The 69523-nt window shown below is 58.6% G+C and overlaps 1 protein-coding gene across 2 annotated transcripts; it reads right to left on the bottom strand.

Moving 5' to 3' along the window:
• Window positions 1–14419: 14419 nt before the first annotated feature.
• Window positions 14420–52056, bottom strand: OLFM1 (olfactomedin 1). 2 transcript variants are annotated; one of them, XM_020879449.2, is made up of 6 exons: window positions 51599–52056; window positions 37858–38007; window positions 32826–32981; window positions 30516–30735; window positions 23504–23610; window positions 14420–16126 (listed from the first exon to the last, which is right to left on the bottom strand). In XM_020879449.2, the coding sequence occupies exons 1-6, from the start codon at window positions 51662–51664 to the stop codon at window positions 15452–15454; spliced, it is 1374 nt and encodes a 457-aa protein (XP_020735108.1). In that variant the 5' UTR covers window positions 51665–52056; the 3' UTR covers window positions 14420–15451. The 2 variants fall into 2 exon arrangements, with proteins under 2 accessions (XP_020735108.1, XP_020735107.1); XM_020879448.2 differs by lacking the exon at window positions 51599–52056 and adding an exon at window positions 39873–40386.
• Between the last annotated feature and the right edge of the window lie 17467 nt (window positions 52057–69523).

Here is a 69523-nt window from a genome sequence, read left to right as displayed (position 1 = left end):
GTCCCTGCTCACCGTGCCTGGGGCTACCTGCTGCCCAGGGAGATCCAGCCCCTTGGCAGGGGGCACCCTCGGATGGGAGCCTGGAGCACGTCAGTGAGCTCGCCTGCACCCGGGGGGACACGGAGGCATCTGGCTCAGGGGTGGAGGGCGCTGGCCGAGGGAGGGCCTCAGCCGGGGTCCGAGGACATTGTGTTCTGCTGGCCGACAGTCCACTGTGGGCTTGGCCCCAGGCCGGCTGCCTGGTGTCCTTAAGAAAGCCCAAGTCCTCTCTAGAGGGGTCACCTTTGACTGCTCACCCGGAGTGTGAGTGCTGCATTGGAGCCAGTCACTCCCAGCCCCTCCTTTGGGGATGAAGGGTGGAGGCGGGTGGTCTGCTAAAGCCATCCGTGGGGGCTTGTGGCATGCTTGAAGACGGACTGCCTAGTGACACACACACATGAACACACACAAACACACACGTGCACACAATTAACACACACATGCACACACATACACACAAACACACAAACGCGCGCATACATGTGAACTCACATGTGCGCACACACGAACACACATGCACACACGTGCGTGCACACAAACACACATGCACACATATGAACACATGTAAGAACACACGTGCACACACGAACACAATTAACACATGCGCGCACACACATACACGTGCACACACGAACACACGCACACACAATCAACACACGTGCACACACATGAAAGCACATGTGCACACACGAATGCACACATACACGTGAACACACATGTGTGCGCACACGAACACCCATGAACACGCACACACGCACACGAACACACACGCACACACATGAACACACATGAACACATGTAAGAACATACATGAACACACGTGCACGCACATGAACCCACATGTGCGCACACACACACACATGCACACGGTGGCTGAGCTTGGCTCTGGCCGGGGTTGGGGTCTGACCCTCACAGCCCTGCCAGCCTGGGTGGGCCTTTCCACCATGGTGGTACAGACAGGGGCCCAGCGGCTTTCTGAAGCCACAGCAGCGTCTTCCAAGTGTGGTCCTGGATCCGACTTTATTTCAGCCGCCGTGGCAAGGACTGGTTCCCGTCACCCCCGTTTCCTGCTTCCCCAGAACCCAGGGAACTACATCTCAAAGCATCCCCTGCACTGGGGCTGGGGCCTCGGACTGACCGAGGGCAGGGACAGCCACAGAGCGTGGGCGCACCTTCCCCTCCTGAGAAGACCCAGAGGCTCGCGAACGGAGGGAGGTGATCCTGGCTCCCTGTGGCAAGGAAGGGAGAGAAGGCAGGGGAAACCTGGGCCCGTAGGCCACTGCTCTTCCTTGTAAAGTGTTAGAAAGATCAATTCAGTCCATCGGCCAGGATGATGCCGTGGAGGAGGGAAGGGCAACCGACTCCAGTCTTCTTGCCTGGGAAATCCTGTGGACAGAGGAGCCGGGTGGGCTGCAGTTCGTGGGGTCGTGCAGAGTCAGACACGACTGGACACAAACACACACTGGTCTGTCCTCGGGTTAGAGGCACGGTCGCTTCACACGAGGGGGCCCGTTCCTAGAAACAATCGTCCAGGAGGTGGGTAGCTTCCTCGAAGCTGGAAAGGCCAGTGCTTCCCAGTCCCTGGGGCTCAGCCACAGGGGGCTGTCTCCTCTGCCTTTTGAAGACCCCATGTAGGCAGGTGCCTTTGGGAAAACCCAACTCCCTTCCCCAGGCTCTGTCCTCTGGCAGCCTTCGGGACATCTGGGCCGATTTCCCTGCCAATTTAGAGCTCAACCATTTACATCCCGAAAGGAGACCAGGCTCCAGTGTAGCTCATCTCCCTGATTTATAAAGTCAGCGGTTCGCGGAGCTCGCCGTGGCCAGTGTTTTATGTCACCCTTTTATACACGCAATCCATTTTATGACTGAGGGGAGCGACAGGAAAGTGCGTACTTCTTCCCGCATCGCAAATCGACAAGCCCAGCATCTCAGTCGATACAATCCTATTCCGCTGACTTTGAGACCAGGCTGAAAGGTCATCTCGGGGGGGGTGTGCTCTGGCTGTGGGGAGCCGGGCAGGGCCGCCTGGAGCCGCGACGCTGATGTTGTAGAAAAACAGTCTGGCCCTGTACACAAGCAGATGGTCGCAGGGTGTGGCTGCGCCTCTCGGAGGAGGACCAGCGCCACCCAGACGGGCACTGCAGCCTGCAGGTTCCCCCTAATAAACCCAGTGGTGAGGCTGCTGGTGACTCAGACTTACACCCTCGGGGGCTGGGAGGGAGGCAGAGATCACCGCCTTTACACACGTCTCCCTGATACCCGGCCTCGGCTTGCATGCTGCCAGCTCCGGGAAGCTCGGCACTGGGAACGCTCTCCTGACACCAGCTGACACCCACGCCCCGCCCCCCCGGTGGCCCCGCCTCTGTAGGCTGAAGCAGTCCTGTCCTTCCACACTCAGAAGGGAGGAGGGTCCTGAGCCCCGAGGCAGCCGGCCCGGCCCCCGCCCGACTCCCTGGGCCTGTGGCCTGCCAGCCGTGGCTCTCAGCTGCCTCCTTCAGGTCCACACCCCTTTCTCCTCTCCCCATCCTAGCCCTGGGTCTTGGTTCCCTTCTGCACACCCGATGTGACCCTTTCCCCCACTGGAACCCTTCCTGGTCCCCACGATCCTGCAGTAAAGACTTGAATCAGGGCCGGCCGTCCACAGCTCTGGGCGCACGAAGCAGGTGGCCACGGATGGAACCCCAGAACGTCAGAACGGAAGAGCCTGGCATCTTGGAGCTCAGAAAAGGAGTGAGGCTGAGAGAGCCACGGCCTTGCCTGGGCCCAGCGAACCTGGCCAGGCTGGGGTGACCTGACCCTCTGCTTCGGGTCCTGGGCACAGCCGTGTCTCCTGCTGCCCGGGGCTTCAGTGCCCGCACCACAGCTCTGCTCTCAGTTCCCACAGGCGGTGCCCCCTCTCGGGGCAAACAGGAGCTGTAGCGGCTCAGCTGGAACGGGCGGTGGGTCGGGGTGGCTGTGCAGCGACGGGGTCGCGCTTTCCAGGGGCTCCATCCCGCTGCCGGGACGACTCGCCGGAGGCACACGGGTGAGGTCAGGACTGGGCCGCATGGGGGTGCGGGGGAGGGGTCGGGGACCCAGTCTGGGGTCTGGGGGTACGTGTGTGGGGGCTCAGGACAGCGAGCTGGAAGTCCTATTTGACCCATTCCAAGGCGATCTCCTGGGCGCCTGTGACGTGCGGCTCTGACGCGAGGCTCGGAGCCGGGAGGTGAGAGTGTTGGAAGGACCTTTGTCCTCCTGGAGCGTGTGATCAGGCGGGGGCCTGCAGAGCAGCACAGGCTGGACCTGAGGACACAGCTTACGAGACGTGCCTCCCAGACGGCCAGGTGCTTCTGATCAACAGTGCTCCCCCAGCTCACTGCTAGGGCTCCCCTGGTGATGCAGCGGTAGGGAATCTGCCTGTCAATGCCAGAGACGCGGGTTTGATCCCTGCGTCAGGAAGATCCCCTGGAGAAGGAAATGGTGACCCGCTCCAGTATTCTTGCCTGGAGAATCCCATGGACAGAGGAGCCTGGTGGGCTACAGCCCACGGGGTCGAAAGAAAGTTGGACACGACTGAGCGACTAAACGACAAGTTACCATTAGCTTGGTCTCAGGATCAACCTTCAGAATCCTTCCAGATCGGGATCTATTTTCTGCTTCTCTATCTGTACACGCTCCGAATAATTCACACCCTGTTACAAACTGCTTCTGGCTCTGACTGCTGGATGGCTGCAGCGGGCGAGTGGGGGAGGGGAGGTGGAGAGTGGAATGGAGCCCCCGCCTCCTCTCGAGGTCCCTGGGGGTCTGAGCAGGACTGGAGGGGACGTGACATGCCTCCGCAGCCCCTGGCGGAACTCAGGGCGTCCTGGGTCCGTCTCTTGTTCTTCGTGTTGGAGCCCAGCTTGGAGATCCGAGAAGCAGAAAGTGAATGTGCAGAGACACCTGTTTGAGAGTCTTGAAGAATCATCACCAGATGGACGTCCCCTGGTCCCTGAGCCCCTGCTCAACCAGGTGGGCGCGCCTCGAGGGGGTGCACCCCTCTCCTCATTCAGTGCACACCCCCTGGAGGTCGGGAAGGATCGGCTCCATTGGGGTGGAGGAACGACTCCGCCCGGATCTCGACTTGTGTTTGGGAAGCCCGTTTCCAAAGTGAGCAGCACTGTCCTCTCCCGGATACTCACGTGTACTCGGAGCACACGGATCAGTCACTCAGCACCTACTGTGTGCAGGCCCGGAGCTCGGCCCTGAGGATGCATGCGGGGGGCATCTCCAGGCTCTCATCTGTGGAGGCAGGACATACAGACACCACAGCCGGCGTTGGATGGACACACTGCAGCAGCGGGCTGACCGGCAGGTGGAGAAGCCCTTAGCCAGGTGAACATCGGGGCCAATGTTCCAGGTGGAGCGGACAGTCAGCGGGAGGGGGTGAGGCTTCAGCCACGTGCCCAGGAGATGGCTGCCTGCAGACCGCCGCAGGCAGTGTCCGCTGGAACCTGTCCTCGGTCCATTGCCTGCGGTCCGGATGGGTGCTCCACGAGCACGGGGTGGGGGGGTGGGGGGCGGCACACTATGCCGCCTGCTGGAGCTGCCCTGGCTGCTCCCACCTGAGCCGACTGCAGCGATGCCCAGCTCAGTTCATGAGCTCAAGGGCCGGCCCAGAACCCTGCACCCTGGGTTCTGAGGAGAGGCGGCCGGGCCAGCTGCCCCAGCGCCAGCCCCCTGGTCCTGGCAGCCCTACTACGTGCTCCCAGCCCCGGCCCCAGCGTCCACGTCCAGGGCCCTGTGTGCCTCCCCAGGCCTGGCGGCTCAGATGTCCCTCGGGGTGGCCCAAGGGTGGGTCCTGTGGGGTCAGGGGTGTGGCCGCCTCTGCGCTGGAGCTGGGATTTGACTGGACCACACGACCTCCAGCATCTACTGCCTATTCGCTGCCCCTGGCTTCTCCCTTGGTGTGGTTTCTGTGGCCATTTGGTTCCTTTGTGCAGATGGCTCCCGTGAGAGCCTGTGCTGGGGAGGAGAATGGAAGGAGCTGGGGCCTAAGTGCGGGTGGTTCTCTCCCAGCAAGTCACCGTTCAGGTGACCTCAAGCCTGCATTTGTAGAGCCACCGAGGGCTGGAAGAGTCTACTTGAGTCTGCCTGTTATTGCATTGCCATGGGTGGACCCAGTGTCCGAAATTCAGAGCCTCCTGACACCTTCCGAAGCTGTCTCCTTCTCACCTCTGCTGGACCCAGAATGCCTTGAGGGCTGGGTGTTTGCATGGAGCCGGGGCGGCAACTGAATTACAGGATCATCACCCAGGGCACTCACACCAGTCTTCTGAGACTAGCCGGTGCTGATGGACGGATGGCTAGAGCCCAAGTTAGCACCCAAGCAGCTTCTCCTCTGGGCATCATGTCTGAAGCTCCTCGATTTGCAAGCCCGGCCTGGAGCCGTTGAGCTGCAGGAAGGCTTGAAAGGAGCGTCTCCTTTCTTGGCTCTTCCTGAGGAAACGTCAGCTCCTCTGAGTGTCCTGACGTCTTCTCTATCAGGACCTGCCACCGTCAACATAGTCACGACCCCAGCGCCCATGTAGGTGAGATGAGCCCCGAGAGGAGAGCCTGTCTGGCTGTTTGCAGGAGGCAGTGGTGGGAGCCGGGAGCTGGACTCGGCGGCGACGCAGCGGGAGGGTGGGCACCTTCGCGGTCTCTGGTCCGGGGGCAGCCCGGTGGTGGGCTGGGGCTGCTGCTGGCAAAGACCATGCTGTTCCAGAGGCCCTCGAGGGCCGCTGATGGGAGAAGGTGCTGGGGGTGGGGGAGGCTGGGGGGGCAGGAGGTCCTCCAGGAATAACTTGAGGCTCAGTAAGCAAAAATGAAGCAGTGAAGGACGTGCCCAGCAACATCATCTTGGCGACCTTATTTTCTGACCCACACCAGGAAGGGACACATTGGGAAGGAAATCATTGTTTTTCCTGGAGTCGCGGCTGAAGCTGTCTCTGCTGTCACGGCCCTCTCTCCCCGGGGCTGGACTGGGAAATAAGAGCCAGCTCGGGGTAAGGGGGCAGCATGCGCCCCCCCAGCAATCCTGGGACTCGGGCCCATGAGCAGAGAATGCGTGTGATCCCCCTGACCTCGCCAGATACAGCTCTCCATTGACAGGAGCCCGGAGCCCGATTGCAGGTCAGCCGCTGAGCAGCCGCGCTCACCTGTCCAGTCGTCCACTGGCCTGCGTGAGCTCGATGCCTTCCAGGGGGAGCCTGGGGCTGAGGGGCCATCTGATGAGATGGAAGTTTCCTGCGGAGGGGGCGGGGTTGGGAGGGCTGCTAAGGCGGAGCCCCTGGTCTTCCCACGTGAGGCCCTGGTGCTTCTGCCAGCCCCAGTGCAGGGTCACAGACACGGGGCCGCCGGCTCTGGAGTTGGGAGGTGCTCCCTCCACAGCCCCCCGACCCGGGCTGCAGCCCAGGTCCTGTGACGTTACTGCCCCGCTGTGCCCTCCCTCCCGGCCGGGAGGCCTGGACCAGGGCAGGTCGGGTGCTGTCTCCCGCGGAAGCAGCGAAGTGAAAGTGACAGTGAAGGTGTTAGTCGCTCAGTCGTGCCCGACTCTTTGCGACCCCACGGACTGTAGCCCTCCAGGCTCCTCGGTCCAGGGGATTCTCCAGGCAAGAGTACTGGAGTGGGTTGCCATGCCCTTCTCTGGGGGTCTTCCCGACACAGGAATTGAACTCAGGTCTCCTGCATTGCAGGCGGATTCTTTACCATCTGTATCACCAAAGTGGAGTTGAAACCTTGAAGGAGCCGCCAAAGAGGCTTCTCAGGTCAGCCTGCTGACCTGCAGCTTATCTGAGACTGCTTGGAATTAGCTGTTGTGTGCAGGTGTGTGCAGGTGAGAGGCAATGGGATGGAGGGCATACCACGGACAGGCCCCTGCGCCCCACCCCAGCCTCCCCTAGCGAGGAGGAGCAGACATGACGCCAGCCTCTGCCTTCCTCGGCTGGGGCCCCGCCTCCCTCTGCTGCTTTGCTGGGTACCCACTGCGCTGACTCACTGGCCCCTGGAGCTGGGCTGCGGGGCGAGCCCGGATCCTCACGGGCGCTCCATTCTGGCACCTTCTGCTGCCTGCTGTGTGATGAATCAGCGTCTAGTGACTCACCCGCTGGAGGACAGGCCGTGTGTGCCGACGGCCAGTGAAGGCGGGGAGAGAAGAGAACAGGACCCAGCGCCCCAGTTTCCACCTCCCATCAGCCCCCCGGGGTGGGCAGCCAGACGGCTGAGCAGAGGCGCCACGTGGGGCGAGGGCTTTCCCAGGGACCCTCCGGAGGCCGGACCGCACCTTGTGTCCACGTCCCGGCAGCGTCTCCAGATAGAGACGTTCTGTTTAGAACAACAAAGAAGAGCTTCACAGAGACGCAGCATCCCTGAACCACTTTAATCTTTGCTGATCTGACAAAATCAGTGAAGGCAAAAAAATCCCACTCAGATTGGATAGTTGTCCCTGGGGCGAGCCTTCACAAGCATGGAGATTAGACGTCCTTGTACACAAACCTTCGGAAGAGCACTTTAAAAGGCAAGGGAATAAGTGTCCACGTCATAGAGCTGATGAATATTCACCTATAGGCAAATTTATGGAAATTTATGTAAATAGTCAAATTTCCAGTGACAGCATCAAACACAGACTCAGAAAGAGAAAAGCCAAGAAATGGGGCCTAAGTACATGGGGCCCTTAGCCTAGGGTTCAGCTGGGGGTGGGGGGGACGTTGGGCCATTTAATAACTTGTGTTGGGACAGTTGGGAAGGCTTTTGGAAAAGGGCGAAAGTACGGATGTGAAAGCTGGATCATAAAGAAGGCGGAGTGCTGAAGAACTGATGCTTTTGAACTGTGATGCTGGAGAAGACTCTTGAGAGTCGCTTTGACTGCAAGGAGATCAAAGCAGTCCCTCCTACAGGAAATAAACCCTGAATATTCATTAGAAGGACTGATGCTGAAGCTCCAATACTTGGGGCCACCTGATGCAAAGAGCCCACTCGTTGGAAAAGACCCTGATGCTGGGAAAGACTGAAGGTGGGAGAGAAGGGGTGGCAGTGGATGAGATGCTTGGATGGCATCACCGATTCGACGGACATGAGTTTGAGCAAATTGTGAGACAGTGGAGGACAGAGGAGCCCGGTGTGCTGCTGCCCACAGGGTCTCAGAGAGAAGGACAGAACTTAGTGACCAAACAACAACGGATCATGGGCCAGGGGGTCTTCCCTGGTGCCTCAGATGGTAAAGAACGGGCCTGCAATGCAAGAGACCCAGACGAGATCCCTGGGTAGGGGAGAACTCCTGGAGAAGAGAATGGCTGCCCACTCTAGGATTCTTGTGTGGAGAATCCCATGGACAGAGAAGCCTGGTGGGCTGCGGTCTGTGGGGTGGCAAAGAGTCAGACACGACTGAGCGATTGAACACTTTGACTTCATTTTTGCAAAACTGGACCTGCCTTCACATAAACCCCGAAGGTTCCGGCAGCAGAGGAAAGTGAGTCCATTCGTTATGATGGCCTTACAGTGACTCAGAGACAAAGGCTTCAGAAGGAAAAGTGACAATTCCAACTACACTGGAAAAAAACCCACCATAACCCAGATCAAGGTTGACAAACCACATGATATTTGCAACCCCCTGAAACACAAAGCCTGGCTTCCCACACGTACAAAGAGCTCCCAGCATTTGTGTAGGAGAAAATTCTCAGCAGCTGAGTATAAAAACAGTGGGCAAAAGATATGAACTGAGAGTTCCCAGATAAATTTTTAAAAAATATTCATTTGGCTATGCCGGGTCTTGGTTATGGTGCGTGGGATCTAGTTCCCCGGCCAGGGACTGAACCCGGGCCCCTGCACTGAGAGCATGGGGTCTTGGTCTCTAGACCCCCAGGTAAATATTGCCAGTGGCCTTGACACAAGTGAGCGATGCCACCCTGACTCTTCATAAGAGAAGTGAAAATTCAAAGCGCTCAGAGACACCACGTCTGACCTCCCAGGCTGAAAGTCTCCGAACAGCTTCCTGAGCACCCCACGGGGAAACCTGTACTCTTGTGCTTTGCTAGGAGGAAGGCAGAGTGATGCGACCTCCGGGGAAGGGAATTCACCAACATCAAGAGGAAGAACAGAAGCGTTTGCCCTCAGATCCTTTATTCCAAAGACACACGTCACACATGATATGCGATGTGATTTGCAGGGAATGGTTCTTAAGAACAGACTCTGAGAAACAGCCCACACACCCGCCGTGGGGTGCTGGAGACGCACAGCTCGCGGCATCTGCAGGACAGGACACACACGTCAGTGAAGACGGGGAGTCCACCTGTCTCTCTGTGACCCTGGAGGAGTCACCTCCCGGGGGAAGTGTGTGCCAACAGCGAGATGCAGAGTCAGACACAAGCGGGGCCTGCGAACCAACGCGTGCCTCACTGCGCTGTTGTGGTCAAAGGACTCTATATCTCATTCTTACAGCCTGTGAACGTAATCTCTAACAGTAGATTTTTAAAGCCAAACACTGCTTACAGGAGACCCTTTTAGAAACAACGCAGCCACAGGAAATCAAACGGTGATGGTTCCCACGAGAGCCGCTCCTCAGGACTGCAGACCTGGGCCACCGACGAAGGGACAGCTTCCTTGCCGGTGAGCAGACCACCTCCTCAACACCTGGAAGGTGCTGCTCGGCCTGGGCCGGCTGACATAGGGCATCAGACGGATCATTCCGATTTGAGCTCCTGGACCGGGGACTTGGCCTCGCTCTTCCCGGGCCGGCAGCCCCCAAACCACGCTGCTCTCGGGGAGATGTGTCGTGTGGTCCCAGGCCACTCCGGCACAGGCATTTGGACGAGGACGGGACCCCAGCCCCCTGCCTCCCATTCCAGCCTCTCGGGCCTGCCGCGGTCCATTTCCCTTGAGGCCGGAGAAACCGCTCGCTGCCCGTGGGCCCGGCCCAGTGGTGACCCAGCCCCCGCCCACCTTCTCCAGGGACCCCCAGGTCTTCTGACGTGTCCTGTGTTGGCCTGAGCTGTGCTGAGGTGGTGGGTGCCCTTCCGTGGGTCGGAAGCTCAGTCCCGGGCGACTTTGTATCTGAGGACGGGGAGCCTGGCGTCTCTCCTGCACCTGGCGTGAGGCGTCAGCTGCACGTGACCGGCACGTGCCGGGAGCACTGTCAGCGCCTGGACGACAGGCGCGCGCCAGGAGCACTGTCAGCGCCTGGACGACAGGCGCGCGCCGGGAGCACTGTCAGCGCCCGGACGACAGGCGTTGGCCATCCGCCTGTGCTGCTGTGGCTGCGGACCTGCAACACCTCCCTGGAGGGAGTCGGGGCGGCGGGGCGCTCTGTGCCCCAGTGACACTGCGGGGACAGGTCTGTAGGTGGTTGGATATTTTCAGGAACTGATTTCATGATGCCGACCCTCGCATCTCCTCATACCTAGAAGAGCACTAAATCCCCTCCTGGTGACACCAGCCCATCGTGACGAACAGAAAATCTGTAAAATAAGCTCTTGACTGCATTGGCCTCTCCTTGTCACCAGACCCTTATCCGCTGGCCTCCCCGACGGCCTCTGTGGAGCAGTCTCTCAGGGCTCTCTGAGCTCCTGTTTCCTGGCCTGCAGGCCCCATATTGCCCCCAATAAACCTTAACTTGCCACTCTCACATTATGTGTCTTTCTTAGTGGACAGAGGTCAAAGATATGCAGGGCAGCCAGTGTCAACTTCGGCTTCTAAGCAGTGTCTGGGCCCAACATTTACCACTTACAATCTGAAAATAGGATTAGGTTAGATGTTCCAATTAAAGACAAACACTACCCCCTACCCCGGCATGTTCAGCTACCTGAAGCACCTTCACCTTCTTTTCCCTTCTCCCAGGTGGAGCTTGGCCTCTGTCTGAAGACCCAGAGCTTCCCCCACAAAACCACGAGATGCCTCCTTCCTGGTCTCTTGCGAGAGCTTGGCCACCCTCATTGCTCACCCCCTGGAAGCTGCATGGGCATCATAACTCCGGGAGCCAGAGGTGAATTCCATGGGCAGCTGTGTGGGGTCAGCCATCACAGGCCTCCTTCAGGAAGAACTCTGTGGGAAACCAGGAATATTCTAGGCCCCTCCAGCTGCACCCAGGACCAGGCGTCTCACGCTCTGGCCTCCGGTCCCCCCTGAAAAACTGCTGGGTTTTGATTCCGGGCCAAACTTTTAATAAAGAAAATTCATCTACAGATGTTCTGCCATCAGCCAATATATTCAGTTATTGGAACCCAGGAGACTTAGTGGCAAGCCGGTTGTTTTATTTGCTCTCTGGATGAAACCATTTTTCTTGCATATTTAATATCCTGGAGGAATATTTTCCCTGGCAAATACTCAGAGGGGGACGGCAAATCCATTCTGAAGCCATCAGGTCGTTATTCTGTCTCCTGGTGACTCAGAGCAGGTATTTGTACATTTGTTGTCTCCTGTGTCATCAAGGAGAAATTAGGATGAGATCGGCCTGTAATTGCAGCTGCAATCACCCAACAATCCTGGCCTGATTGTCCCCGCGCAGACTCCCACCGAGGAATAAAGTCGGTGGCCTCTTAGGCTGTCTCACTGAAGTTGGGATTTTTCTATGATGAGCCAACCCCAGGCTCTCTGGCAGAGGACTCTGCATGGCTCCCCCAGAGGTAACTTGCAAGCATGAATGGAGAAGGGCCTCCCACTTCTAAATGTTTTAATTGCAGCTCGTCCTGCGGTGGTGGATGACTTCCAGCTAATGAGGCTCTAATTAAGCTTAGGCATTTTCTACCCACCCCACCTCATCAGGGGTCAAAGCATCTGGCAAAGGAAACCCAGTCATAACAAGAAAGCAAGAAAGGATTTTTTGGATTATTTTGTCTTGGGCTTGATGAATTAAAAAAATGCCCAAATCTCACAAACATCAGGTTTCATTTTCTTAGGCTCCAAAATCAATGCAGACAGACTGCAGCCACAAAATTAAAAGACGCTTGCTCCTTGGAAGAAAAGATATGACAAAGGTAGACAGCATATTAAAAAATGCAGAGACATTATTTTGCCAGCAAGGGTCCGTCTAGTCAAAGCTATGGTTTTTCCAGTAGTCACGTATGGATGTGAGAGTTAGACCATAAAGAAGGCTGAGCACCCAAGAATTGATGCTTTTGAACTGCGGGGTTGGAGAAGAGTCTTGAGAGTCCCTTGGACTGCAGGGCGATCCAACTAGTCCATCCTAAAGGAAATCAGTCCTGAATATTCATTGGAAGGACTGATGTTGAAGCTGAAACTCCAGTACTTCGGCCACCTGATGCGAAGAGCTGACTCATTTGAAAAGACCCTGATGCTGGGAAAGATTAAAGGTGGGAGGAGAAGGGGACGACAGAGGATGAGATGGTTGGATGGCATCACTGACTCGATGGACATGAGTTTGGGTGGACTCTGGGAGCTGGTGATGGACAGGGAGGACGAGTGCTGTGGTTCATGGGACTGTGGGGAGTCAGGTGCGACTTTGCAACCAAACAGCAACAGCAAAGCTGACAGAGTGCGTTGGGTGTGAGGGACGCCCAGACGCTGGGAGGACAGGCAGCCGGAGCACAGGACGGAGGCCGGACTTAAAGGAACAGAGGAGAAGCAATGCCCGTCTGGGGGATGGGGAGTGAGAAGCTTCTGGAAGGCGGAACCCTGAGTTGGGGAGGGGAGGACGGACGTAGGGGGCACAGGCGAGGGTGTTGGGGTGTACCTGGAGGAGACCTGCTGCGTGGGTCTCACGGGGGGTGTGCAGAGGGGGAGGCTGAGGCTGTTGCGGTCAGCGGGGGCCTGAGCCAGGCAGGAGGAGGCCTGTCCATCCACAGTGCTGCGCGTGTTCGGGAGCCGAGGGCCCAGTGTGCATGGAGATCTGGTCCCGGGGTGGGTGGGGGTGAAGCGGCTCCCGACCGTTCAAGGCTCCACCCCTCCCCCAGGCTGCCCTGCTGGCCAGCACCCCCACCCCACCCCGCACTTTTCCTGGGTCCTCTGACTCCGTCTCTCCCCTCCCCATGGTCCAGGGCCCACCCGATTTCTCAAGGGGGTGCTGACCGCGATCCAGGGAAACCCCAGGAGATCCCGCCAGCCGGTGAGCCTTGGCCAGCGGTCATGCCTTTCCTCCTCGGCGTGTCCCTCACCAGCAGGCTCAGGGGTCGAGCAGCAGGCCTCCGCCCTCCATCTCATTCCACATTCTCCCAACCACGGGCCAGAGCCCAAGGGCATCGCTGTGACTGGCAGGAACTGGCCCCACACCCCCACGGTCTCCTCGCCCAACTGGCTCCCTGCCTCACCCTGATGGCTCTGAGGGGCCCCAGGGACGGAACCGGACGTTCTTGGACGTCCTCACGCTGACTCCGAGGGCATGTCAGCTCCTCCCCTCTCTGGTTCGGGTGCGGTGCCAGCTCAGCCCAGCTCGAGGCGGGCACTGGCTCCTCCCCAGTCCCACATCACTGGCCTGCCGTCCACCCTGCCAAGGAGGCCAGCGGCCTCGAGCAGAGCAGAGGGCAGGGCCGGGAGGGTCGGCCACCCCCTGCCGTGACCTTCAGTGCTAAGGCGGGCCCTGAACGCTGTCTTGTGAGAGGGGAGTTACTTTGCCCCGTGTCTCCTCTGGGGTTCTCAGGCGGCGCTAGTGGTCAAGAACCCGCCTGCCAGTGCAGGAGACGTGAGACCTGGGTTTGACCCCTGGGTCGGGAAGATTCCCTGGAGGAAGGCATGGGAACCCCCTCCAGTGTTCTTGCCTGGGGCATCCCAGGGATGGAGGAGCTACAGTCTGTGGGGTCGCAGAGAGTCGGACACGCCTGAGGCGGCTGGGCACGCAGGCAGCACACGCCTCCTCTGGCCATGTGAATCCCCAGGGCACTTCAGAACGGCCCTGTCCTGGGCAGACCTCAGGGTCCCCTCAGAAACGGGGCCCGGCTTGGCATCTATAGGCCTGGCCACATGGCCTGGGCTCCCCCGACGCGTGAGGGTTTCTGTCTCAGGGGAGCCCAGGTGGGGCCGGCCGCTTGTCTCCTGGACCCCCCATCCTGCTCCTAGCAAGCCAACTGGCCGGAGAGGGCCTGGGTTCACCTTCGCCCACTTCTCAGCAGGGTCTTTGCAAATGCCGCATTGGAAGCGGGTGCCCATCCCAAGCTCCTTCTAGTGGTGACTTGGAGGAGCCTGTCTGGATGGAGCAGGTGGACTCCCAGTGGGGCTGTCTTTGGACTGAGACTCACCCTGGGGGTGGGGATCTCCATGGCAACTCTCGAGTTCCGACCTTTGCGGGACCGGATGCCTAGGGACCCGGTGGGCCTTGTGTCCCGACCACACCCTGACCTCCTCCCCTGCGAGGGACACGTACTGGAACCCGGCCTCAAGGATCCAGAAGCCTTTGTCATTTTCAAAACCTTCCAAAATGACAAATGAAGCGAAAACATCTCCTAATATCTTTATTGTTCCTTAATCAGATAGTACAAAGTTTCCCTCTTTTTTACTTAAAAAATGTACTTTCCGCATACTGCTGCCCACAGGAGCATTTCTTTCCCTTTGGAAACCAGAGTTTCCCGAGAGGAGCCCTTCTCCGTGGTTACACTATTTAAGATAATTTAACGAGAAGAGGGTATTTCCTTTAATGATTATCAACCTTGATCATCTCTACTAGGGCGAACACTGATGTGTGTGTGTGTGTTTTTTTTTCTTTTGAGAAACAAGAAACCATCCACTTATTAATCCAAACTACGGCATTGCATTTACAACATTCATGGCATCAACTAAAGAGATACGTCACCACCTCAAGGGAGCCACAGACAGACACCGCACAATGGAGCTAGGGGGACAAGGGTCCGACGCCGGGGGCCTGTGCCTGTCCACGCACGCCAGCCGCCGCTCTGGGGGACTAGACGTGGGTCCACGGGCTTCTCGGAGTCTCAGCACAGTTCATCTAAGACACTACACACGGTTGAGGACGGCGGTGGTGATGAGATGCAGCTACATGAGCCTACGTCGCCCCTCTGTCGCCGAGCACAGCCCGGGCTGGGGTGGGGGCGCTTCAATGAGACACAACACTCACATCCATCGAGCTGACCACGATCTACAGACAAGTCCATGCGATCCTAACAGTAGGTTGTTCTCGGTGAGAGCTGGCCAACAGTCATCGCCTTATGTCTTGAGTATATTGACCAGAAAGGGGGACCGGGGCAGGAGAACCGGGGAGCCCTGGGGCTGTGGTTCCAGCCGTCAATACGAGGGCTTCTTCCCACGTCGGGTGCCCTCCGGCTGGAGCTAGAGAAACGTGGGGGCAACGCCTCCCCACCCCACCCCTCGCCCCCGAGACGCCGGAGTCCACGCTGCATGAGTTTTCAGAACGAGCCTTGTTCGTCTCACCCACGTTACCTCGGCAGCTGTTCCACAGGAGTTTCCAGGCGGGTGAGGACGTGGAGCCTGGGCCCCTGGGGACCGGGGCCGGGGACTACAGCTCGTCAGACCGGATGACGTGGAAGAGGGTGACGTTGTAGAGGATCTGGTGGCCATTGTTCCAGGCGTACAGGGCGCGGTCCTTGGGGTTGTAGTCCAGCATGGAGATATGCGAGTACTTGTTCTGGAAGGGGATGTCGATGTACTCGTAGGTGGAGGCGTTGGTCTGGTAGGCGTAGTGGACCTTGGTGCCCCCCGAGTAGCCGTTGGTGACGTAGAGCGTGCCGCAGATGATGAAGGCCTCGCCGGCGCTGCGCTTGGGGTAGCTGGTGTTCCAGGTCTGCAGCACCTGCAGGGACACCGGGTCCAGCCTGCTGATGACGATGTTGCCGGCGTTCTGGTTGGTGGCGTAGACGGCCCACAGCCCGTTCTCGTCCACCATGAGGTCGATGTCCGAGTGGCCGCCCCAGGCGTAGTGGTACATGTTGTTGTAGCCCGCGTAGTCCAGGCTGCGCGTCTTGAGGATGGTCTCCGTCTTCAGGTCGAACCGGATGACGATGTGGCTCTGGAACTTGTTGAAGTAGATGGAGCCGTTGTAGACCACCTGCCCCGTGCCGGACCAGGGGTGCGGGAGGCGGTGGGACGTGAAATTGTCTGTGGTCATGAAGTCCAGCATGGATTTGTACTCGCGGACGAAGCGGTTGTTGTGGTAGCCGTCCATGTACCAGACCTGCGGGGACAGTGGATCCGTCAGTGGTGCTGAAGGAGGGGTACCCCCCGCCCCGGGAAGGCACCCCCTCCCAGACTGGGGGTCTGGTGACTCGGTGCCCAGGGCGGGAGTTGGAAGGACCCGGAGAGAGCCCTAAACAAGGTCACATCCCTCCTCCACACCCATGGGGTCCTTTCCCAGGGGTCATCTCCCCATCGGGAAGGGAGCGTCCAGTCTGGAGAAAGGACACCGTGTGCATGGACGTGGGACGCACAGCCTGGCTGTGGGCATGGCCGGCAGGCACCCTCTGCTGTTCCCGCCAAGTGGGTGGTGGCAGAACCCACTACAGACCCTCGAGTGCGTCCGTCTGGTTGCCCCGGGGCTGTGGGTCAGCGGGCCACCTGCCTGCTCCCTGCTGTCCCGGGCGAGGGTGCACGGCAGCTGTTTTGTCTCATCTGGGAAGGCTGGTCGCCATCAGCGCGGGACGCCGCACTCCACGGGACGCTGGGCCGAGGGCACAGCCACAGCAGTGGCCAGTCGGTGAGGCTGACCACTCTCAAGGTCACCAGGAAGGGCGACAGTGGCTCCCTGGGGGCACGTGCGTCAGGCCTGTCCTTCCGTGCCGGCCCTCACAGCGGGCCAGGCTGACTCACCGGCCCAGTGGGGGGACGTCATTAATTTGGCAGAAGGGATGCTCAGCATATAGTCACGCCCAGTCCCGGGCAAGTGCCTCTCCGAGGAATCCGGGCTTCCCCGGGCTCTGAGCACAAACCAACCATGACAGCAAACCCGATGAGGCCCAAGTCAGGGGTTACGAGGAAGAGCCCCCCCATTGTTGCTTAAACGCCAGTTGACTCGAAAACTGTCTAGACTTTGTACAAAACGCTTTAGTCATTTTCAACCAATCTGGGAGCAAATTAGAAAGCAATGCAGTTAGTCAGAGGAAAATCTGCCAGGCTAATGCCATTCCCGGTGCATCTGTCTGGCAATAAGACAGCTGCTTTATCCGTCAAGGGCTCCGCTGGCTGCAGGAGAGATTAAGGATGTGGGAGCTTTCAGACGTGGTTTTACACATGCGTTAAAAATTAAAAAAAACAACAAAAAAATGCACCCTTGCTCCTGAGACGCCCATTCAATGCTTAGAGACAGATGTGCTTTCTGTTTTTAACAAGATTCAAATAAACAAAGAACTGGGTCTCATCTGGGGCTGTTCATCGTCCTTGGCCTCTGTCAGAGCAGCCCTCAGTTCTGTGGGCTGTGGAGGAGAGAGGGCACGTGCGGGGCTGGGTGGGGAGTCAGAGAGGGCGCCGGAGGCACATGCGTGATGGGTGTGCGCGCCTCCTCTTGGTTACCTCTCGGACAGGGAGCTCACTGCTTCTCTCAAGACTGAGCTCAAGTGACAGCCCCCTCTGCACCTTCTCCCGACCCCCCATCACACCTCTTTGAACATGCTCCCTTCTCTGCTGCCCCCATGAGTAGTGGAGGACCTGGTTGGGTTCATGCATCCTGGGACCTCCATCCTGTGGGCAGAGCTGGGTGAAGTCAGCATCCAAGTTTTAAGGGTTTTTAAGCTATAAAGAAAGCTGAGTGTGAAGAATTGATGCTTTTGAACTGTGGTGTTGGAGAAGACTCTTGAGAGTCCCTTGAACTGCAAAGAGATCCAACCAGTCCTTCATAAAGGAGATCAGTCCTGAGTGTTCACTGGAAGGACTGATGCTGAAGCTGAAACTCCAATACTTTGGCCACCTGATGCGAAGAACTGACTCATTAGAAAAGACTCTGATGCTGGGAAAGATTGGGGGCAGGAGGAGAAGGGACGACAGAGGATGAGATGGTTGGATGGCATCACTGACTCGATGCACATGAGTCTGAGGAGACTCCGGGAGTTGGTGATGGACTGGGAGGCCTGGCATGCTGCAGTCCATGTGGTTGCAAAGAGTCGGACAAGACTGAGGACTGAACTGAACTGAAACTGCCCTTTCCTCGATCAGCTGGCACATTGGACACAGGGCCCAGCACTTGGCAAATGCAGTTGAGGGTGGGAGGGAAAATTAGCACAGGTGCTAGACGTTTGCCAACCAGCTCTCGGCCTGGAGGGCTGAAGCCACCGTGAGCCCCTCTGTGCAGAAAGAGAAGCTCATCACAGCCCCCAAAGGCCCCGATGGCAGCAGGCGCCCCCCTCGGCGTTCACTCCAGCCTCACCTCAGATGCCTTGTCCTTCTCTGCCTGTCCTGCATCCCCGCCCATCCTGAGTCCCCACTCATCCTGTCCCCTCCGGGATGCTGCCCAGACTGCTGAGGCCTGGAACCAGTGTCCTCCACCTAGATGGGGCCCCTGGGAGCTTTCACACCCAGAACAGCCACGTAGACCTTGGGGGTGGAGCTGGGCATGGGCTGGTTACAGCCTCCAGGTGATTCTAACATTCAGCAGGGTCCCTGAGACCACCCCTTCCAAATGCCCAGTTTCAAGAGGCCCAGAGGGGAGGGTCTCACCCAGGGTCAAAGGTCAGTCCACCACACCCGCTGCCCGCCTTTGCTGGGCCACTTCCACCCAGACTCCCGCCCGCAGGGTGAACCACCGCCTCCCGGCAGGACGGCTCGGGCGGCCCTGGGGGCTGAGAGCCTCCGGTCCTCAGGGCACTGGTGACCTCGGGCCACGCTCCACGCAGGCTGTAGCTCCCTGTGTGCATTGTCCTGTGGGAAGGACAGTGGGGCCCGGGCTGAGGAGGGGAGAGCTGAGGGCACACGGGGTGAGAATCCAGGGCAACCCCAGCAAGGAGCACCCAGCGCAGCACTGCCGGCAGAGGGAAGGTCCCGGGCGAGTGGGGAGCCCCCCGTGGGTCTGAGGCCAGCGTGCCCCCCTCCCCCAGAAGCTCCCCCATCCACGAGGGTCTTCTCACCAGAAAAGAGAAAACAAAGCAACCTGAGGGTTCTTCCCTGGTAAACACCACGGCTAGAGCAGAGATGCCACGTCTAGAGTGGAGGTGGTGACCAGCCCACTTAAAAGACGCTTGCTCCTCAGAAGGAAAGCTATGACCAACCTAGGCAGCACATTAAAAAGCAGAGACATCACTTTGCCTAGGAAGGTCTGTCTAGTCAAAGCTATGGTTTTTCCAATAGTTACGTATGGATGTGAGAGTTGGGCCATAAAGAAAGCTGAAAGCTGAAGAATTGATGCTTTTGAACTGTGGTGCTAGAGAAGACTCTTGAGAGTCCCTTGGTTCTGCAAGGAGATCAAACCAGTCAATCCTAAAGGAAATCAACATTGAATATTCATTGGAAGGACTGATGCTGAAAGAGAAGCTCTAATACTTTAGCCACCTGATACAAAGAGCTGACTCACTGGAAAAGACTCTGATGCTGGGAAAGACTGAAGGCGGGAGGAGAAGGGGGTGACAGAGGACAAGATGATTGGATGGCAACACCGACTCACTGGACATGAATTTGAGCAAACTCCAGGAGACAGTGACGGACAGGGAAGCCCGGCATGCTGCAGTCCATGGGGTCACAAAGAGTCGGACATGACTTAGTGACTAAACAACGACAACTCTTTTAGTTTTGATGCTTGATTCCCTTCAGACTGGTTGGTGTATAATTGTTTTGGTAATTAATGATAAGCACAATATCTTTTGGCATCTTAAACTGTTTTGAATTATTTCTATAACATTAACTTTTCAAGTAATTGTTTTGTTTCCATATCTTAATTTTAAATATTTTGAGATCAAAAATGATGTGTATTTTCTTTCAGTTTCACTGACTGTGATTAATAAATTGACTAATTGATAACTTAAATATATTTCTAAAAGGCATAAAGGTAGTATTTAGATGGAAGGCAAGAGATCACATGAAAAGTTTATAGGAGGATACTAACCTGTTTGCATTTTTCTTTACATTTAGAATCACAAAAAATAAAAGGTCATGAAACTTACTGGCTGTGACCATAGCTGAAAAAAATAAAAAGCATGTGGGCTGGTCACTGCTGAGGAAATGGCTGCTTCCGGGCTGGATGGGGGACCACCAGAGCTCAGCACCCGACTGGTGCTTAGTCAATCAGCTAACCTGGTTCTAACAGCTCAGCACAAAGGCAGGGGGGCAGGCAGCCCCCTCGAGGGCTCCTGGACAGGGCTCCCAAGGCAATTCCCCCTCCCTACTGTTAGCCACAATCCCTCTTCTCTCACCCCTGTGGCCTCCTACACTGAAGCTGACATTGATTTATTTTTTTGGAGCGAGTTATTGGTCTCCTGTGTGTGTGTATGTGTGTGTGATCAAAATCAGACAGAGAAGGAAAAGATCAAAACACAACACAACAGTGCCCTCCAGATCAATGGCCAGACCCGGGGACGTGTCGCTGTGAGCTGGCGGCTGAGCTGAGCTTACGGCTTCAGCCAGGGCTGCCAACTGCCCAGCGTTCCGGAGGGGCCCCCAGGGTTCCCTGACAGTGAGCTGGTCCCCTCCCCAAGGGGTCGGCTTCCACCAAGGCCCCTCCTGCCTTCCTGCTTGCCCTCCATCCATCACCAGGGGCCCCCTTCCTGGAGGGTAATCAAACTCATCAAGCAGAAAAGAGATATCTAATTTCCAAAAGCCTCCCTCACCACATTGATGGCTTTGCAAACTGATGTCTTCACGATAAGGGGGCTTCTAGGAGCCCAGAGACTTGGTACCTGAGAAAAGATAATTTGACAAGCGCTCACTACAAAAAGAGCCGACTCAAGGGAAAAGACCCTGAGGCTGGGAAAGATTGAAGGCAGGAAGAGAAGGGGACGATGAGGATGAGATGGCTGGACGGCATCACCGACTCAATGGACGTGAGTTTGAACAAACTCGGGGAGATAGTGGAGGACAGAGGAGCCTGGCATGTTGTAGTCCATGGGGTGGAAAGAGTCGGACACGACGGAGCGACTGAACACCACCACACACACACACAAACGGACATTGACCTGGGGACCAAGAGGCACACCCGTGGTGTCAGCTGGGGTGGAATCCTCCAGACTGGGTTCATCCTCTGCAGCACCAAGGTCATGGGTTCTGGCTTGCAGATCCCAACAGGTCTGCTGGGTCACAGGGTGTGTGTGACCCAGCAGGAGGTGGGGAGAGAGGGATGGAGAGGAGGGTGAGTTGGGAGACAGCCTGAACCTCAAAGGTTAGTAAATGGTTAATAAAACCACTAACCAGCCTTTCCTAAGGCCTTGGGCAACTCATGTGAGGCTTCTGGCCCTGGTTTTCCCATCAGCAAAGGGGAGACAAATGATCTCCGGCTGGAGGGCAGCTGCTGGGCTCAGCGAAGCCAGGCACAGGATCTCAGCTGAAGGCTGGGCACAGCTGTCGCTGCATCAGGGAAACCAAATGCTTCCTCTCGTATTCCAACATGTACACACGACGTGCTCTGCCAGCCCCTGGCACACGGGGGCTCTTGGGGTCTGCCACCATCACCTTGTTTTCACGTCGGCATTACTGATATTTTCACCCATATCTGTGACAAGAGCACACTCCTAACCAAGTTCAGAACCAAAGTGGCATTTTCGGGGAGGCGGGGGAGGGAAAGAGGATGAAATTGAAGAATAGGGTAACATTCGGCCAATTAAATCGTTCACTGGTAATTAACTGGTAATTCATTGGCCAATTAAGCTGTTAGAAAACGTCCAAGCACCAGCTCCCTGTCACGACTCAGAAAATAAAAAGAAAATGAACATCGCCCCCAGAATCCCGACTCGGTCGCTTCCCAGGTTTGCAGCCTGTAGCCGGCCCCGCGCCTTTGTCCCCAGGGATGAGGTGTGGGAAGGGGCTGCTGGTGAGGTGGTGGGGAAGGTAGAGGTCTTTGCATAAAGAAGATGCGCAGGCCGCTAGGAGGCCGGAAATGGTCCCTCAGGCATCTCCCCCAGAAGGAGAACGTTGCCAGAGGCACCGTGCAGATTCCCTACTGAAAAAGAAGCCATCACTCCATCTAAAGGGTGGGGTGGGGCGGGGCCGGGGAAGTACAGAGCCTAAAGGGGCGGGGCCGGGGAGGCACAGCGCCTAAAGGGGCGGGGCCGGGGAAGTACAGGGCCTAAAGGGGCGGGGCCGGGGAGGCACAGCGCCTAAAGGGGCGGGGCCGGGGAAGTACAGAGCCTAAAGGGGCGGGGCCGGGGAGGTACAGCGTCTAGAGGGGCGGGGCCTGTGACGTACAGCGTCTAAGGGGGCGGGGCCTGGGAGGTACAGCGTCTAAAGGGGCGGGGCCGGGGAGGCACAGCGTCTAAAGGGGCGGGGCCGGGGAGGCACAGCGCCTAAAGGGGCGGGGCCTGTGAAGTACAGCGTCTAAGGGGGCGGGGCCTGGGAGGTACAGCGTCTAAAGGGGCGGGGCCGGGGAGGCACAGCGTCTAAGGGGGCGGGGCCTGTGAGGTACAGCGCCTAAAGGGGCGGGGCCGGGGAGGCACAGCGTCTAAAGGGGCGGGGCCGGGGAGTTACAAAGACCAAGTCTCAAGACTCCTTTCCTTTAAAAATCCTCCAGACCTGGCTCAGAGGAACTCACATTTCTAACCTCCTTTCTCAGTCTGCCTGCGAAGACTTGAGTTTTTTTTTAAGTGCTTCTTTTCTAAACGTCCTTCAGGCAAGGGGCTAGATAAGAGAGGCCCCGGGCTGCTGGATGGTTCACCCTGGGTGTCAGCGGTCAGGCTGGTGGACCAGCAAAGGACAGGAAAGCCACAGCGCCTCCCCTGCCCCGAGAACCGGAGCCCTGGGCGTGCGGAAGCTCCCTTTGCTGGAAGGCTCCCACAGGCTGCGGTTAGGGTCGCCATCCGGGCTGAGCCGGCCGGCGCCACCCTCCCAGCCAGCCCTCTGCTCCCCACACCCCAAAGGGACGAAGGGACGCCAACCACAGAACTCGGCTGCCCGGCCCCCCACACGCCCCCGCCCCGCATCCCCATCAAGACAGATGTGGCGCTTGCTCGCCTCTTTCCTTTTATGAGGTTTTTACCCAGGGGGAAGAGTCTAGGAAAAAAAGAGCACGGCTTTTTTCCTAAATCAAAAGAGAACATGAGTTTCTATCAGCCATGAAAGGAATGGCAAATGAAACACAAATGAGAAGTCATTAAAACAAGAAGGCCTGACCACTCTCTTCTCCAGTAGAGTGGGGGCAGGGCTGAGACTGTGGGAGGTTTCAGCCCAGAGGGCCCTCCTCGGCTCCCAGGGGCAGAACCACGCCTGGGGAGGGGGTCACAGGCCTCCCCGCCTCACACTGTCCCTGCCACGGTCATCCTCACACAGGACCCGCCTTGCAGTCTTTGACTCGGGGTTAGCACAGGGACCTCAGCAAGGGACCTGAGCCGCTCCCCAAAGCCCCCGGAACCCCCGCCCCCTTACCAAGGGGCACCAAACTTCGCTAATCCAGACCCTCAGACCCAGGCCCGATGGAGGCGACACTTACCCTGTTATCACCTTCCGGGGCCAGGGGGTCGGTCATCCAGGAACCAAACCTGGAGCCAGAGGTCTTGATGGTCACAGGGTCACTTATGCCAGTCAGCTTGCCACACGCTGCAAGAGAGGGCCCAGTGCGGGAGGGTGAGTGCCTCAGCCTGACCCCCACGCCACCCCTCCCTCGGCTGTGACCGGGTGCGCCTGCCCTGCTCTTGCCAGGACACCCCCAGCCCCAAAGGGCAGAGAGGCCGTCCCCTGCCTAAGGCAGAGAGCATCTGAGGCAATGTGGGCGGGGAGAGGGAGATGCACCCCTAGGCCTCAGGCAGGGGTGCGATGCCAGAACTACATCTCTGGGGTGGGGGGGGTTGGCCTTGCTCAGGAGCCTCTGGGAAGCAGGGGCAGCAGCAGCTGCACCTCCTACGGCTGTTGGGGAAAGTCTACCCAAGCCCGGGTGCCAAATGGAAGGTGCCGGACAGTCAGAACCAGACCAGGAGAAGGCTGCTCCTTCCCGCTAGAGGGCCTGTGAGCGTCCCCAGACTTCCTACAGCCTGGAGGAGGCGCCCAGGGGCCAGGGGGCTGGAGTGCGGGTGACGGCGCCCTGGGTGTGCCCTCGGCGCTCTCCTGTCACACAGATGGAGGCTGGAGGCTGACCGACCAGCTGGGACGTCCTCGGGGCCACGCTGCCGCTCGGGCAGGGCCGAGCTGAAAGCCCGCACTCCTAGGCGTCCAGCAAAAATCCCCCTCCTGCCACCTGGACGCCAACCTGCGCACATGGCCCTGAAGTCTGCAGGAGAAAGTGAACCCAGCCGGCATCTGAGCCACCAAAGCCCAGTGGCCCCTGGACACAGGCAGCGGCAGGCGCTGCCCGTGGGGTCGTTGGCATCTGCAGTGGCCTCTCTCCTGCAGGCCCGGCCGGCCTGCCTGTGTCCCAGGCTCTGCCTACCGTGCTACACTGCCCCATAATAGCGAATGCTCAGGTCGGTCTGCCAAGCTCAGAGAACACCTGCGCGTTTTCAGATTGCCTGTGACTTAACCCGGGGGACTGCGGTTTAGCCGGGCGTTGTCCCACCAGGCGAGGTGGGCCCAGCCTTGGGAGCTGGCCCCAGGGAGAGACCAACACCCACTGCTGCAGTGTCTGGGGTGCCTCCCACTTTCTCCCCAAACATAAAACGGGGTGAGTACATGCATAAGCATCACTGAACAAGACTGGAGAGATGACCCCCGTGCCCACCCCCGCCAGCACCCCGTCTCTCTATCCTGACAGCTTGCATCCGGGCATTGCAGAGGCTGTGGGCAGGGATCAGGGGCCGACTGCAAGCAGAAGAATCGCGGCTTTACCCCCAAATTCCATCAAGTCACGAGGCCCTGCTCCCTGGGCTGCTGCCTCTGGCCCAGATTTGAGAAAGGAGCTCAACTATTTTTACTTGTCCATCCCTTCCCAGGATCTATTTTGCCTGTTCCCCTTTCAGAAGGAATTCCGAATTTGTCTTTTTAAATACTGTCCCCTCAGGGCCTTGGCCCTCGCTGGTGAAGCCCTGAAGGTCTGGAGTTTTCCCCACTGCTGAGCCAGGGACGGTGGTCCCGTCAGCCCCTGGAAAGAGAAGTCTTAAGGCACCATGACCGACCCCAGGGCGTCACGGTTCTGCCCCGGGTGGGACACCAGCTGGCACTTATCATGGCACACCTCCCAGCAAGATGTCCGTCTCGCCAACGCTCTGTCCTGCCGTCACCGGCCACACCTGGCCTGGGATGCATTCCCCCGAAGGGGCGCACTCCCCGGAAGGGGACGGACAGCCATCCTCTGTAACACACTCAGAGGGCGAGGACGGCGGGTGGGCTCCCAACGCAGCTTGGCCGCTGGCCCAGTTCTCTGCGCCCCCGGGACTGTGCCTGGGCCGACCCCCCAGCAGGACAGCCAGACAACCCCCCCCACACACACTTCTGTGCTCACCTACACTGATGCCGCTGCAGGGCCCGCCTCCTTCTGGACTGTACCCACCCTGCCTCCCGACCCAGGTGGGGCCCGCACACCCCCAGGCGTAGACCTGGGTATCTGGGTCCCGACAGGACACCCTGGGATGCCCGTCCCCCACAAGGCTCAGCCTGGAGCTGTCCAAAATGAATGAATGAACCGCCTCTCAGGAACTGAGAGGGATAATCGTGCGCCTGCCAGAGCACCCTTCCACCCCTGCTTTGCCACGTGACCCGGCGGAGGGACGGGTGGGGGGCCATAAAGCTGGGCCGCTTCTGAGTGCGCCCTCCTTATCTGTCAGGACACCCACCTCAGAGGCGGGCGTGGGGCGAGCACAGGAACCAGCGAGAGCTCCTGGGAGGATGCCCGTCACGAGTCACGTGCCAGGGAAGGCTGCAGCCACAGGCTCACACTGAGACGGCAGCTGAGTTTAGGCGGGGGCTGCCCTGGGCAATCCCGTGTCCGGTCCCCTCGTGGCTGTGGAGAGGGGGAGCCGGCGGTGGGGGAGCCGGCCTGCGGGGGAGGTGGCGGTGGGTTCGTCTGCGACAGCCCCACCCTGCCCTGGGCCGAGGTCTCCCCCGGCCCCTCGGAGGGAGCCTCACAGTGACCGGGGCGGACCGGCCGGCCCAGGGCCCTCTCGCCCAGCTCCTGGCTACGGGCTGACTCTGCTCTCCTCCGGGGCTGCAGGCCGCCTGCCCTGCTTGAGTCAGGGAGTTATTTTTGGTTCTCTGTCCAGACTGGTTCTGCCAAGACCTGGGGAACTGACAGGATCTAAAAAAGCCCCACGGCAGAGCCGCGAGGCCGTGTCTTGGCACACTCAGCTCACGGAAGTGTCCCTCACCTGTCAGGAGGGCTCGGGCTTCGGGCGGGGGTGGGGGGCTGGGGAGCAGGCAGGCTCGGGAAGCCAGGCAGGGGTGGCAGGCGTGTCCCAGGAGGCCGGCGCGGGGGCACAGCACCGCCAGCTGGGGCCCCTGAGAGACGGTCTCGGGGGCGGGGGGTGGCCTGGTCACAGCAGCCCCGCTGCTGAAACCCTCGGGCGCCCGCTCTTCCTAGAAGGTCACTTCTGAACAAGCGCACGGTCTCCGAGGGGAGCCTGAGCAGGCCCAGGGTGCCGTGCCCACGCAGGAATCGGGCCAGAGGCCAGACTGAGGGGCCGATGGCCGCGCGGCAGGCGACCAGCCCGCAGACCGCCCATCAGATCCGTCTCCCCTGGTCCCAGCTTTTATCCTGTCCAGACTGGAAAGAGTGGAGCTGGCAGAGCTGGCCAGGCTGGGCGCTCAGACAGACAGGTCCCTGCAGACAGACCACCTGGGCGGGGCCGCCTCCCTGCACACGAGCCCCCAGGGGCCGCCTGTCCCCCCTCCACACCCAGCAGGGACGGGGCGCTGGGAGGCCTCTCGCCACGGGCAACCCTGAGCACCCCCAGAAGGAAGCCGGTTGGAGGGGGGACGCCGGCCTGCATGGCCCCCACTGAGTCACTGCCGTGAGCAGCTCTGGAACTGGGGTTCCCTCCGTCCTCACCATTCTAGTCGGACCCCTGCAGACTGAGACACCCTGAACTCCCCTCTCAAAGCTGAATGCAAATCCATGTGTACTGTTTTATCCACTGTCCCTGGCTCTGTCCAGGCCCCTGGGCAGGAGGTGTGAGCCCCTCTCTCTGTCTCCTTGACATTTGACCTTGAGCACTGGAGGCCCAGGATGGATGGTCTGACTGGAAGAAGTCCTAAAATTAGCTAGTTCTCTTATTTTGGGCTTCCCAGGTGGCACTAGTGGTAAAGAGCCCACCTGCCAATGCAGGAGACATAAGAAACTCAGGTTCGATCCCTGGGTGGGGAAGATCCCCTGGAGGAGGGCGTGGCAGCCCCCTCCAGTCTCCTCACCTGGAGAATCCCATGGACGGAGGAGCTGGCGGGCTGCAGCCCACGGGGTCACAGAGGAGCTGGCGGGCTGCAGCCCACGGGGTCACAGACAGGTGGACACGGCCGAGTGCACACACGACCTCTTGTCTCACAGACAGGACAATTCTGGCGCTAACGGGACACCTGGATGAGTACGAGTGGCGTTCCGCGCTGGCTCTGAGTCTCTGCTGCAGCTGGGTTAGCTGCTGCGGCGTCTGCCTGCAGGCTGTCCGGGGCGGGGCGGCAGTGAAAGCTGGGGGTGGGGCTGCCGGGCAGTCCTGCCTCCCCTGCCTGGGAAACAGAGGACTCCTGAGAGACGTGAGGCCAGGGTCCAGTTCCCGACATCAGACTTTCTGATTCAAGTTCTGGCTGGGCCATTAGGAAAAACACACAATCCCATTGAGAGAAGGATTTAAAAATGGAAACAGAGAACCAGTGGAACCAGCAGCCCTTGTGTTTTTTTTTTCCCCTGTGCATGTTTTGGGCTCAGAAATTGTCAGCAATGTCGATGTGAAAAGGAGAGACCTAATTAAGAGGACTTTGGGGAAACTGCAGGGAGACCCTGGGCCCCAGTCTCACAGCCGGAGGGTCACCGAGATGCTCTTCACTAGAGCAAGGTGCCTGCAGGCAGATTGAGACCTGAACCAAAGGGCGAGGCGGGGGGGGGGCGTGGTGCGGGGAGGGCAGGGGGCCAGGGAAGAACCGCTGGCCCCCGAGACGCTGTGTCTCCAGGAGTTCTGCCCGCCCAGGACGGCATCGTGAGGGTGACTGGCTTCCTTGTGCTATGCTCATCGGCTGCCTCCCAGCAAGGAAAACAGCCTGCTAAGATGGTACCTGCTTGTACCTATCTGTACCTAACATAAAGACTAAATGAAGTAGCCACAGAATATTAGTTGGGATTTAAGTAGCTGAGCTTGAATGAGAACCTAGGATGTGGGAGAAGCAGCAACTAAATCTGCGACCTGTGGTCTGTCCATCTACCCACCTCCCTGTCTGTCATCTGTCTAGCTGTCTGTCTACCTGCCAACCACGTCTATCACTTACTACCTCCTCACCTGCCTATGTGTGCCTCCACCACCTGCTCCGCACCGGGCACGGTCAGTCCGTGATGTGAACTCACTCAGTGACCCCAGGGCGCAGGGACCCCTCTGCTTTCGTTTTACAATGAAGAGGTGGCTGAAACCAGAAGTGGTCAGTGCCCTGGCTGAGCCACACGGCCCTCACTGCTTTAGGACACCACCGGGTGGGGTCCTCAGTTTGCTGCCCTCCTGAATCGCCTGCCAAGTGTGGTTAAAGGCAGACCCCACCCCAACCCCACCGCCACCAGCTCAGCACACCCCTCTCCGGGTCAAGGTCCTTCTGAAGAAGGAGTCATGCACAGAAGCGGCTGCACGCAGCGGTGGAGAGCAGGGCTCCGGGGCCCGTGTCCTCTCTCCTCACTCCCAAGAGGGCCGTTTCAGCGGCCCGAGGGCGGCCACGTGAAAGCCCCAAGATCTCTAGCCTGAAAATGAATTCACCGAGCTGCTAAAAATAGGCCGAGTTTGGAGAGGAAGGCCGCCAGCCTGGGCTGGGCAGCGTTCTCCTGCAAAGTCTCCTAGTGTCTCATCAGCCCTAACTTCTCTCTCTGAATTTCCACCTTGCTGCTTGATCGGTTAATCGGAAAATGTGGAGGTTTAATCTTGGTTTCTCACTGGTCTACATGGTCTGTGTACCAGGGAATAAAAACAGTGCTGTCTGAAATGAGTCACAAGAGAGAGCCCTCAGGGGAGCACCTGAGTGTCTGGAGAGTGGGACTGGAGCGCACGTCTTTACAGGCAGAAACCAAGACAGTGTCTGCCAGAAGTCACAATGCAGCCCATGACCATTGATAAGCCCGACACCCAGTAACATTGCAAACACTCCTGCTGACTCCCGGATGCTGATATGCGAGGGCGGGTGGAGACCGTCCAGCCCAGACCCATCCTGAAACTGCCCCAGGTCACCCAGCCCCAGACACAGCAGGACTTGGGGACCAGGCAGCACATGTGAAAAACAGCAGCAGAGAATCGCTCATGTGATGCTGACAAGTGTACACATCACAACAGATTCCTTCTAAGGCTCCAACATCGCTCACCGCCCTCACTGGGCCTGGGGGACTTTACCAGGGCACCTAGAACACTGTTAAAAATAACCCAGACATGGGAACCTGTTCAAACAAAAGGTTGGCTGACTCTGTCTCCTTGCCCTTTGAACGTTCTCTGTCTCCCACCTAATAGCACTGCGGATTTTTTTTTAAGTACTTGTTCTTTTGGGACGTTTTAAGTTTAAAATAAGGCATTTGTAGTGTGCAGGGGGGTGGGGGATGAAAAGAGAATTAAGAAAACACCAGCTAAAACCTAAAGAAACTTGTGCATAAAGCAGAATTACCCTAAGTTACTCTAAAAAGTAAACAATAAGAAAATGAATAACCTTTGCATTAGAAAACAGTGAGTGAGAAGGGCCAGTCAATCTTTTCTAAGAGAACCTAAAAATGGAATTGGGATTTAAAATGTGCATTTTCAAAGTGGACTCCGACATGGACATGTTAAGATCTGCTAAATTAACCAGAAAGTTGATAAGGTGATGGGTATCCACCACAAACAAGACTCAGAAGAAACCCGGGGGCCACCGGCTCCCAGCCCCGCCCCTCCAGGTGCTAGAGGGACTCCCTTGCTTGTTATGAATGGCGAGCCTTCCACCTTGACGTGATGGAATTTTCTGCATGGTTCGGTTTCTCAGGGAGCTTTGTCAGCCCTCTCCTGAAAGCTGGAGGGAATGAGATGTGCTTCCAGCTCTATGAAACTCCTGTCCTAAAAAGCCACCCAACACACACAGACACAAGTGCACACGGACGCGTGCACACACACACACACTCTTCATCTAACATCAATTTTCCAGATGTGCAACTCAGTGGGGTCTGTGAGCTGGCCTCTGCATGGGTTGGACAAGGCCCTAGGACAGGCGTGGCCTACACTCCTCAGCTACCTGTCCAGGCAACCCTACCCAGGAGCCCTAATCCAGCCATCGCTCGGGAAGCCAGGCGGGTGCTGTCCGGCTCAGCACCACTCCCTGGGCCTGCATGAGCCAGTGGCGGGTGGGCGATGCAGTGCCCGCCCGCGGGGTTCTGGGCCTACCTAGTTTTTGCATGCATGCACGGAGCCTTTCTTCAAGATTGGACACTCTGCTCTGCAGTTCATCGTAGTCATAGGCGCCAATTTCCTCTTGCAGCTCGTTAAGCACTGCCGTCAGATTCTGGACCTCCTCCTTAAACTGCAATACCAATTTGGCATCGGCCTTGTACTCCTCCAACACAGGTATCAAAGGCCTAAGTTCATCCATTTTCGCTTTTATCGCCTGCAAGGTTAAAATAAGCTGGGTTCAGTGCGATGCGTGCAAAAACTTCTAACACCCTGCCTTGGCCTGGCTTCTCCCTAGGTGAGGGAAAATGTCCACACTCCCGCTTTCTTTATAGATGGATTTATTCTGGCCCACAGGAGTTAGAAGAGTATATTAAACAGTCTTCAGAACACCAACATATTTGGGAAAGGTCTTTATTGTCAGTTTAGAATGCAACATCTTAAGGTTACATGCTTCAAGTCACATACACAAAGTATCTCTTTTTTTGTTTGTTTTTGTTTTTTCAAAAAATGCATTGACAAGGGTTCAAACTATTCATGAAATGCATCTACAGTCACATGCAAAAGAGATCCTGGTTGTGTTCAAGGTTCCTTGGGGGCATGGTGCTAAGTAACGGGAGATAACTGTAAAAATGCAGGGTGCAAAAAAGCTCTCTGGCCCTCTGTCATGGTTACATGGGGGTGGACTGCTTCTTCAGTCTGCAGCATTGAAAAAACTCTTTTAAGTTAGCCCTGCAAGCAAGAAAATGAAAACTGTTGAAGAACTAGCTTACTAGCCTGCCTGAAACAGACAGCCATTAACAGACAATATTTTAACCATCACTTAAAAAAAATCACGCTTCAAGACTAGAGTCAGTCGAGACAAACTGCTTTCACAGTCATTTAGGTACCCTCACAGCAACTGCTGCTGCAAGAGTTCAAGGCAACTGAGGTGTGGTCAGAAGCAAGGGTAGCCTGACGTCCCCCCCAGAGCCCTAGGATTCAAGATGTGGGAACTAGGAGAGCATGCTTGCAAAGAGGAGCTAGCCCATGGATGCTGAAGACATCCCTAGAGGAATCTGAGACTACCCCCGGGAAGAGAGTGCTGGCCTTATGAGGAGAGACACAAGCTCTTTTGGGTCAGGCAGGTCAAAGTCTCTTTCTGAGATAATGCATGGTGACACGTCAGAAGCAAGGACAGGTCCACCTGAGTCCAGCGAGAGAGACCAGCTCATTTCTCCTCAACAGAATCAAGCTGCTATCATTTTATTTATCATATAGATTTATAACTTCATTAGCTTGCCATTCCGTCTATACAATGTACGGCTTTTACAAGCGAATTAGCTCTTGCTGCACGCAGGGAGAGCATCAAAGGGAAACATTAGCATAAAAAGGCCGAAGACCCAGGGCATCAGCAGTTTGCAGTCCAGCGGGGCTGTGTAACCTGACCCGTTCATGTATATCTGGGCTCGGTTTCTAATTAACATGCGTGTATGCCTTAATTAAGCTGCATATCATTTGTCAATTTAATGATTCTGAAGCTGAGTAAACTCTAGGTGTATATATACATATTTGTACATATGTATATATAATTTTAGGTGAAACCAACTCTGGCTTTAACATCGGAGTTATGTGGGGAAAAGAAAGACTAACCGGGAGGTGAGAAAGATGCTGGTGTCTCTCTGCCTTCCCTGCAAATCTACAGCGAGCCCTGTTGCCGCTAAATTAGGTCAGATGTGAAGAACTGCCCTGAGCAATCCCTGCTCAGAAACGGCTCTAATCAATTAAGCTAATCCTTGGCTAATGTGATTCACCTGCAGCAGCTGTGGGTCGGGAAGGACCAATCGTGTCCCTTCCCAGCTAATCTGTGACTTGGCTGGAGAAGCTGGGGCCTGGGGTCCTGGGCTAGGAAGCCAATAGGTGTGAAAACCGCACCTCAACTCTGCCCCTTTCAAGGTGAATCTCCGCCAAACCAGGGCAAGGGCAGGTGGCCTCTCTACTTCCAAGGAAGGCTGCCGTTGGCAAGAGAAAGGGCAATCCTTGCTGGGATCCTCCCTGGCTTCAAACTGCTATTCTGGAGGGAGAGTGGGAGCAGGAGGTGGAATCACAGTCTCAGGGAAGGGGAGGGGAGAAGGGGGAGGGGAGAAGGGGGGAGGGGAGAAGGGGGAGGGGAGAAGGGGGGGAGGGGATGAAAGGGGGGAGGGGAGAAAAGGGAGGGGAGAGAAAGGGGAGGGGAGAACGGGGAGGAGAGAGAAAGGGGAGGGGGAGGGGCGGGAGAGGGAGGGAGGGGGAGGGGGAGGGGAGGCGCAGGGGCCACAGCACGCGTACCTTGAACTGCCTGGCCAGGTGCTGCTTGTGGCTCTCCTCCACCTGTCTGAACTTGGACTCCAGTCCTTTCATCTGGTTCTCCATCTTCTCCACGTACTGCAGGTCCCTCTGGGTCCGCCGGTCCAGGACCTCTATGGACTGAGACATGTTCTGCACCTGTCAAAAAGGCAACAAACAGGCTCAAGGACGGAGCGTGCGGCAGGTGCCCGGAGACTGTATTTGCCTCCTGCAGAGACAGCAGCGGGAGCCAGAGGCGGCCTGTGCGTGGCTTAACTAGCTTGTCACCAGTATCGGGTTGTTATGAGCAAGAATCCCTGAACAGAGAAAATGGTCTGGTCAACATCTCCTCTGCCATCTTCCAGGACGTGTTCTTACAACCAGGGTGCAGGGACCTCTGGCTCCCTGTCGGTCAAAGCTCCAGGCACGTGGCTTTGGGTGGCTTTTTCCTTCGGGGTGGGGACAGGCGATTGCGTCTATTCTGCGGGATGAAATCCATCAGGCACAAATGCCAACAAACATGAAGAGCATGGCTGGGCTCCTCTATCTCCGGGTACAGATCCCTCCCCTAAACCTCAGGGCTGAGGGCACAAGCACAGTGCTGGGGAGCAGGGGACGGGCTCCCCACTTCCGCATCTCACACACCATCCATCACACCCCACAGTATCATAGGCAGATGACTGCTCTGCAAACAGGCACTCACAACATAAGAGTCAGGAATCAATCACCCAGCAAATGAAGAATCGCTGTTCTACATCTTTACAGGCAGATCTGAATTGATTCTAGCCTCAAGATGAAACTTTAATATTCAACAGGGTTCCAGAGAGCTTAAAAGAAAAACAGTTTTAGTGCAGCTACCTGCCAGTGCATTCTATTTTCAGGAAGCTAGCTTGCCCTTCTGTGCCCAGGCATTGAGGGTGGCGGGGAGGAGGAAAGAGGTGCACAGTTGCCGTCTGGGCCATTTTCTCAGAATCTAATCCAATCACTAGTGGGAAGATAACTCCATAATCACAAATCTTCATTTCTGATTTTTGTGTGTGTGTGCTGAATTTGCAGATACCCTCCCTTTTGGGAACAAAATTGCTTTGGGTGTGAGGCTCAGCTTTGCCTGGTCAGTAACAGAAGAGATGATAGTGCAGTCCCCCCACCAAATAAAACAAAACACCAAGAGGCTTCTCAGTCGGAAAACTGATGCTGCTCAACTTGGCGCTGAAAAATGCCTGGGGTTCTATGGTTTGTTACCTGAGAGTAATACACATGAGTTCGGTTTAAAATTTCAGGTTTATAATATATAGCATGTAGATGACTATGACGCCCTCTGACCCTTTCTCTTTAGATGCTTCAGGGGAAACTGAAATATATTTATTACCTCAGGTCTTCCTGTCCCCCATCCCTTCACAACGGTTTATTCTGTCTTTTGGAGTAACGGCAGACTTCTGAGACAATTTGTATTTCCTTTATCCTTCCAGGCCCAGCACAAATGCCACCTCCTCCAGGGAGGCATCCTTGATGCACCAAGCCAGAAGTGGCCATAACCAGCTGGAAACACCATCACCTTGCTGGCACAGCAGCCACCCACGTCCCTGTCTCAACCGCCAGGAGGGGGGTGGAAGGGCCTCGTTCACACATGTTACCAGCACACAGGTCCAGCCCCTAAGGCACGACCATAGCAGGAGGAAGGGACAAAAACGGCAGCTGCAGTCAAGACCCTGCTCCCCCTCTCCCTCCTGGGTGGACTGCTGAAGCCACAGCAGAACCCACCAGGCTGCTGACTAGACTCTGCTGGGCAGAAACGGCTGGGCCCTCGCTGGCGTCAGCCTGATCTCTCAGGAGGCCACACACAGATCTCCCGGCTGTTCAAATGCCAGAAGGATGCTGTTAATGAATCTGTGTGTGTTAGTCACTCAGTCGTGTCTGACTCTGCGACCCCACGGACTACAGCCTGCAAGCTCTCCTGTCCATGGAACTCCCCAGGCAAGGACACGGGAGTGGACTGCCATTCCCGTCTCCAGAGGAGCTTCCCAACCCAGGGATCGAACCTGGGTCTCCTGCATCACGGTCAGAGTCTTTACCATTTCAGCTACAGGGAAGTCCTGTTTTAATGAGTTCAAATGGTTTTAAATCAAATCTTAAATTTAGGAAACATTTTAAAGATGCCAAGCTACTCATGTGCCCTATGGAGTCCCCCCGTCCCCCCTCCAGTCCTTTCCAGGCTAGGTGAGCGCCTCCCTTTCCCTCCAACCAGAGCAGATAATCAAGCCCCAGGCAGCAGTCAGGCCCCTGGGTCTCAGACCCACAGCCTGGAGGCCCTCTGCTGAGCGCGTCCACCCTCCTCCTTGTAGGATGTGTCCCCAGAAGCCGAATGAGGAGCTCAAGGTCACACAGCTGCCAACGGCACGGGGCACCCCTCCCCACCTCGCTGAAGGTGGCCACGGGTGCTGAGACGGGCAGGGCAGCGGCCAACCGAGTGGCCGACACCCCTGGCCTGGAGGGGATCCCGATCACTAGTGTCTATGGGACGTTTCCTAGGCTTCAGGCACTGGGCTATGGATCGCATCTGATCTTTACAAAACCCTGGGAGGCAGGCGCTATCTCAAGTCTCACTTTACAGAGGGGACCAAGGCTCAGAGGAGTTAGGTGACTTGGCAACTGTCACAGCAGACAGCCACCAAGCAAGGCCTGGACCGACTCCAGTGCCCACGCTTTCGAATTCTGGGCCTTGAGCTTCTTCCCAGAGAATAGAGCCTGAGGCTCTAATTCGGGGAGTGGGGGCCGGGGGGTTGCGTCCAGGAGACACTGGGGCCAGACTCCTCTGCGACTGCAGGCCTCAGCAAACAGCAGCAGGGCTCGCCTTCGGAAGCTCCTGGGGTGGGTTTAACAGGACCCCAGGCTGCAGAAGCAGGCAAGCTGGGACCCCAGCCCCAGGGACAGAACAGATGCTCAGAAGGAAAGAGGAGGGGGGGTGGGAGGCCCCCCACACACACCGAGGACGGCTTCTGCCCCAGAGCACAGTGCCCGCCAGGGTGTAAAGTCGGGCTCTAAATTTTTCAGCAGTTGTGCCAGGCGGACACGGGCAGGAAGGCGCCCGAGGCCAGGGCTCCCGGGGGCTCTGCAAGCTTTCTGGAGCTGAGCAGGCCTCCCAGAGCTCGAGGGCTGCCCGCCAGCCCCCAAGGCCCCTCCAAGCTCCACCCTCTCCTCCACAATCATGAATAATTAAAGGCCCAATTAGGCTCTGGTCTAGTTTGCTGGTAATAAATGTGTGTGGAACCTGTTACATGCATCTTTAATTCTTTTACAGTTATCTACTGGGGTGGCTGAAGATGGTGGAGCAGAGCCCACGGGGTCCTCCTGGGGAGCCAGGCAGCGGCTCCTCCACGCCCTCCTGCTCCAGGGCTGGGATGAGGCCCCTCCCAGCCCCTTCCAGAGGGCAGAGCTCCAGGAAGGCCCCACCCTGCCCTCCTGATTTCCAGAGAGGCCTACGGATGCACTGGGCCTGCGCGGGGCTGCAGGGCCTCCAGTCCCCCCAAGGAGGGCCTGCCCCGACGGAGGCCCCCCAGCCCCCCAGGGCAGGCCCCCGCACCCCTCCTCCACAGCCCCTGCTGCTCAGCTGATGGGGGAGTCATGGCTTTCCTGGGGCGTGTGCATAAGTGAGCACTCGTATGTGATGTGTGTGGTGTATGTATACGTGTGTGTTTGTGTGGTGCATGTGAATTCGTGTGCAGTGCGTGGTGTGTTTACGTGTGATTGTGCATGGTGTGTAAGCTGTGTGTCCTGGTGCGGTGTGCATGTGACTGTGTCTCTATGTACTTGTGTGTATGTGTGGTATGTGTGTATATGAGTGTGTTTCTGAGTGTCTGTGTGCATTTCCATGTGGTGTATCTACACGAGTATTTGTGTGCATTTGCCTGTGGTGTCTGTGTATATTTGTGTGCCGTTGTGCATATGCACATGTGTGCGTGTGGTGAGTGAGGGGTCCCGAGGTGCCACACGCCATCTCCCTGGGGAGGGTGGTGATGGAGCAGAAGGGCTGCCCTCTCCCCCGCCCCTAGGAGCTCTCGGGACACCCAGTGCTCAGGTTCTGAGACCCCAGGGCTCCCATGTGTACTGGCCCGGGAGGCGGGATGGCCGTGATCCGGGACACGGGCCTCCGCGGGGGCAGGGGGTGCTGGGGCGGGGGGCTGGCTGGGTTCAGAGCTGGCACCCCTGCTCGCTGGCTGTCTACCTTGGGGTAGTCAGCCTGCCACCCTGGACCCAGATCCCACGTCTTGAAATGGGGTGAAAATCTCACCAGATTCACCCAGCTCTTACAAGGAGCAACTGAAAGAGCAGATTAGCACGCATGTGCTGTTCCCAGGTGAGTCACAAAGGTGATGACTTAATCTGCAGGGAAGGCATCCGCAGGAGCGAATGCCTGGCCTGGCCAGCACTCAGTCCAACCACCCAGAGGCAGGGAAATGCTCCCGGTACGGGAGCATTCCAGGTGTGGCTCGGGGACAGCTCTGGCCCCCTAGACCCCAGGTTGTGGGCGTGAGCCCTAGACGGCTGTGTGGGAGAGGGGAGAGAGGCCCGGATGCCCCCTCACTCCGCCTCTGTCGCTCCGGGGCAGAGGTACTGCCCCCACTCCGGGCAGCCCCGGGGGAGTCTCCTCCCTCCCTCCCTCCCTCCCTCCATTTCATCCATTCACCAACATTCCCAGCGGGCCCTGCTGGGGGAAAGCGAGGCCTCAGAGCTGGGACGCAACCTGCAGGCTTGCCACGCCTTGCTGCCAGCACGGGACTCGCGCACACACACACACACAGCCGCGCACACATACACACACGCGCGCGCACACACACACACACAGCCGTGCACCCCCGCATTCACACACACACACACGCACACACACACACACACAGCCGTGCACCCCCGCACTCACACACACATGCACACAGCCGCGCACCACCATACTCACACACGCGCGCACGCACACACGCGCGCGTGCATGCACACATACACACACACGCACACACACAGCCGCGCACCCCCGCAGACTCACCTTCTCCAGCAGCTGCCTCAGCTGTCTCGTGCGGGCGTCCCGTGAGCACATGGCCTGCTGGGGGGCGACCACTGTGCAGATGCACCTGCCCTCACTGTCCTGGGCAGAGCTATATACCTGCCAGCTCTCCTCAGGGTTGGTGGGCAGCACCTGGGGGGCGGGGGGGAGGGAGAGAAAGTGAGACCATGAGCATGACCATCCGCATCCAGCCCCCGGGAAAGGGCAGGAGAAAGGGGTCCAAAGACAGCTGCTGACACACGGGGCAGGAACCCAGACGGCCTCCCATCAGGATCCCCAGGGCTGGAAGGGAGTCAGGCAAGGCTCTTTCAGACATACTTTTTAATTCAAGGGATTTTGAAACTTAGGGGATATTCAGAGTTTTGGCGTCTGACCCAGCTGACAGGTTCGGTGGAAGGGAGGGGTAAGCAGAGGCTGGGAGCTGGGTGAAGGAGCGAGGCAGGGAAGCAAGCGGCTGGTTGACTCACAGCCGCATGTAATTCAGAAACAAGATCTCCTCCCGTAAGGCAAGGCGAGCAGGGGCGGCTGGCGCAGTCGCGCTCCGCTGCTCCCGAAGCTGGGGAGGAACGGCCAGCATTCAGCTGCCTGTTAGCCCAGAGCTGGGATGACCCCAGGCCCTGGCTGCAACCGCGGCCCGCCTGGCGAAGGCCCCCGAGGGGATGCTGGGCTTCCACCCCACGCAGGCTGCCGCCCACGAGCCGTTTGGCAGATGTCGCCAAGTTGCTGGTGACACGCTGTGCAGGGGTCACACCCAGCCTCGCCCCGAGGTGTGCCCCAGCACCGTCACGACACCTGAGCCGCACACGGCTGCTGACACACGGACATGGTGTCACCTTGCAGCCCAGCTCAGCAGGTCCCGACCGCCAGGTGCCCGGGCGGACACGACCGGCTGAAAACTGCCCCCTGAGCACAGAGCCTGCAGCCGACTGGGTGGCCGCAGGTCACCTCCCTGCTATTTTTAGCGTGGGGATGGGGAGAAGTTGGGTGGATGGAGTCCAGGGTACAAATACTGCATTTCATTCATTTCCAGCCCTGGGGGCACAGGACCCCGAGGCAGGAAGAAAGTCACCAGGAAGGAAAGGGCTGCGTGCAGTCCTCGGAAGGGCAGGTGAGGTGAACGGGTGCTGGCCAGAAGGGGTCACCGGGAGAGCCCCTCGGAGCACGGCGCCCTTCACAGCCGAAGCAACGGAGCGGGAGAGGAGCGCGTGTCCTTCACCTCTCCTTCCCGCCGAGAGGGAGCCGGCCTGGGGCGCGCCCCCTCCTCCGCCGGCCCCGCTCCCGCCACTCCCGAGTCCGCCGCTCGCCCCCTCCCCCAGGGCACCGAGAAGGGACGAGGAGCGTCTGGGGAGGCAGGGCGGGAGGGGGCGCGGAAGGCGAGGCGCGAGCCCCAGGCTGCGCCTCCCGGCTCGACCGGCCCCTTTGCACCCTCCGCCGCGGGGACCGCGGGCCTTCCGCCCGTGCTAAGGGGAAAGGCGCCCCGGGACTCCGAGCGCAGGAGCTCCCAGCCCGGCCGCCCGGCCGCCCGGGCCCCACTCCGGCCGGTCCAGTCCGGCTTTTGCCAAGTGGGCCGGGCTCAGCGCCGAGCCCAGACTGGACCCGGCCGGACGGGGGCCACCGCGTCTCCCTCTGACTTGCTGAGTGACCTTGGACAAGTCCTCAAGACCCCCGCCTCAGTTTCCGAACCTTGTCAACAAGGGACGTATTAGTTGAATGTGGACTCCGAGCCTCTGAGTCCCGGGCAGGCTCTCGGGAGGCCCCCGCGAGGGGACCGGACAGAGGCGGGAAGCGCCACACAGAGGGGCCCGCGACCGGCGGAGTGGCCGAGGCTGGGGGCGCGGGGAGCAGGGTCGCCACCGCGGCGCGCGGAAGCCTCGCGGCTCCCGCGCGTGCCCTTGCCCCTGCGCCCTGCTCCCCGCGCGGCGCCCTCTCGCCCGGGGCTGGGGAGCGGGAGGGAGCGGGAAGGAGGCCCCGGCAGGGCGGGCGGCGGGCGCACTTACGCCGGTGCTGCGATCGAGCGTCCCGCCGCTGGCCGCCGAGAGCTTGGTGGTGTTGAGGCCCACCAGCGAGGGCAGCGTCTGGGACATCCAGTTGGTGATCATGGCCATGGTGCTGAGCACAACCCCGATCTTAAGCAGCGGCACCGACATCGCGCCGGGAACGCCTCCTGCGCCCGCGCCGCGCCGGCGCCGGCTCCGCGCCCCGGGCAGCCTTCAGGCGGCGGGCACCGCGGCGGGCAGGGGCGCCCGGCCGTGTCCCCGCGCCCCCTCCGCCCGCCGCCGCCCGCCCGCCGCCGCCGCCCCGCGCTCCCCGGCCATGGCCGCGCCGCCCCGGGCGCCCGGGAGTGTGGCCGCCCCGCCGCTGCCCGCCGTCCGCTGCCGCCCGCGCGCCGCTGGGAAGGGCCGCCGGCTCGGGCTCCGGCTCCGGCTCTGAGTGCCGCGCGGGCTGCGCGCGGGGGCCGCGGCCAGGAGGCGGGGACACGGCCGGGCGGCGGCCGACGCAATCTGCCCAGGAAATGGGTGGATTTTTCCTCTCCACTCCGGCTCCCCGCCGCCCCCTGGCTGCTGGCAGCGAGGTCTGCAGAGCCCCGTCGACCGCGAGGAAAGACAGACCACCGCCCCGCAAGTCATCAAAATCCGCCCTCGGACACGGCGGCCTCGGCGCACGAGCTTTGCGGGCCGCCGCTCTCCCACCCTCAAGGCCGCCGGCCAGCCAGGCCCGGGCACCGCTCTGAGACCCCACCCGCCCACCCACCCAGCCAGGTCTCTCTTAGCCCCCCGGAGCCCAGCAGAAACACAGACAGCCGAACTCTTGGCTCCAAACACAGCTCGTGGTGGGGGTCTCCAGCCGCAGCGCTGGCGGAGGGGCCAGGGGAAGCAGAGAGGCCCCTCTGGGAGTCCGGGGCAGCTGGGACACGGCAGGCCTTTGCTGGCAGCCCCGGCACAGCCCAGGGCGGGCTCCCGGGTCAGGCTGTGAGGGGTGTGGGCACGTGGCAGCCAGGCAGGAGCTGGGCGTGGGTTAGGGGCTCAGGCCTCCAAGTGGGGTTGCTAAAGCGGCCCCACCCGGGGTGAGTGTGGTCCAGGTGGTGGGGACCTGGTGGTCAAGGACCTGGGGGCCAGGGGTGCGTGTCCTCACTGGTTCCTCCTTGGGGTTGTGGGGTGGGGGGAGCTGGTGCCCAGGCAGAGGGGCCGGGGGGCCGGGCAGGCTGGCACAACTCCCCAGCCCTTGGCAGCATCTGAGCCAGGACATGTGAAGTCCCCTCTGAAGCACAGGCATGATGGAGTCACACATCTTAACAGGACTTTAGAGTTTGCAGGCGGCTTCTGACGGAGAAGAAAGGCGCTCCCCCAGGCCCCCCAGCTAAGGGCAGCACCCCACGACACTCTCTGTCTGCGTGGAAATCGATCTCCCTCCCGGGGCAGGCCAGAAGGGCAGACAGGCGGAAAGGCGCTGGCTTTCTGGGGCCACCGAGGAGGGACACCGCCTTCCTGGGCTCCACTCTCTGCTCCCAGGGACAGAGAACGCTGACAGCCACGACGGCCCTGGCCTGAGCGCGGGTGCGAGACCCGCGAGCTGAAGGGGCGCCTCGGGCTTGTTTTTCTGGCTAAGGCAGGGACCTGAGGCAGCCTTTGGGTGGCAGGCAGAGAATCTCAAGAGTTGGGGAAGGGCGCCATCTCCCAGTGCCGGCGGGTACTGCAGGCTCTGCGGGCTGTGCAGGCTGCCCGCCCGGTGAGGGGGCGGCCGTCCCCCACGCCCGCCTCCTTTCTCCTTAAGTGAACGTTAAACACCGATTTAGGGCTTCGAGCTGTGCCGACCCAAGTCATTCACACCCGCTTCCCGCTGCAGAAGGACACGCACCCCCGATTTTGTTGGGACCGCTGCAGATCCCACCCGAGGCTGGGGTCTGCAAAACCCTGACTCCAGCCGTCGGGAAGCAGCAGATTCTCATCACCTCCTGTGTGCACGATGCGGGCACAGCGAGCTGCAGGCCCCGGATCAGAGCCGGGACATGCGGTGCAGCCGGCTGTAACCTCCCAGTTCAGAAGCAACACCGGCACGGCGGAGCAGACTCCCAGCAACGTGCAGGAACAAACACCTCCCAACAACCAGCCAACCGACCAAGACAGGCGGCTCAGTGGTTGCTCCGTGTTCAGAGTCTGCGGCCAGACAGCCTGTGGGCAGCCTGGGTTCTCTGCCCCTGACTGGTTGTGAGACTTCAGCCAAGGTAGTTAGCCCTCCCGTGCCTCAGTCTCCCCATCTGTAAAGGGCATAATAGCAGGGTGTGCGAGGCTTCAGTGAGTCAGCGTAGGAGCAGGCATGGCAGCCAGTACGGGTACCCACCCTCGTCATGCCCGCTTTGCAGAAGACCCAGGGCGCTCGAAGGGGACCCTCAGTGGAGCAACTGACGGGTGGGCATGGGACCAAGCTGGGATTTGGCGCCCCCAGACACCCCCGCCGCCTCTCCTAAGAGCTACTTTTGGCTAAAGACCACCCACAAGAGATGCCGTTGGTACAGACATACGAATACGGAGGAAGTACTGCTGGATGTGAAAACAACTCCCAACACCCAGAGCTGTTCCAGGAAGGTGAGCGCCAAACGTGCAGACACAGAGAATTAAAAAAAAAAAAAACCTCTTCTGATCTTGAAGAACTTCTGATCTGCTTTCATGGCAGTTGTGTCCCAGGGGATTTACAATGGGAACTCTAAACTAGAAGAGAGCCAGCCTGGCTGGGCTGTTCAGCGGAGGGAATGAAATCCAGGTCATTGGCACCGGTGGAGCCAAGTCCTACTCCCAAGACCTGCTGGGACTAGACACCCCCAGGGTTGAGGGGCCAGCTCCCAACTCCCCCCGGCCGGGCCTCTCCCAGATGCACCGGAGGGCAGGCAATTAGGGCCGGCCTGGAGACTTGAAACCCCCTTATCATATTTCTCCTGAGCCTGCGGTCCTGAAGGGGAGCCTGCATCTCCATAAGGCACGGCTGACAGGAGTCCTTTAAAAAGCTTTGGGTTACTCACACCTGCTTGTCAAATGCAGGCTGCACCTTGGAATTCCTGCAGCTCCCAGGGAACTAAGCTGATCCCCCGGAGCTCAGAGCATTGAGAGGGACAGGAAGAAAGCTGACTCACACCCACCGGACGCCCTTAAATCCTCGCCATCATCTCATCACTGGTCAGCTCACTGTAGAGAATCGAATAGACGCACTGTTCCCGCCTCCACTCCCGGATGGAGTGTGTGGACAGTGCTGGGTATGCGGTGGACACAGCCAGCTCCCCCGGCTGGAACCTGTGTCCCTGTCGCTCTGACCCGCACCTGTGCTTCTGTAACCGATGGCGTGTGGCTCTAACCACTGGGAGGTTCAAGGCAGGTCACTTCCATCTAATCCCCCACCCAAGTCCTCTCCAGTGTCCGGGATCTGTGATTCAGTAAGAGAGACTATGGCTTTTAATGCATTTGGAAAGGGTCATGTGAGAAGCCTCAGCAAGTGTCATTTGATTTAGAAGCTACACAGCATTTCCAAAAGCACACTGTGGCTTGTTGAAGGATGGATGCATATGGATTAAAGGCTCCATGGCACTGGCCAACACTGAGTGTTCTTTACAAGGAAACGAAACCCCAGTTCCCACACGGCTTTCCTTGGAGCCAGGGCTCACTTATATTTGCAGCCCTCAGTAGCCATCTTTGGACTAACGGAGTGGGTACCGCACCCCAGACACCCTTACATGAAGTGAGTTACTCGCAGAATCCTCACAGATGCTCTCAGGATGGTGCCAAGGCAGCTCGGCTTTACAGAGGAGGCGTTTGGGGCTTAGAAAGATGACAAGACCTGCCCAAGGTCACGTGAGGAGCCCCTCTCCCAGGGCCAGGCTCAAAGACATGGTCCACCTCCGCCCCTCAGATGTCACGGTGTTTGGGGCCATCTGAGACCACCAGCTGGGTAGCTGGTGAACACCGGACAGTTCCTGCTTACAGTTCTGGAGCCGGATGTCTGAGATCAAGGTTCCACGTGGTCACGGTCCAGTACGGGCCTGCCTCCCTGCGTCCTCCCGTGGCGGGAGGGGTGAGGGGCTCTCTGGAGCTTGTCAGGAGGGGCCGATCCCGTTCAGGAGGGCAGAGCAACTCCTGAAGTCCCCATCTCCTTGCGCCATCACCTCTGGGGGTGAGGATCTCAACATACGCAATGTGGTGGGCGGTGGGGGGACACAGTCATTCAGACTGTAGCCCGAGCCGCGTGAGGTCTCTCGAGGTGCAGGAGTACCGTGTCTTTGTGGCCACAGATACCCGCCAACTGCGCCATTCCGCGGGCATGACGCCCCGCCATTCCTGCCAGAGCATGGCTGGGCTCCGGTCAGCTAAGCCCGAGGGAGGGCGGGGAGCTCTCCTCCCCTTCCCCGATCCCTGCGGGGCCTGCGGGCTGGCTCATCTGTCCTCACGCCAGCCCGTCCCAGCCTTGACCTTGGTGGGCTCGTGCAGAGGCACCAGCAGATGGGAAACAAGGATTCCCGGGCCTCCCGGCTCTGCAGGTGGGGACCAGCGTTACATGACCCTGGATGCGCCCTCCCACCTCAAGCCTGTCCTCCTTACGACGGACGGACGGCAGGCGGGGTCCCGGATGCAGACAGAGTCCCCCGCGTGGCCGCGGGGCGAGGGAGCGGGTCAGGGAGGCACCTCTGTCACCTCCCTTCCACGGACAGGACAGGAAACAGGCCCACCGGGCTCGTGGACACTTCTGGGGGGGCGGGGCCAGCCTCCCGTGCTCCAAGGCAGACCCCAGAGGACAGAGTGCAGGCCTTTCTGCTGCTTAAGAACATCCGTACTTCCGTCAGCTATTTGCGTGTGGCTGGGGGTGGGGGTGCGGAGGAGGGGGAGAGAGAGAGAAGGGGAGAGAGATGAGAGAAAGGGGGAGGGAAGGGAGGGGACCACGGGGTCGCGGAGCCTCCCTGCCTTCCTCCTTCCTTCCTCGGAGCTCTGGGGGCGGGAGGACCTGGCCTTCTGCTGCTGGAGGAGGCCGCCCTCCCAGCAGCCGTGGGAGACCACCATGGGGGACCACCACGGACAAGGACTGACTGCTCAAGCCTGCGTTCCCTCTCTACCGTCAGGACACACAGCTTCAGACCCCAAGACGGGGGCCGGCCGCCTCCCCAAGGGTGAGCGCCCTGCTGCCGCGGGGCTGTCCTGGGAGGCGCCCCCGACTGCCGCCCCGTCCGCCTGCAGAGCCAGCCGCTCACAGCCTCTGCTCTGGCTCGGGAAAGTCCCACGCTCCTTACAGACCCGTCGCCTCAGACCATCCGCCCAGACGGGGACGGGAAGCCACGGCCCCACCCTGTCTGAGGCACCCCAGCAGAAGTGGGGCCTGGTCCCAGGAGAGGCCCCAAGAGGGACGGGGTTGCTCAGAGGGCACCCGGGGTCGGGGCTGGGCTCTGGGGCCGTGGACGCCTCTGGGTCCTCCTTCCCAGGCAAGGGGCCCCGTCACACCTAGTGGAGGGCGGTCTGGCTTCTGCCGAGTAAGTAACTGACCCTGGCATGAATTAGAAGGTGATGTCATGAAGACGTCTGAGAAGCAACCCTGGGGTCTGGGCTGGGAACGCAGGAAACACCCTGGAATGTAACACTCGCTTGGAGCAGAGGACTCCGTGCAGGCTGATTCCAGAGGCTTCCACGCGTGGCCACTCCCGGGAGCACACGCTCCAATCTGCACCCCTCACCAGCATCTCAGCCTGACCACAGTCCCTGCCTGTGGAGCCCGGATTTGGCCTCAGGAATCGCAGCCCCTCTGCTGACGGGTGGAGTTGGCCTGAGAAGTCCCTCGAGCTGTTTACGGGGGACTCAGCCAGTGCCCTCTCCCTAGGGGCCACGTGCCACTGACTCCACCCGTGCAGGCGAGATTCAGGGGTTGCTGGGGCGGGGCGGGGCGAGGTGGGGCCACGCCCACCCATCTCAGAGCAGAAGTGTTCACAATGCTGAGCGCGCCTTTCTCGGGGTCCCACTGTGCTGTCAGAAATGTAAGCGGCACGCGGAGTGAAGGGTTGGGTCATCTATGATGTTTACGGTCACACCTCTGTTCTTTCTTTGACTTTCAGTCCCTCAAAGTGTCATGTGAAGCCAGTGGGGGTGACCTTCTTCCCAGAGCCCCCCGTGAGGGCTGGGTGCACCTGGGGACGTCTGCGTTGGGAGGTTTAAGCTCCCGGAGGGTGTGCTCACTACGCTACGTGGACCGAACGCCCTAGACTAGCTCTCCAAGGTGAGAGCTCCCGGGAGACAGAGCCTGGGGCTTTGGCACCTTCCCCTCTGCCCTGACCTCCTTGGTCGAGACGCTTCTCACTCAGCCCCTCCTACCGGCAGTCTGCTCTTAAATGCTGTGGCCTGAACGTCAGGAACACGAAGGCCAAGTGCCCCACGCTGAGACCCGGGCAAGGAGACGGGGAAGGCCGCGTATTCTAGACATTGCCATTGCCCACTGTCACCAGGCATTTGTCCTGGGGTTTAACTGGGTGCAGGAGAAGGGGGGCCTGTCAGCAAGGAGGAGCCCGCGTCCTGCGGCTGTGCTGTGAAAGTGAAAAGTGAAAGTCGCTCAGTCGTGTCCGACTCTTTGTGACCTCATGGACCACACAGTCCATGGGATTCTCCAGGCCAGGATACTGGACTGGGTGGCCTTTCCCTTCTCCAGGGGATCTTCCCAACCCAGGGATTGAGCCCAGGTCTCCCACAGTGCAGGCAGATTCTTTACCAGCTGAGCCACCAGGGAAGTGCTGTCTTCCCCCCCAAATTACAAATCGTGCCAAATGTAACAAACGGTGTAACCGGGTGTGGGGGGCGGTTCGGAGACTCAGAGGGGACATCGGCTAAGAAGGGCCGTGTGCTGCTTCTTACTTCCGGGAGCTCAGTCCCTGGGCGGATGCTCGCAGACTCAGGCGGTGCAGAGCTGCCTGCGTGAAGCCTCCCCTTAGGCAGGAGAGAGCTGAGGTGATGACCAGTGCTCCCTCGAAGGCGCCCTCCCCGTCCCGGGATGAAGGGCTTGCTGGCTTTCTCCAGCTCAGGGGCAGGAAGCAGCTGACCCCCGAGGGCCCCCCTTCACAAAGCTCCAGGTCCAGAGCGGGCTGAGCACTGGGCCACACAGTCAGAGTCCCGGCCAAACCCTCTTCCAAAGGCCACGCGAGCTGGCGTGACGGCCCCCGGCGGCCCCTTCCTTACTGGCTCTCAGCGATGCTATTTCTCAGCTCTTCGTGTTTCTCTCTCAACAAGAACACGAACTCGGGTGTCAGGCAGACCTGGGCCGCATCTGGGGTCTGTCACTTCCGCGCTGGGCCACTGGGCAGGTGACTTACCACCCGCCACCCGGCTTCTGCCTCCTCCTCTGGAGACTGAGGACAGGAGCCCAGGGTGCTGAGGCGGCTTCTATCTGACCCAGATTAGGCTCCTGCGGTGGGGAGGGGCTGACACTCGGGGACACACAGAAATACTAACCCTCATGACTGGTTTTCCGCCCTAGTGCCTAAGCCCCTGGCCAAGTTTCTGATGTGCAATCATCTGAAAACGTGAAGACATGCGCCTGGTGCACTTTCTCCCCCCGTTATCTGAGCTGCCATGGGAGGGGCCTCAGGCTGCTGCTCTGGGGGTCAAGAGTGTCCGAGGGGCGCCCCCAGAGCCGAGACCAGCCCCTGTCCCCACTGCCCCACCTGTAGTCGCGTGCATCTAATTCGGTTTAGCCAGTAATTAGTTTTGTATGACTTTACACTGAGTGTTAATACTGATTACAGGGCCCGATAACTCTGGTAATAAATACAACCCAAGGCAGAACATCACCTTTCTTTTGACCGGGGAGGCTGGAGGTGGTGGGATGAGGGGCACGTTGCTTTCAGAGAGGAAAGCACCCTGGTCCGCTCCTTGGGCCACTAACACCCCAGCACAAGTGGACCAAAGAGCCGGGGGAGGCGAGGGCCTGGGGCAGACGGACAGGACGTCAGTGGGATCACGAGCCCCGGCTCCGATTCAAGCAGGTGACAGATGATTCTGTCTGAACGGATGCTTTATTCTTGTTTGGTTTGTTCAGGGCGGTGGGTTGGGGTCTTTGCTCTGGCTGAATCTGAGGGGACAAGAACAGGTTTGAAGAGAGAGGGTGCTGAGCGGTCGGCTCCAGGCCAGCCCCGCTGTGACACCTGCCTGTTGGCTCATGGACCCATCCCCCACCCCACCCCTGGGGACCACTCACACCTCTTCTCCGACGCTGAGACCTGTACGCAGCTCCCCAGGCTCCGGACAAGCGTCACCAGTCACTCCCTGAAGCCTGGGGCCCTGTGCTCCATCACAGCTGGAAGCCCCACCCCAAGGGGCCGGGGTCAGGGTCTGTCATTCCAAAAGGCCATGTCTGGCCTGGGGACGAATGAAAAGGGACCCACTTCACCCCTGAGATGAAGCTAAGCCCTCGACGCCCCTTTGCTGAGTGCCGAGGTTCTGGGCCCTCCTGCGTGCTGTGGCCTCCGGGTGCAGCCCCCGCCTGCCCACCTGTTCCTCCCCATCTTCCTGCCCCAGCTCGGCAGGTGCAAAGGGCGCCCCTTCTCCAAAGCACTCTCAGCTCCCTCCACTCCGATCCCAGAGTCCTCGGGCCTCTGGAGCAAGCCAGCCTGGCAGCGTCTCTGTCCCCCCACTCAGCGCCGTGGCCTGCGGGCCAGACGGCCAGGCCTGGACTCAGCATCGCCAGCCCAGGTGCGCTGGAGTCGAGCCTGACCCGCTGGTATCTGAGAGCTGCATCGGCGGGAAAGGAGGGCAGGGCCAGAGTGGGGCTAGCAGGGGGGACCAGGCTTCATGCTCTTCCTTTTAAAAGGGTGGACATTTAGGCTGAAGCTCAGAGCCCTTCTCAAGGTCACCAGAGTGCCTGGTGGGGCCAGGAGCGGAGGGGCAGCTGGGCCCAGGGTCACTGTCAAGAGCTGCCATCCCCTTTCGGGCCATCTCATGCGGGGGGCCACGTGCTTCTTGCAAGGGAAGGTGAGCTGGGCTGGGGTGGGCAGGGCGTCTCCGCCAAGACGCTGGTCTGGTTCTGCATTCTGCTGGGAAGCTCTGATGGTGCTTCTCCAGGAGTTGGAGACGCCAGCCTCTTCCTAAAAACTACAGCATGGGACCCAGTCAAGCGTCTTTCCGTCTGGGGACAGAGTTCATCTGGGCCCGAGAGCCTGGCGCGTAGTAGGCCATCGATCACTCGCTGGCGTTTGAGTGGCTCATCGTAAGCCTGCTGTTGGGAGAACAGATGGCCCGGCCATGTGCGCTCCCCCCACCCCCCGCCCGTCTGCCTGAATCCTTCAAGCGGCGCCCGTGAAGCGCAGGTGACACCCACACGGTTCTGACTTGTTCCCATTCGGACAGGCCCTAATCCACAAACACAGCGGCCCTGGAACCTCGTGTCCACGTTCTTTGGAAGGGCCCTGAGACAGAGGGTGGGGCTGTGGAGGCAGCTTACTTGAAGGGGGAGAGGAAGAGGGTGGGGGGAGATGGAGTCCACCCAGGCCGGTCACCACTGCCCTGCCCTCCTTGTCCCGAAGCCCAGAGGTGATTCCCTCATCACACGTGGAGGGACCATCGCTCCTGACGCCAGGCAGTGTGGCTTCCCAGAGGTGGATCCCTTTGGGATCAAGAAAGCAAGGGTCTTGGGTAGGGGTGGCCCCAAGAAGCTCTCAGATTCACAGCAGCCCTGTACCTGTAACCCCCCAAACCCAGTCCCCTCCTCAGAGGTCTGACAAAGGAGAGGCGCCTGGCCTGACCCCAGAGAAGCCCCCTGGGTGGGACCAGGGCAGCCGGGATCTCTGGAGCCGGTGGCTAAGCCAGCCACTCTCTGACTGCTTCACAGACGTGGACCGGTTAGAGCAATCTCTGCCAGTTGGGCCTCGGCTCTAAAATCCCACTGCCATCAGGGATACTAGGCTTCCGATGGAAGATTCTCAGAGCACAGACTCAGAGGCAGGCCGGGAGGGTAGGGCCCTGCCTCTCGGCTGTGTAGAGGGAGGCGTTCCCTTGAGGGATCCTACAGTTCCCTTTGCAAACAGGAACCTTTCAGAGAAAACAGCATCATCTCCATTCCTGGCCCAGGGGGCCTTGGGGAGCTGACCAGGGTCCTGAAGGGACGGTGTGGCTGCCCCTGTGAGTGCGGGGGCTGGCCACACTTGGACGTCCAGCGCCAACCGCGTGGACAGGCGAGGGCTCGCGCCACCCAGACAAAGCTTCCAACCCAAGCTAGACCAAAAGTTTCTTCCAACAACAGGGGATCTTTAAAAAGACCGAGAAGTGAACCTCTGGAGGAGGGCTGGGAATGGAGACTCAGGGAGCCTGGAGGTGAGGGCTTGGAGGGCCTGAGGGTGGTCGCCTCCAGGGCACCCAGACCCGCCGTCTCCTCCCCGAGATGTCTGAATCAGGCACATGCCTCCTGGCTGCTTTCTGCCGTGTCTGCCCGTGTGTGTGGAGTGGGAGCATGTGTGAGCGTGGGCACGTGCATTCATACCGTGTCCACTCACAGAGCCCGAGCCTGCCCCTCGGCCAGGCCTTCCCCGCAGCCAGGAAAACTCTCCCGGAGACGGGCGGACCCTCACCAGGGTGCCTGGCTGACTGCCTGCGTGGCACCAGCACGGTCTCCCAGTGCAGCAGGACGCAGACCCTCCCGGGCTGGGGCCGGGCCGCACACTTCCCGCAGAGCCAGGCAGCCGGCAAGCGCTTCCCGGGGAACACAAGGGACGCTCATTCCAGAGCCTTCTCCTGTGATCCACCTCTCACCCTCTCTCCTCTCTTTTGTTTCCTTTTATTCTGGGAGGGAGGGAGGCGCAGAGGGAGGAGGGAAGAGAGGAGGGCTGGGGGCAGCTGGCGCCTGGGGCCAAGCTCCTGGCAGCACCCCCCCCCCCACCTCCCGGACTCGCAGCTGCAGAGGGCATCTCCCGGCTCAGACCGTGGCACAGAGGCGCCGTGGAGAGGGCATTTTAATGTCACTCTGAGCGGCCTGGCTCCCGAAGCTGGCAGCCTCTTGCCAACACCCTGGTGCCAAAGCGACACCCCAGCCTCGGCGCGCCAGCCCCACCAGCTCTCAAATGCATTTTAAAATGGAGAATACCAGCCCGAGACAGGCTCTCTACTGATACATTGTTTAGGGGTGGCGAGTCCACTTAAGATGCCCAGCGGTCCCCACACACTCTGGCCACTCACTTCATGCCACGCATGTGGCCACAACCTCCCCCCCAAACCTGCACATGGAAACCACAAGGTACCCCAGCCTCAGACACACGGCCTGCCCTCCCTAGTCTGGTCTCCCCCGCACCATGCCCACCGCCAGCTCGGGAGCCCCAAGGGCAGCAACTGTAGCCAGAGGCAGGGATGCAGGGGCGGGAGTTGGGTCACATCCACCTCCGAGCGCGCCGGCGGCTCGGACCGCCTGCTCGGTCTTCCGCCCGGATGACAATAGGCGCCAAACGGCCCCCTCCGCCGCCCTTTGAACTTCTCAGTAGGGAGTGGGCAGCCGGGGCGTCCAGGAGGAAGGGCTCGGGGCTGACGGTCTTGGGGGACAGAGCAGCAGTCTGGGGTCAGCCTGCACCCCTTCCTGCATCCCAGCTGCAGCTGGTCCCCTCCCCAATCCCGCGGCCGCGCGCCCGGGCCGGGGGGCGCCGGGCTGTGCGGAGCGGCTCCCGACTTTGCCCGGCCCCGGGCCAGGCGGGCGCCTCGCACGCAGGGAGGAAAATGGCGTTGGATGCACGTACTTGGGTGAGTTCGGTGCCCATCAGGATGAGGAACAGGAGGCTGAGGAGCTTCCGGGCCGGTTGCATGTCTCGCGGCCGCCTCCGACGTCCTGGCGTGCGGGGAGCCCTGGGTGCTCGGCGGCCGGCGGCTGCGTGGACGCGGACGCGCTCCCGGTCTGCGGGCTCCGCGGCGGCGCCCGGCCGTGTCCCCGCGCCTTCAGCACCCGGAGCAGGCGGCGCGCGGGGTCTGCTGCGCGGAGCCTCCGCTCTGCATCTCCGGCGCGTCGAGCGGCTCCGCGGTCGCCGGGCGGGGCGGGCAGCCCCTCCGCCTCTCCTCGGCCCCTCCTCCTGACGGCCCCGCGCCCGCAGAGCTCGAGCGCGCGGCTGGGCGGCCCGGGTGCCAAAAGTTTGCGGGGAAGGGGCGGGGGCCGGGAGGCGCAGGGGCACCCGCGCGCCACGCTCACGCGCGGGGGTGGGGAGGGCGGCGGCGGGGAAGCCGGGACAGGATGTGACATCAAGCAGGCGGGGGAAATTTAACTGGGAGGGAAAACTCCATCCTGGCTGGCCTGGCGGCGTGGCTCCAGGCCCCTGGCCTCTGGGATCCCGGCCCCCTTGCCCTCAAAGAATGGACGCAGAGCAGGAAGGGGCGCAGGCCGAGGATGGAAAGGCTGGCCATCTCCCGGAGGTGTCCTTGGAGGTGAGATAAACTGAGGCTGCGAGCCGGGAGGGGTGATGGAGGAGAGCTGAGGGGGATGGACCCAGAGCTGGAAAGCGGGTGGCCGGTGCTCCTCGCAGGTCTCCTTCTGTCCTCCGGGTGCCTCGCAGGAGAGCCGGGAGGGAGCAGATGTCGCCTGCAGGGGCTTCTGCCCCAGGTGGGCCTCTTGGGTGAGGGTCTGTGCTTGTGTTTCTGGTTCATGGGCATACGTGGGGGCGGGCGTGCACAGGTGTGTGCGTCTGCATTGGGTGTTCAGATGGAAACAGACCCAACTCTGCCTACCCGGGATGCCTTCGCGGAACCAGGCGCCTAGGAGAGTTCGGTGGGCCTCCAGACCCCGACCTCGGCCCGCTGTCTTACCCAGAGGCCTGGACTTGCCCCTCCAGCTGTGAGGAAATGCGCTTTCTTCCTGGCCCCTCTCTGTGTGAGCCCCACACTCTCCTTTCGCAGGCATTCCCAGCCCAGATCCAAGCCTTAGACCCCACCGTCTCCATTATGTGCCCCATCTGAGGGGAGAAACCCTAAGCACCGCCGTTTTCTGAGAAGCTATGCTGGAAATAGGTATTAGGAAACCTCCCTCTTACCTCTTTCTCAGTGTTTAGTCTTCGGAAAGTAAACTCTGAGAAGGAGATATCTAACAGCTGATAATCACAATGCAGAGCGTCAAGGGGTGGGGTGATCCAGGTCTCTTCCGTCCCAGGTGGGGAAGCTGGAGCCTGGGGGCGTAACCCACATGGGATCACCAGAGCAGGAGGCCCCAGAGCAAGGCTGCTGATGTTTTTCAGTCACTCAGTCATGTCCATCTCTTTGCGACCCCATGCACTGCAACACGCTAGGCTTCCCTGTCCTTCAGTCTCTCTCGAGCTGGCTCAGACTCACGTCCACTGAGTCAGTGATGCTATCTCACATCTCATCCTCCATTGTCCTCTTCTCCTCCTGCCTTCAGTCTTTCCCAGCATCAGGGTCTTCTCCAGTGAGTTGACTCTTCACATCAGGTGGCCAAAGTATTGGAGCTTCAGCTTCAGCATCAGTCCTTCCAATGATATTCAGAGTTGATTTCCTTTGGGATTGACTGGTTTGATCTTGCAGTCCCAGGACTCTTTAAGAGTCTTCTCCAGCACCACAGTTTGCAAGTATCCATTCCTAAGTGCTCAGCACTCTTTATGGCCCCAGCCTCACATCCGTATCTGACTCTTGGATAAACCACAGCTTTGACTCCACGGACCTTTGTCTGCAAGGTGATGTTACAAATCAAGGCATGCATGTGTGCTAAGTTGCTTCACTTATGTCTGACTCTTTGTGACCCCATGGACTGTAGCCCACCAGGTTCCTCTGTCCATGGAATTCTCTAAGCAAGAATACTGGAGTGGAAATATATATTTTACTATATTCAATTTTTACAGTTAAAATGATGATGTGATATACCAAAACCATTGGATTGTATACTCTAAGTGGGTCAGTTGTATGGTTTGTGAATTTTATCTTAAGAAAGTTGTTTTAAAAAGTTACACAGACTCATTATTTTTATTGCTTGTGAAGTTAACATACAAAGAAGAACGTAGCAGGAGAGACAAAAGCCCGCTGCCCAGAACAGGCGGTGTTGGGGCCAGGTGGGGGTGATGCAGACGGTTTCCTGGGCGTGCAGAGGAAGAGCTGGGAAGAAGTGTTGGGTCTTGTCCCCTAAAACCAAATCTGACTTCTGGCCGTGGGGGTCACCCTTCCGCGCCCACCTGTTCTGCGGGGGCATCAATGAGGCGGTCCCTACCTGCCAGCTGCAAACAGTGAGGGAGCTGCTGCCGCAGAAATGCCCAGGAAGTGCCAGGCACACAGGCTGGAGGCCGAGGACAGATGAGCAGAGCTGATGTCACCCCCACGCGCTTTGTAACCTGGAAATCCTAGCTTGTCCTTGAACCTAACAGAGGCTGGGAAGACGAAGTCAAACTCAAATGTTGTTAACTAAAAGCTCGTTTATCTTCATGGCACGAAGCTACGATCTCCTGGAAGAACCCTGTGATTGGAGGAAGGAAGCGTCTCTGCATTTCAGGGCTCAGTTTGCATCACCAGGGATTATCATGTTCTTATTCACTCCTGCCAACCAAGTCTCCTTATAGTCGGGCCTTGTTCTGGTCCAGCACCCACCCCGGTGCCCCCACCAGCCCCTCCTCAGTTCTCTGCTCCCGACCACTGCTTTGGGGTTGGCCAAAGCTGGGGTGCAAGGTGGCCACGGCCCGGGGTGTGGCCACACCTCTCTGCTGACCAGTTTAGACTCCAGTCTTCTCACCCAGTGACTTTCCGCCTGGCAGACCGCGAAGCCCCCAGAGCAGCGGCTCCAGGTGGAATCAGGCTGGGGGCTCCGCCTGTGTGTCCGGCAGCCGGAGCAGCCTCTTGCCCCTTTGTGCCAGCCCTGAGCCCCTTCAGCTGGTGCAGCGGGTCCCGGGCACCCCCTCTCCTTCCGTCCGTCCTGATGGAACTCGGGCCTGAGCTCGGGAGGAACCGACTTCCTGCTGAGACTCCTCAGGACGCCGCCAAATCAATCGATGGGTCTCGCGCTCCTTTAAGACAGGCCTCCTGCTCCCTCCGCCAGGCTCCTTAGAAGGTGACAGAGCGGTTGCCTAGGCGACAGCACTGCCTCTCCCCGCTCCTCCCTGCAAATTTCCTAGCAAGAGGGGCCCAGCCCACACGAGCTGTCCGGCCTCCGTGCTCAGAGCTGTGGGCTGCCCGCTGCCCCTTCTTCCAGGCACAGAGCCCAGTTCCCCCCACCGCAGACCTCCACTCTCCCTTCTCAGCCTCCCTGGGTGCCCACTGTCCTTGTTGAACTGACCCTCACGGATGGCAGGTGTTGACCGAGACCCACTGCATGACAGGCCTGGCCAGACAGAGCTGGTCTCCGGCTGCAGGCACCAGCGGGCACTCACCGGTCATGGGCTCAGCCTCGGACCGGGCGGCTGGCTTCTAATCTTGGGAGGTCATCTGGGCAGGGGCGGTGGCCGGTCCTGGATGCGGGGCAGTGTCAGGGTGGAAGTGGGGAGCACGCAGATGACCCTTTCTCATCCCTGCGGTGCGCCCAGCTCTGCCGAGGGCTGATACAGCTTCTCTCAGGAAGCCCCAGGCCTGTGGGAGGTGACGGTCACACTGCCGCCGACCATCCATGAGCCGGGGGCACTGAGACCCCCGATCCCTTGGCTGCAGCCCCGGCTACACCCCTGCTCTCACCGCCCCTCCCCTCTGCCCAGCTGGGCTTCTGGAACCATCCTTGGTGCCACTCTCGGCGCTCAGCCCCTGGCCGTCCCCATCCTGGCTGCTCCCAAACGGCTCCCGGGACCGCTCGGATGTTTCCCGTGAATTCGTGACCTCCCCCCAAGGACACCCAGCGCGCCCAGGGGTCCTGCCTCAGCCCCTCTGAGCTCAGACCCTCCCAGCTGCCGTCACCGGCGTGGTCCCCTCCTCGCATGGCCTGCGCAGCTGGGGCTCCCACCTGGAGGTCCACGTCCGGGGCGGGGCCTGCTCTGTCCCAGTCCGTCTGCCCCCCAGCCCCACCCTGCCCCCGCCATTCCCACGGCCCAGGAGGGTGGCCGTCTGCTCCCGCTTATTAAGCACGCCCTTTCCCTTTCTTCCCTCCCGCATCGCCCCACCTCCCCGTCCCCTTCACAGAAACAGGCTCTTCGCTCCCCGTGTCCACGGCTCTCCTCCTGGTCTCTCCTGGCCCCCAGCTCAGGCCGCCAATCCCAGCTGCTGAAGGAGGGCCTTCATCTCACGTGGAGACGTCAGCGGCACTCCAGTGCGGTGGTGCCCCCTCCCTGGAGCCCGCCCTCCCTCCGGAGCCGCTGCCCACTCCCCGCGGTCCTCCCCGTATTCCTGCCTCCCAGGGGTCTCTGCCGGTGCTTCCTCCAGGCCACGGCAGTGACCACATGTCTGTGACGCCCGCAGACTCTTCCCTGAACCCTGGACTGGGAGCCGGCTCCCAGCCCGACAGCTCCCCGGCCGCTTAGTCACAGCGGCCCTGACACAGCTCCGTGGCCCCGAGCATCCCAGCCCAGAGTTCCCAGGAGCAGCAGCCACCCCCCCTTCCTGCCGCTCAGACTAACTCGCCAGGAGCGATGCCGGCCTCCCTCCGGAGGCTCCAGGGTCCTTCCTGGCTTTCAGTTGCTGGTGGTCTGGTGCCTGAGCTCCTTGGCTTGTGGCCGCGTCGTCCGAGGCCCACATCCTCACGCTCTCTGCTCCGCCTTCACCTCCCCTTTCCCACTGTGGCTGTGAATCTCCCCTGGCTCCCTCTTTCAAGGACACTTGAGGTTGCATCGAGGGCCACCTGGATAATCCAGAATAGTCTCCCCACAGCGACATCCTTACCTTGATCCCAGTTCCAAAGACACCTTTTCTGTATGAGGTAATGTTGGCCGGAACGGTTAGGGTGTGGACGTTCTTTTGGACTGTCATTGTTCAGCCTAGAGCAGGGACAGAAAACAAGGAAATAGAAAGCTGGGTAAATATTGCCTGTGGTGGGTGCTGTGGGGGTAAGTAAGGGCCAGGAGGCTCTGGGGAGGGCCTTTGGGAGGGAGGTGGCCAGGCAAGCCCCCTGAGGAGCCCGTGGGGCGGGAGGCAGCATCCCGTGGTGACTTTGGCGGGGGAGAGACGTCGGGCATGGGCGGAGGGAGAGGGGACTGGAGATGGACCGCAGGGGCAGGAGCTGGCAGGACCGTGCCCGCCACGGCGGTGCTTTTAGAATCTGTTCCCATGACGGGGCGGCCAGGCTTGGGGGAAGGGAGGTGACCGGGTCTGGGTGCATTTGGAGAACTCTGCCTCCCTGTAGAGAAGGGAGGTGGGTGGGGGTCAAAGTGGGACCCGCTGAGGCTGTTGCCCTGGGCTGGATGAAGGATCGCATGAGTGATGACTGGGCTTGGCTGAAGGGGACGCGTAAGGCGTGGATGGAGGCGTGGATGGATGGGACCTGCTGACCGCTGGGTGTGGGGCTGGGGAGTCAAGCGTGGTTTGGAAGCTGGCTTGGGGCTCTGGGTGGGAACTGGGCTTTCCCTGCAGGGGAGATGCGAAGACAGTGGGTAGGGCAGTCAGGGGCTCTGGGTGAGAGGCCTGGGAGGAGATGCTGGGGGTGGGGCACGCTGAGTCGGAGGCTTGGTGGGGGCTGCCTGGGGTCCGCTGGGCTCTGTGAGCAAAGGGGTCAGAGGGACCGGGCCGCTGGGACAGGCAGAGGGAGCCGGTGTGAAGCCAGGTGGGCGGTCCCCTCCCCGAGGCCCGGGCGCACCGCTCGCTGCCCCTGTGGGGTTGCCCCTGCTTCTCACCTGACCGTCCTGCCCAGCTCCCCAGCCCGGGCCTGGCTGGCTCCTGTCGAGAGGTTTCCACCCTGGTAGCCCACCCCGCACCCAGCTTTCCTCCTGGTCAGAGAAGGGGGGATGGTGCCGTTGTTAAAGCCGCTGTGCTTTGCCGCACTGGGGCCGCATGCATTGAAGTGTGTTTTCACTGTGTCTGTATCAGTCCTGGGTGTTCACTGGAACGACTGATGCTGAAGCTGAAACTCCAATACTTTGGCCGCCTGATGTGAAGAACTGACTCATTGGAAAAGACCCTGATGCTGGGAAACATTGAAGGCGGGAGGAGGAGGGGACGGCAGAGGATGAGATGGTTGGATGGCATCACTGACTCGATGGATGTGAGTTTGGGTAGACTCTGGGAGTTGGTGATGGACAGGGAGGCCTGGCGTGCTGCAGTCCATGGGGTCACAAAGAGTCAGACACAACTGAGCAACTGACCTGAGCTGAAGTGATGTTTAAGCCGCACTCCTTCTGCCTTTTCAGTGAGGAAACCGAGTCCGCAGATGCCCAGCGCGGCCCCAGGTGCCCGCAGAGCTGCCTGGCACGGCTCAGCCCCCTGGCCCTCTCGTCCCCCACACTGCTCTGCTGGGATCGGGTCAGCACTGCCCTGCACCCCCTCTGAGCACGGCGACCTCCTTCCCAACTCCACCCTTGCGTCCAGGGACCACCAGGGACACAAGGATGCCTGAGAGCTCCCACCTGCCAAGCAGTGAGCGCGGGCCCGACCGGGGCGACACGCTGTGTCCCGTCTCCTGCCGTGGCCTCGTTTTTCACGTGGGGAGACTGAGGCAGGAAACGGGGGGTCACTGCCTCAAACCCGGGACCCCCAGGATCCAGAGTTTGCTCCCCCCCGGCGGCTCCCCCCTCCACGTGGGGCCACACTCAGCCCCACGTCTGCGTCTGTAGAGACACTCAGACACACTCTCAAATCTGCAGCTTCACCTGATTGTCTGGCTCCCCTGGGTGCAATTTGAGAACAAAGATGGCAAAGGAAGCAAACACGCCAGCGAAGCTCGTAGTTTAGAGAAAAGGCAAAATGAAATAAGGCACATCCGCTTCCGCGGGTTCCCCGTTAGCGTTTTGTCAGCAGCGACAACCAAATGAGACAGTCTGAAAGTCAGTCCCCCACCTGCTGTTCAGGGAAGATCTCCCCAAGGGAACCTCTGGGCCATGGCGATGCGTGGAGACCAAGCAGGTAACTAACTGCTTGACCTCTGGGACTGCTTCCAAGAGCCTTTGTTTCTCGTAAGAAAGCAGGGCTGCCAGAAGCCGTGGTGGGAACTGAGACCGAACCCGGGTGCTTTCGGGGCTTGCGAGGTGCTGGCCCCAGCGCAGGGCTCATCGGGGGCTTCCAGGGGCCGTCTGTCTCCTGAGTGAGGGATCCACGGCGCCAGCATCACCTTTTCTCTTGGGGCTTGCCTGGAGGGCACAGGCTTGGAGGCGTGCGGGACGGACCACAGACCCTGAGCCCCAAGGTGAGGGCCGCTGGTCCATGCTCCTGTGAGGATAGCGTAAGCAACTATCCCACCCCCAAGGAGAGACTGGACCGCTTCTTTTCAGGTCTGCAGGCGCTGACTTCTGTTTCCATCTGCAATGACTAGACCCTCCAGGAAATGGTGCAGAGGGGCCTTGAGAGCAGGAATCCTTGCCTCATTCCCAATCTCATGGGGATAACGTTTACCATCATTGAGTGTGACATTAGCTTAGACTTCACATCCTCACCCTGTATTGCTCTATCTGAGGTCCCTGAGAGTTTTGTTATGATTGGATCTTTAATTTTGTCAAATGCTTTTTCCTGTATCTATTACAATGATCCTGTGAGTGTTGATCTTTATTCTGTTAATATGGTAAATTACATTGATTGATTTATGAGTGCTAAACCATCCTTGTATTTTGAGATAAACCTTGCATAATTGTAATGCATTGTCCTTTTTAAATGTTGCTAGATTTCCTGAGTTGCTTATATTTTATTAAGGACCTTCTTGTCCACAGTCATGAGAAATATTGGTTCGCAGGTTTGTTGTTTTTTTTTTTTTTGCAATGCCGTTGTCTGCTTTTATTTCAGAATTATGCTGGCCTCATAAGGCAAGTTGAAAAGTTTTCCCTCTTCTTGTGTTATCTGAAAGGATTTCTGTAAATTTGATGTTACACCTTTTTGAAAGTTTGGTAGAATTCACCAGTGAAAGCTTCAGGGCCTGGAATTTTCCTGGTGGGAAGGTTTGTTTGTTTTTACTTTAAAAAACTAACTTTAAAACATAACTATAGAAATATTCAAATTTTCTCCTTGATCTAGTATAAATCTGGGTAAGCAGCATTTCTGGAGGAATTTGTCCTTTTAACCAAAGCTGTTGGATTTGTCAGCATAAATTTCCTCGTGACATTCCTTTTTTGCAATATTCATCATTCAATTTGTTTATTTGGCTGCTCCTGGCCTCACTGGCAGCACGTGGGGCTCCATTGCACCATCTCAGCATGTGAACTCTTAGCTGGGGCACGTGGGGTCTAGTTCCCCAACAGGGATCAAAGCTGGGCCCCCGGGACTGGGGGTGTGGAGTGTCAGCCAGTGGAGCACCAGGGAACTTCCATGATATTCTTTCATTAATTTTTAATGTTATTTAATTTATTAGCATAAAGTTACTCATACTGTCTTCTTCTTATCTTTTTAAGATCTGAAATAGCACTTATTCTTTTAACCCTGATATTGATGATCTGTGTTTTTTTTCTCATTTCAGGGGGTTAGTCTTACTAGAGTTTTGTCAGTTGTTTGATCTTTTTGGAGAATCAGCTTTTGGTTATTAACTGCTGCTATGTTTTGTTGGTTTCTTGTTTCCTTGATTTCTTTCCTTATCTTTGCCTTTTCTCCTTTTTGTTTACTCTGGGTTGATTTTGCCCTTCTTTTGGTTTGAGGTAGACCCTTAGGTCACTGACTGCAGTCTTTATTCACGTCTGTTACAAGCCCTTCAAAGGTATACATTTTCCTCAAAGCACTGCTTTAACTGTAGCTCGTAAACTGTCATAAGCTGTCTTTTCATCATCGTTCAGCGTGAAGTATTTTACACTTCTCATTGTATTTCTTCCCTGAGCATGGATTACTTAGATGTTGTTGATATCCATATGCTTGGGGGTTCCCTAGATATCTTACTATTTCTTGATTTCTAATTCAGTTCAACAATGATCAGGAAGGGATTCCCCGGTGAGTAAGTGGTAAAGAATCTGCCTGCCAATGCAGGAGACACGGGTTTGATCCCTGGGTCGGAAAGACTCCCTGGGGAAGGAAATGGAAACCCACTCCAGCATTCTTGCCGGGGAAATCCCATGGACAGAGCAGTCTGGTGGGTGCAGTGCATGGGGTCGCAAAAGGGTCAGACATGACTTAGCAGGTAAACAGCTTCAGTGGTCGGGAAACAGGCTCTGACTGACATCAATTCTTTGACATTTTGTTCACTCGCTGTGTGGCTCAGAATATTGTCTGTCTTGGTAAGCAGACCGTGTGCACTTAGGGAAAAAACAGGCATTTTTCTTTGTTGGGCAAAGTGTTTGACACCTATCAACTATGTCATGGTGATAGATAGTGCTGTTCAGGTCTTCCAAGTTTTTATTGATTTTTTTCCCTCCAGCTCTTCTATCAGTTTTTGGCAGAGGAGCATTAAAACATTTTACTACAGTCATGGAATTACACTTTTCCTTCAGCTCTATAGGTGTTCGTTTCATGTATTTTGATGCTGTTATTATTAGCTGGACACACATTCATGATTGTTGTGGATGAATCTTCCTGATGAAATGGCCCTTTTATCTTCATGATAAAGATATCCATCTCTCCCTTGTGCCAACATTCTTTGTCTTGGTGTCTATTTTATCTGATATTAATAAAGCTACTGCAACTTACCTGTAGTCTATGCATGGGATATATGTTTTCATCCGTTTACTTTCAACTTGTTTTTGTCTTTTTTAAGGTGCTTCTCTTACCAACAATATAGAGTTGGGTGGGTCTATGATACTTTTATTTAGAGTACTTATTCTGCTCATATTCATGTGTATTGTTTTATATTTTTCTGTTTTTCCTCTTCTTTGTTTGTTATTGTTGTTCCTTTCTTTCTTTTGGATTATTTGATTATTTTAAAAATAATTCCATTACAATTAACCTTTGGGCTTTTGAGTTGTACACCTTTCCATTGTTATTCTAGTGACTGTTTGGGGATCATGGTATAAACCCCCTAATTTTTCACTGTCTATGTGGGCTAACGTTGTGCCACTTTACAACACTGCAGATTCATCCACACCCTCATCCTTGGTGGTGGTGTTTTAAAATGTATTACTTCACATGCTCTATAACCCCCAAAGACAGTGTCTATTTTTCCTTTAACCAGTCACATATATTTTAAAGAAATTAAGGGGAAAATAGTCACTTGTGAGAGTTGGAAAAGGCAGAGCACTGAAGAACTGATGCCTTCAAATTGTGCTGGAGAAGCCTCGAGAGCGCCTCAGACAGCAAGGAGGTCAAACCAGTCAATCTTAAAGGAAATCAACCCTTAACACTCTTTGGAAGGATTGATGATGAAGCTGCAGTATTTTGGTCATCTGATGTGAACACCCGACTCATTGGAAAAGTCTCTGACGCTGGGAAAGATTGAGGGCAGAAGGGGAAGAGGGCATCGGAGGATGAGATGGCTGGACGGCATCACCAACGCAGTGGACGTGAACTGGGGCAAGCCCCGGGAGATGGAGAGGGACAAGGAGGCCTGGCGTGCTGCAGTCCATGGCGTCGCAAAGAGTCGGACAGCACCGGGGGACTGGACAGCAGCAGTCACTTTCCGCTGACTGACGTGAGGCTTGCCACTTCTGGTGGGTGGCGTCCATCCCCAAGCGTCACATTTCCACGCGGTATCACTGCGATCTGCCTGGGGAACTGCCTTCAGCATTCCTTGCGGTTCAGCATCTGGAAAAGGGTGCTCTTCGTTGTCTTGTAACAAACCATATCTTTATTCTTCGCTGTTGAAGCCACTCTGCTCGGATGTAAACGTCTTGGCTGAGCGGGTTTTCTTTAAGGATGCCTTCTAAGATGCCATTTATTTTCTTAGTGGTTTTTCTCTCTCTTCTTTGTTGGGTGATTTCTATCATTCCATATTCAGATTTGCTGATTCTTTCATCTGCTACCTTCAAGCTGTAATTAAGCCCATCTGGAAAAATTTTTAATGTATGATGCTTTATTTTTCAGTTCTAAAATTTCCACTTGGATTTGTTTACATTTTCTGTATCTCTGCCCGGTTTTCTCTCTGTTTATTGTGATGGCATTTCCCTTCCCCCATGGACATAGTTAAAAATGATTGCCCTTGCCCACTGATGCCACGTTTGGTCCGTCTCTGGATCTTTTCCTTGTAAATATATCAAATTTTCCTGATTATTCATCACTGAATGCCTTTAGAAACTATTACTGCTTTGTTCTGAGACTTTGGATTCTGTTGTATGGCTCTGAAGGGGTGGTATTTTTAAGGCAATTTACTTGGTTAGACCCAAACTGTGAACTCTGTCACGCCTGTGGATGACGAAGCTTAAATTCCAGTTCACCCGCTCTTCGTCTGCTCCGTGGGTGTGTGTTCCAGGGTCCAGTCAGGGTCCCAGGTTGAGCCTTTGTCTCGGATATGGGCCCCCCTTTTGGTCTTCTTTTCCGGGTCAGTCTCTCTTGCCTGGGCTCCTTCCTGAGGCTCCTGCCAGGAGGACAGTAGAGTTTCCCATCGGAGCGCCAGCTGCTTGGCCCTCCCTGCGGTCGCAGCTGCGGAGACCTAGGACCCGCCCGCCTCGCTCGCTGCCTCCCTGCCCTTGTTCCCAGCCCCGTGCTGTATCCGGCTGCTTACGTTCGTTCCTCAGAGCTTTCAGAGAATTGTTTTGCATTTTGTCCACCATTTTAGTTGCTTTTTGCTAGAGGACTGGTTTATTAGGAGCGTCTCTCTCCTGGAAATGAAACCCTGGAAGCTAGTTCTTACTTTTAGAATCATCTCCCAACCGGAGAACCAAAGGAAGAGCCTGTTTTATTTTCAGATGCAGCTGACCTTTACAGCTGCCGGTCAGCCTTTGGCTTCTCTTTCTCCTCTGGCGTTTTATTGCAGGGCTCCAGAAGGGGCCAGGTAGCGCTTTGAATATGCTGCCTGGAGACGCCTAAGGTAACTCGCTGAGTTCAGTAAGTTTAATTCTGATTTTCCATGAAACCATGGGCAGCAGAGGTGCCAAGCTCTCTGTCCAGCATAACAAGGCTCGAAGCCCCGAGGGCAGTCACTGACTTTCCTGAAACTCTCGCTGTCGGCCTCCTCCTGGTCCTTTGGATGTCCGCGCATGCCACCACGTACCTTTCGTCTTGACCAAAAGTCTCCAAGCTTGCCTGGCTTCTTGCCACCTGGTGTCTAAGCCAGCGGCATATGTCCTCGGATTTGGTCGTGGCAGTCCCCGCCCCCCCAGACTCTGCTCCACCACTTCACTGCCTGTCATGCTTCATAACCCTCCAAACCTAGCGCTTAGGCAGTGCCCGCTATTCACTGTGCCCACACGTCTGCCCTTCCCACAGGGCCCGGAAGGGACAGCTCTTCCGCTCTGGACGGCTGCAGCTTCGGTGGCTTGGAGGCTGGAGACGCCGCGAGTGCTGGGGGCTGGACTCACCGGCAGCTGGGGCCACAGCTGGGGCTGCTGGCCGGAGACGCTGCACGTGGCCAGTCCAGGGGCTGTCCAGCTCCCTCCCAATACGGCGGCTGGGGCCGAGGGAGGCTGTGCGTGAGGACAGTGTGGGAGGAAGTGCGTGGCCGCTCTGTGGCCGGGCGTCACTTCCCCTGTTGGTGGAGGCGGCACGAACTCGGCCCAGGTTCAGGGAGCGGAGGCTCGAGCTTGGCCGCGAGATGAGAGGAGGGCCGCCATCACGGTGTGGAGAGAGTGTCGGGGACGGAGGCAGAGGACCGGCTGCGTCTGGGAAAATGCGGCCTGCCGCGGGGAGTGTCTGGTGAGTGAGTGAATGTAAATACTTATTAATGAATAAGAGACTATCCTGTCTCCTGCTTTTAAGGGCTCTGAATGGCTGAAACCATTAATCTTGTAAACACCTATTCTGTTGGCTTCATTGTGTTGGGAACCGTTCAAGGTTCCCGGTCCTCAAGTAACGATAATAGCCGTTGTTACGATATAAAGCGGGGTTTACATAGTGATGATCACGTGCCAGGCCCTCTCTAGGGCTTTATAGACATTAATCCATCTAGTCTGCCATCTGCCACTCCTATCTGACAAAGACAAGCACACGTCCCAGGATGAAGTCTGAAGATCGTGCCTGATGAGAGAGAACCGCGTGGAGCGGGAGGCTCGTTTCTCCCATCGTGGTCTGGCCCCCCAGTTCCTCCCTCCTCACCGCCCTGATGACTGCGCCCCTGGGTGATCTGCAGACCCTGGGCATGACGGACTCAGCGTAACTGACCAGTCCAGCGTTACAGCGGGAGCTGGTGCTGGGGAAGAGGTGTCAGAGGGCCAGGACCGTCTGAAGCTTAGGGCCCGAGGCGAGGGGCACGGGACAGGCTGAGCAGGGGTCAGTGGGCAGCGGAGCCAGGGCCCTGGGCGGTCACCTGGCTGACAGTCCGATGAGTCCCTCCAGCTCTGGACTCTGCTGTGGTTCAGGACGACAGAGCCCGGCTCTTTGCTCTTCCTCTGTGAGTCAAGGGTCAGCCTCCATGTGCAGCCCCAGGCCCCTGAGTCTCCCGCCTTGGAACGAACAGAAGGTGGCCCCGTCCTCTACAAGCCATTGGCCTCTGGGGCCTGGGTGCCCCCCGCCCGGCAGATCTCGCCTGTGTCCTGCCCAGCTCCGTGGCCGCTGCGCCCTGGTCACAGGCAGCGTTCACTCGGTTCTCTCACCCTGGCCCACACACCAGCAAGAAAGGAGGTTGTGGGCGGCGGGGCAGCGTGGGGGCGCGCCTCCAGGCTGGCAGTGCCCGCCACGGACCACGGGGCCCCGGGAGGAGTCTTCCTCCTTCTGGGCTGTCATGGACAACATGCGGAGACAGAACTGGCGTTGTTCCTGGAAATGAATGAATGAGCACAACATCCCCCCATGGACCCTTACAAGGGGAGGGCGAGCTGAGCTAAGATGGAGGTGGAGACAGAGGTGGGGATGGGGGCGGGAGGCACAGATCTCCCATCTGCAGACGGTGCTGCCGGAGTTCAGACACACGCCTCCCCAGCACGCAGGTCCAAGGCCTTATCCAGGGCGGGGATGTGGGTTTGTGTAACACGCTGTTCTGTCGCAGAGGAAAACGATCGATGAAACTGCTCGATTCTCTCAGCAGGGGCTGGTCCATCGGTCCACATTTGCTGAACAGGGAGGATTTGTTCTTTAAACAGACGGCGCTCTGCACGGGGGCCCTCCCTGCTGGCCAGGGGCTGCTGGAGGAGACACGGGCGTCCTGCGTCTCGAGGTCAGCGGACTTTTCTCCCCGACCTTTCCCGGGGCACTGTTCTCCTCCGGCAGCCTCCAGCCCTCCAAGCAGCAGAAGAAAACAGGCCCATTAATTACCCATCCAGGCAGATTGGGGAATGTGACAAGAAGCAAAACAAGAACATTCCACACTTAGTCCAGTTCCCGGTGAAACTGGTTTTCAGAGCTCAGCACGGGGTCCAGGGCCGTGGAGACATGAGACAGCCATTCCTCGGGAAGAGCACGAAGGCGGTGAAGCAAGCTCAAGCTGGCTCATTGGCGTCTGTCTCTCAGGGTGGATCTGCCTCTGGGGTCTGGGGCCGGGAGTCCAGACAGCAGGACGGAGTGACCTCCCTCGGGGCCCAGAGGTGCTCCTGGCCCAGGCAGACCCTGCTGTACCTTTCATGGAAATTTTGGGTCATGTAGGGGCCTGGAGTGGGGGCAGGCAGGCTTCGAGGGGAGCTGGGCTCCAGGGTTGTGGAGGAGCCTGCCTGGCCAGGGAGCCCAGGGACCTGCTCGGGGCAGAGAAGCTGAGGGCCCTCTCCGTCTGCCCTGACCCTGAGCATCCTCTGAAGCCAGGGGCAGGGGCAGCTCTCGGGGGCACGGCGCACCCCTGTCTCCCACTCCGACTTGTCCTTTGGCCTGCCCAGTGGATAGGTGGATGGGTCCCTTGCACCACCCCATCACCCGGGGTCCAGGCGACCTTGACCCCAGGATGCTGGTGGTGAAAGCCCCACTCAGCAGAAGCTCTGGGAAAGCCCAGGGACACAGAGTCTGAAAAGCAGCTCTGTGTTTACACAGCGCAGGGCATTCAGCTCGTTGTGGCCGCCCTGGATGACAGCTGACAGATGCTGAATGGCGCCTGTATCCTTGGCTCTCAGCTCAGCGGGCAGGCGGCAGCCAGAAGCATACAGCCCCAGGCCCTTCGTCTCCTCTCACCCACCCTCCCCACGGCCCGGTGCCTGGGCAGCCTCCTTGCCTGCGGGCCTGATCCTGGTGCCGCCCCCTCCCCACCACACACAGCCATGCCTGCGTCTCTGCCGTGCGCATGTGCTCCAACGGTGAGAAACCAAAGTGGACACTGTCTAGTTCCCGGGCCCTGCTGACCCCGCTCCGTTTCTCTGCCCCCTTTACCCCCAACCAATTCCAAAGAGTGCCCGACTCCAGCGCCCTCCCTGCCTCCCACGCCCTGCACCCAGCAGGCCCACCCCCATGGCAGCATTTAGAACGGCCCATGGCCACCTGATGAGACGTGCTGACTCATTGGAAAAGACCCTGATGCCGGAAAGATTGAAGGTGGGAGGAGAAGGGGACGACAGATAATGAGATGGTTGGATGGCATCACTGACTCAATGGACGTGAGTCTGAGTAAGCTCCGGGAGTGGGTGATGGACAGGGAGGCCTGGCGTGCTGCAGTCCATGGGGTCGCAAAGAGTCGGACACAACTGAGCGACTGCACTGAACTGAACTGCTGGCCCCTCTGAACGCCCTGCCTTCTCCGCCTCCCGGGACTCTCCAGATGGGTTCTCCCTGCCTCTTCTGTTTCTCTTTCCCGCCCGTCCTGTCCTCTGCCCGAGCATGTCTCCGTGTCTTTGCCTCGTCTCCAGACCTTTGACACCACGAGGTCACGATCACCGCTCCCTGGCTTGTCTCCCTGGATGGCCCGTCCAGCTCCACCTCCTGGCCTGGCCCTTCTCAGCGGGCCGTGCTCCATCCCCCAGCTATTCAGGCTCAAACTGTGGCCTTGTTTTTGCTGTGTCTCTTCCCGCATCCAGCCTGGCAGCACATCCAGTGGCTCTGCCGTCATGAAGTGTTGAGATCCACTGCTCTGTGGCTCCACGGCCCACATGGCCGTGTGGATGGACGGCTCCGCAAGTGGCCGGGGGGAGGTGGGTGTTGGGGCCCATGTGGCCTCCGGGGCCTTGCACTCGGCTTGCTGTTCTGTTGTTGCAGTTTGGGGGTCCTGCATGAATTTTGAGGGTCCCTGCCTGCATTTTTACTGGCCCTGGGTCTTTCAAGCTAGGTAGGTGCACCCACGTGCCTGCAGAGATATGACCGCTCCCCTCTTAACTCATTCAGTGCCTCCTGCTGCCTGGCCCTGTCCCATCCAGGCCCCGTGCAGTGTCAGAGTGGTCCTGTCTGCCCAGCCCGTACCCAGCTCCTCCTGTCGCCGAGGGAAAGCTCCGGATTCCCGCCGGGGGCTACGTGGCCCTCCGTCGTCCCCGCCCTCCTCAGAGGCGCTGGGCTGCCTCAGGCTTTGCTGCGCTGCTTCCTCTGCCCAGAGTGCCCTCACCCACCCGAAAGTGAAAGTGAAGTCGCTCAGTTGTGTCTGACCCTTGTGACCCCATGGACTGTAGCCCACCAGGCTCCCCCGTCCATGGAATTCTCCAGGCAAGAACACTGGAGTGGGTAGCCATTCCCTCCTCCAGGGAATCTTCCCAACTCAGGGGTGGAACCTGGGTCTCCTGCCTTGCAGGCAGGCTCTTTATGTCCGCGCAACCGGGGAGCCCCCTCCCACCCCTGTGTCCCATCGAATGTCCCCTCCTCAGTGACGCTCACTCCAGAGTTTCTCTTGCCCTGCCAGCGGTCTCTGACTTCCCCTCTGAGGCAGAGCGTCTGACATCAGTGACAATCTGGCGCGCCTGCCGGGTGGAAAACGGCCCCCGAGCTGCCCACACCCGAATCTCTGGCACAGTGAGTGCCTCCTCTCACAGCAGAAGGGACCTCGCGGGTGCAGGAGGGATCCTGCGATGGGAGACGGTGTGAGCACAGTGGTCGTCTTGCAGGACTCGGGTTGATGTCAGAGGCTGCCGGACTTTGGAAGCTGCACCGGACCCTGAAAAGCCTGGGTGTGACTCTCCCTGGAGCCTCTGCAGAGACCCAGCCCTGCCCACCCCTGGGCCTTAGCCTGATGAGACGGACCACAGACTTCTGCCCTCCAGGGCCGTAAGAGAACAAACGTGTGTGCTTACAAGCCACAGACGTAGTGGTGATTGTTACAGCAGGAAACTGCAGACCGTGTATCCCACTTGTCTGTTTGTTTACCGTCCTTCTCCATGGCAGAGCGAGCTTGATAAAGACCGGAGCGCCTCTCTGTCTTGTTCCTGGTCATGGGCCTGGTGACCAGAAGGCCTGGCTCATGGTAAAGGCTCAAGAAAACCTTTCTGTCATTCAGAGGAGAAATGCAAATGTCCCTTAAACACATGAGCAGATGCCCAGCCACATTTACCATCCCAGGGAGAGAAGCCAACGACAATGGTAAGGAGACACCCTTTCCCAGTCACCGGGTTGAACATCTCTGAAAGCGTGACCGCCTGCTCTCCTGGTGGGACCGAGGGCGAGCTGGCATCCACATCAGTTGCTGGCAGGAATGTGCTTGGGTTTTAATGGGGTGCCCAAACAGAGATCGCAGTCCTGACTCCTGATCCCTGGGGATGTGTCCCCAGTGGGACCTTCACAGAGGAGGTCAA

This window comes from Odocoileus virginianus, chromosome 2 (assembly GCF_023699985.2).
Source record: "Odocoileus virginianus isolate 20LAN1187 ecotype Illinois chromosome 2, Ovbor_1.2, whole genome shotgun sequence".
In the NCBI taxonomy this organism is placed as follows: Eukaryota; Metazoa; Chordata; class Mammalia; order Artiodactyla; family Cervidae; genus Odocoileus; species Odocoileus virginianus.
The sequence above is the reverse complement of the archived record's forward strand: the minus strand, read 5'-3'. Positions and strand labels throughout refer to the sequence as shown.

Excerpts from the sequence above, each read along its gene's own strand:
- OLFM1 (XM_020879448.2), bottom strand. The coding sequence starts at position 40,022 with ATGTCGGTGCCGCTGCTTAAGATCGGGGTTGTGCTCAGCACCATGGCC. Across the intron at positions 32,982-37,857 it reads TGAGGCAGCTGCTGGAGAAG|GTGCAGAACATGTCTCAGTC; the intron begins GTGAGTCTGCGG and ends CCTTTTTGACAG. Across the intron at positions 30,736-32,825 it reads ACCTGGCCAGGCAGTTCAAG|GCGATAAAAGCGAAAATGGA; the intron begins GTACGCGTGCTG and ends TTAACCTTGCAG.